Here is a 72,089-nt window from a genome sequence, read left to right on the forward strand (position 1 = left end):
TCCATAGTGTTGTAATGCGGACTAAACGCACACAAAGTCTCAAACTTGACGGCATAGTCAGCTACCGTCATATTTCCCTGTTTCAACTCCATGAATTCCACCACCTTCTTATTCTTCACATCCACAGGAAAATACTTAACCAAAAATTCTCTTTTAAACATTGCCCATGGTATAGCCATACCACCGGGTCCTAGCCTCAACTTGGCGTTCTTCCACCACACATTCGCTTCCTCGCGCAACACATATGTCCCAAGGGTTGTCTTCCCTTCCTCGGAACAATCCATTGCTTCAAAAATTATCTCAAGTTCCTCCAGCCACTTGTGAGCTCCATCCGGGTTGTAACCTCCGGTAAATGTTGGCGGTTTCTGCTTCATGAACCTTTCCAACCTCATCTCTACCTCTCTTCCAGGTTGATGATCTCTAACCACAATGTTGGTGAGTGCGGCCAAAGCTTCCGCAATCTGAGCATTCGTTCTCGCAGCAGCCATGATTCCTGAACGAATCACAACTAGACGTTAGAAAGTACTAACAGTGTTCCCTACACATGCTCATACAGGGAAAAGAAAAGTCCTAATTGGTTCACACGAACCGACCTGCTCTGATACCACTATTGTAACACCCTAACCCGTACTACCCTTAAAAACGTAATTTTAAAAACTTTTTAACAAGTGTAAAGGCAGAGTGCCACGCGGTAATTAAAACACATGCATACACACAGAGCATCATGAAATTTAACATGAAAAGCAACAGCGGATTCCAATCAAACCAAGCATGCATATATATACATATATATATACATAAGCCAAATTCATCCCTAAGGATGTCACTTATACAAGAACTAGCATAACAAAAGGTAACACCGGTATACGATGAAAGCCAAGCGAAAACCCCGACTCGATGTTACATTACCAGAGCATTTACTATTTACAAACTCTAGTCAAAAGCTAGTACTAAGAGGAGTAATCTATGCTAAGTCTCCTCACCAAAAGGTACTTCAACACCACGCTAGAACAGCAGTCTAAACGTCGGCACAATCCTCAGCCTGAATATCTGAACCCCCAAAGGTCCAGCAAATAACACAAAGCAGAGAGTTAGAAAAACATAATCGCATATCATACGAGCATAAGAAAAGCCTTACACTTTCGAGCTATCATACATATTCTAACTCACGCCAAAACATTGTACTAAACAATTATCAATTAATAAAGTTCAACACAATTCGACCAGATAATGTCACATACCACTTATCAAATATATGCGCATTTACCCTAAGGTATCTAATGCCAATTAATTCACTGTCATGCCATCCCTAGACATAACTAAATGCATGTGGTACCAAGATGTCACACCAACGGTGGACCAAGAACAGTTTTATATCATGCTGGATATGTCGGAACTTACCGAACCATCTTATCTCCCTTGGATAAGCCAAAACAGTTTTATATCCTGTTGGATAGCAGCTCTGGACTCATGGATTCATCTAATCCGATCCTCGGCTTCATTATGGACACATAATCCATTTTCGTTATTGGAACCCAAGTTTCCAATGTTCACATACAATCATGAATGCATGATTACTTTTAAACACATCAAATACATGACGCTATCTAGCTCGAAGCTATTCATTCACTGATGCGGAAACACAATTCCGACATCTAACACATTAGAATAACACAATATCCTATCACTCAATTCATAATTATTCACATGATAATTATCTGCATACTCATTTTTATACACACAAGGTTTCATTTACACTTATGTCATAAAACATACATCATTCTCTTAATATTGCAAATTAATGTTAAAACATAAACATAGTCACTTGAACTACAAGTCATTGCATACGCGTGCGAATCATATAACGATTAACAATAAGCATTAACAACATCAACATGTATCAACAAACATGTAAGGATACCCTTAAACCATGTTACAAGTGCCTAATTGCACTTAAAACAATTATCAAAAAGTTGCTGTCACAGTGCTGTTCGCTGAGCGAATCCGTAGCGAACCCGTAGCGAACACGTAGCGAACACGTAGCGAACACGTAGCGAACACGTTCGCTGTAGCGAACAGGTAGCGAACTACATCAGAGGGTTACAGGTACATGGCGAACACGTAGCGAACCCGTAGCGAACTTATTCGCTAAGCGAATCCGTAGCGAATCCGTAGCGAACTTATTCGCTAAGCGAATCCGTAGCGAATCCGTAGCGAACTACACCAGAAACCTCTGTTCTTGAGTTATCTAAGGCGGTTTAACCTCAAATCCACTCAAAAATTCATCTAAACATGTTATAAATTCATATAAACAGTCATTTCAAACATATATGGTACTAAGGAACATTAATCATCCCTTCCAAACATCCAAATACCTCTAACAATCAAAATCATGGCAATTTCTTGAGTTTTAAGCAACTTTCATAAACTTTCCAAAAATGATCCAAACACATACATATTTTTCATGAGATCAAACTAGTGATTAACACATACAAAGTGATGATGAAGAACATCATACTCACATACACAAGCTTAATCAAAATCTAAAAGAAATTGAGTGGGAGAGTTCGGGAACGGAGACATAGACAATCTCCCCTCTCCTTGCCACTCAAGAATCATGAATTCTAATCTCTTACCTTAAGTTTGGTGATGATCCAAGCCTTCTCTCTTTCTCGTGAATCCCTAAGCCAAAACCCTAGCTCACTTTGCTCTCTTGTTCTTGCTCACTCAATGAAAAAGAAGTTGTGATACTATTCAAGGTTGAAAATGCTACTTATACCAATCCCTAAAGTCATGGACCAAGCCCAAATGGCTTAGGCCCAAAGCCTCTCACGCCCATTAAGCCCATAACCAAGGTTCTCGCGTCTAATAACTTATGCTCGGCTAAATAATTATTCGCCGCTCACTAAAATAATAAAAGCCAATTAATAAATAAAATAACATTTAATAAAATATACTAATACGAAAAATGGGTCGTTACATATTTTATGAAATTTTTGGAGGCCTGAAACTATTTTTAGTTAATTAAATGAGATAAAACGGTAATTAAAAACTAATGTTTGCTTCTGAAACCATTTTACTGGTAGAATGGTTGCACATAGTTGTATTCTGAAACCATTTTACTGGTAGAATGGTTTCAATGAGTAATTTATTAATTGTGTTTGCTTCTGAAACCATTTATCTGGTACAATGGTTTCAGAGAGTTGTAATCTGAAACCATTTTGCTGGTAGAATGGTTTCAGTAAGTTGATTATTAGTTATTTGCTTCTGAAACCATTTTACTGGTAGAATGGTTGCACATAGTTGTATTCTGAAACCATTTTACTGGTAGAATGGTTTCAATGAGTAATTTATTAATTGTGTTTGCTTCTGAAACCATTTATTCGGTACAATGGTTTCAGAGAGTTGTAATCTGAAACCATTTTGCTGGTAGAATGGTTTCAGTAAGTTGATTATTAGTTATTTGCTTCTGAAACCATTTAGCTTGTAGAATGGTTTCACATAGTTGTATTCTGAAACCATTTTACTGGTAGAATGGTTTCAGTGAGTAATTTATTAATTGTGTTTACTTCTGAAACCATTTATCTGGTACAATGGTTTCAGAGAGTTGTAATCTGAAACCATTTTGCTGGTAGAATGGTTTCAGTAAGTTGATTATTAGTTATTTGCTTCTGAAACCATTTAGCTTGTAGAATGGTTTCAGAGATTTGTACTCTGAAACCATTTTTCTGGTAGAATGGTTTCAGTGAGTTGATGTAAGGTAGTGAAAAATGAGATTAAGGTAGTGAAAAATTGGGTTTTTTTTTCTGTGTCCAAATCAAACGAACCAAGTCTCTATTTGTAGAGAAAAAAAATTATGAATTTTGGTATAAAAAATAAAAAATAAAAAATTAATTTACGACGAAATAATCGAGTTTAAAGTATTAAATGGAAAAAAATTAACGCAGCCAATCATATGCTGACACGTGGCCTGCCTTTTCAAAAGGCTTTCTCTCTCCGCGTTTGGCCTTCACCCACGCGCGCCTGTCGGCGCGTGTGATGCACGCGCGTGATTTTTGTCCAATAATAGCGTGACACGTGTCCTGGGGGGTGGGAAAAGAAGGTGGGGGCGCGTGTACTGTTGGGTAAATTACAAAAATGCCCCTGTTGCTCTATTCTTTCAAAAATTAAAAACATGGGTATTTTTGTCCAACTGAAAAGGTGCACCTTGCTAACTTAGACCCAACTGGGTCTAAGTTAGCAGCCCCCTATATATATATATATATATATATATATATATGTATATATCATGAGTGTTTATCTCTTAGTGTTACGGCGTGAGTATATTGCTTAGTGTTATAAATCAAATACATTAATTATACAATAAACTTAAAAATGTGATTTTTGCTTATATAGTGTTACGGATGGATGGAGTATATTGCTAAATGTCCGTTCAAAAAAAGATATATTGCTAACATATTGAAAAAAATAAAAAAGAAAGAAATATTGCTAAGCAGGCCTTGCACAATTTGGTCGAGTTAAAGGTGATCAGGGCCGACCTTGCACAAGTGTAGAATGTGTGCTAAGCAGTGGGGTCTTCATTTTGTTGAGCCTCAAAAAAAGTTGCACTATAGTAGATTTTTTAAAAAATAAAAAATTTGTTTTATAAAAATAAAAATAGTAAGATTTTAAAATTTTTAATTATGCTCTACATATTTTTTTTTTGAATAGGTGTGTTCTACGTATATTACAAACAAAGAGTTAATGACTTAGTTTTGATATCAACTGAGGGAAGATGGTTCGCTGCGTTGGAGCGGTGACGAAGGTGATAAAAGGATCGGACGATGCGACTTTAGCTGAACCTATGGGATTACTCAAAGCTTTGAACTGGGTTAAAACTCTCCATCTCACGAGGGTTGTTATCGAAATGGACGCGGCGGTGATTGTGCAAGCGATACACATGAATTCGTTTCCCAGAACACGTTGGGGTCAATTGGCAAAGATGTGTGCTAGGGATTTTGAAAATGATAGTCAACTCTCTCTCAATTGGGTTTGTAGAAAGGGAAATAGTATGATGTTTTCTCTCCCCACCCCCCGTGATTCTTTTATACCCCCTAATATTCCGATTTTGCCCTTGCAAAAAACTTCGGTTCGCAGAAACCGAATTTTTTCTAGTACAAATTCAGAGTAAATTTCGGTTTTCAAGGCAAAAAAAACTTCGGTTTCTATAAACCGAAATTTTTTACAAGGGTAAAATTGAAAATTCAGGGGGTATAAAAGAATCACGGGGGGTGGGGAGAGAAAACATCAAATAGTATAGCTCATGAGTTGGCAAGATGGGCCTTCTCTGAACCCAATATGTATTGGACCGAAAATTTCCCTTTTTGTATCCTTCACCATATCCAAAAAAATATGGGATTTGAAACCTAATTTTGCCTAACAAAATTAGTTTTGTTTCAAAAAAAAAATTGAGAATGATCATTTAAAAAATATATAATATGAAGATTATTGTTTGTTTGCCTTTCATTTAAGTGCAATTAGCTTACATATAAATCATTAATTATTTTGATATTAAAAAAAAATGAAGATTTGTCAACAAATTTGCTTCAAAAACTGCTAGAATGAAGAAAAAAAAGTAGTTAGAGGATATTTTGTTGTTATTGATCAAAATAAGAATATTCTTTTTATGCCGGCAAACTTTTTCCTATTAAATATGCCTTGAAGAGGACTTAGAACATGAAACCATAAGCTCACCGCCCGGATCCCACGAGTGAATAGAAAGTTGGATCTACATTGTATCTCACCTGAATCGCCCCATCTATCCCCTGAACGTGATAAGCAAGAAATATTGTTCTATTGGATTTGATTCATATCCAAATATTGGGAAGTGTTCACATATGTAAACACAAGGTTAATACATAGGGTGAGCTGCCCTAGAGAGTTCTAGAGTACTCAAGAAAATGACTATTACAATACACTATTTTTGACCTAGAATGAATCCACCCTCTTTTCCTCCTAAGTGTCTCCGTTTATAGTCCAACATTCCTTAACCTAATGGCCCTTTTCTTGGGTTGAGGTGTCCAGGCCCAATAAGTATGACATTGAGATCCATAAGCAGCTCGTCCGTACACGACGCGTGGAGTTAGAGCACACGTGTCTCACGTCACTTCATTTGTGTTGGAGGTGGAATACACATAGCTCACGTCACTCGTCCGTGCAGATCACGTGAAGGTGGAATATGCGAAGGTGGAGCTCTTAATATATTTAGCTAGGCCTGTAGGAGTGGAACTCATTATGTGGTTGAGCTAGGCCTGTAGAAGTGAACCTCAAGACATGATTGAGCTAGGCTCGTAGGAGTGGAGCTCATGGTGACCTGACTGATCAAACTATAATATTATTTCATGATATGGTCTCCGGGTCTCCATATCACTCTAGGAAGTCATCTGTGGTGTCCAAATAATGAAATTCTTATGTATTTGCATGTGATTTTCTACTTAAACTGTAGTTAAATATTTGTGGAAGTTAACAAAATTATTGAAATCACACTTATATTCCCAAATTTTCTCGGGATTAAAGGCTTCGTCATCGATTAAGCATTTTAACATGATGATTGACATATGCACAATTTTGTGCAAAGCTCTGCATGTTTGCTCTCCAATTAAGTCGGCCATATGTCCAATTGATACAAAGAGGATCATTTGATCAATTGTCCGGGCATTGTCTGCTACATCAATGTTACTCTAAAAGGTTTGGCAGGTTTCCTTCTGCATTCTATAATTTTGATTAGCATGCACTTCAATGGATATTACTTCGTTGGGACAAATTTTGTTCCTTGAGTGCTTTTCTATTTTCTCTTTCTGTTCCAATATTTATACATTGTAAGGTAAGAATGTTTTGCACAACAAAAATATAAAATATTGTGGACCATATAAATGAGGTTTGAATTGTGTGAAGAAGGAGCATTTCGATAGAGGCTACAAAATAAGATAAAATTTTGGTATGAATATGATTCTGTGTCCAATTTCATGGTGTTTGCAGAATAAGTAGATCTTCATAAAGTTTGCTCACATTTTGTGTTTGCAGATCAATCTATGTATGTGATTCATCACTCATAAACGAAGCACCCGCGTTCGAGGAGTTTTCAGGCGATGCAACGATGATGGTTCTGCAACAACTCTGGTGGTGATGCATCAACGGCCTTGGGTTCAGTTTTTATGTGCGAAGGGGAAACACAAAATTGGGGAAAATGTGTGTGGACTAAGAAATTAGAATGGGAGTAAAAAAACATGCAATCAAATTTGCAAATTTTTTTTTTGACACATCAAATTTGCAAAATTTAAAGGGCTAAAAATGCAATTAAACCTAATTTTTATGTGTGAAGTACTTCAAATTTACAATTTATATAGTTTTTTTCTAAACTAAAAACATCATAATATAACACTTGAATGTGCTAAAGCCTTAGTTTGAGAATGTGAACAGTTTAAGTACAATGTTGTTTTCACCATGACAGTTAAAAACTCCATTCTGTAGCTTACCTCACTGAAATTTATTCTGCGATTCCACCAACTGCACCCGAGTTCTAAACAGGCCATAAGGATGTATGCACATCTTAGCATTGTCAAGTAGACTTTTAAGGATGCATTGTCAAATACATCTCTGCAATGCATTATTCTGCTTGCATATTGACATTACCATAGCTAGTTCAAAAAAGGCAAATACAAAATAACATAACAGGTATTTTTAAGCCTAAATGTTAACACAGACAAATTTTCTTTATTCAACAAATATCAATAAACATTGCAACATGTAACTCTACATGTAACATAGTACTCACTCATACATACCAATACAATTTATTTATGAAATATAAAATATAAAAATATGTTACTTTCAAGCATAGGAAATGAAAAAACAGAACTCAATAAACTAGGTGTATGCAGCAACATTATGCAGCTTCTTTGAGTTTCTTTGTGATGGTGGCAATATACATCCCTTGATGAAATGCTTGGTCCAACTCAAGCTTAGTTGGCTGTCTTGATCCATCACCAGCATATGTTCCTGAACCATATGGACTTCCACCTTTCACTTCTTCCATCTCAAACATTCCAGCACCAAATGTATAACCAATTGGAACAAATAACATTCCATGATGAACCAGTTGAGTTATTGCAGTGAGCCTGTCATAGATTAAATTCACAATATTTCATCATAAATAGTTCATTCATCTTAGAAATTAATTAAAAGATTTAGATTCGAATGCACTCAGGATCTAGACCGTCAAATCAAAATTGGACGGTTAAATTTTTAAAGTTGCAATGTGACTAGTTTTACTTTTGACTAGAAGGTACAAATTATCTAACCGTGTCAAATGTGTGATTAAGATTGTTCGAGTGAAGGTTTTTGATTGCATGAGTCGTAAGATTTATGGTCATCTGATTAAAATTAGACTGTCCAAAATTTGAAATCTGGAGCAGTTGATCTTAACTGAACGATCATCACTTATCGTATAGTAATTTCAGGAATGCAAGCAATTTTGACTGCATGCAATCTAGATTTCGAGAAAAGACACTTACGCCGTAGTTTCTTGTCCACCCCCTTGGGAACTGGTGCTATAGAAGATTCCAGCTGGCTTGCCTGCAAGCTGTTGAGTTTTCCATAGACCTCCAGTTGCATCTAGAAATGCTTTGAACTGAGCAGCCATCATTCCAAATCTTGTTGGGAATCCAAAGACAAAACCATCACCCTCAGATAGTTCATTGGGGGTTATGATTGGTATATCACTCTTGGGTGGTGCTCTCATCTTTCCAAGCACCTCTTCTGGCAATAATTCAGGTACCTGCTCATATACAGTATATGTTCAACAAAGCAAATTTTAAGAACTTATAACACCCTTTCTCATAATTAGCATAATTGAATTTGAATTTAATACAAGTAGAGTTCAATGGTTTATGTCACGCAATCGTGTGATAAGACGGTGCAAAAGAGTCCTCGTGAGCTTAGCTCAGTTGGTAGGGACATGACATTATATGTTCAGGAACCAGGGTTCGAATCTCGGACCACTTATTCACCTTTAAGGTTGAATTTCTACCCACCAGACAACTTAACAAAAAAAAGGTTCAAACCCTGATAACTTGTGTGTTTACCCACCGGAGCAGATTTGGACTCGAACCCATGACACCTAATTTTCCATTCAATTCCCAACTTATAAACTTAAATGACTTATTTGTTATGTAAAAACCTTAAAGATCTAACTATTACGGTCACAAAATTTAAATGACTCCCGATTGCATTTGAACTATTAAAAACTACTATACATGAAAGGACATTGTTGTATAAATATACATGCCTGCCATAGTTTTGCCTCTACACCTTCAACAGAATCTGCCCCCTTCTTTATTTCTTCCGCTAGTCTCTCTACATGTCCATACATTGAATAGTACCTGCCAAAATAATTTACAACATTTATATCGAAATTGTTATAGGAAGCATAAATTGATTTGTGTTTGTCTATGTAATAGTGACTTTTTAAAATCTTCTCTCTCATTTACAACCATCATTAAAATAAACTTCTTAAATAAATCATTAAAATATATTTGGGCACACATAAAAATGAAGGTGACAACAAATAGTGTTAAATATGCTTGAATCTCAACTCCAAAACTAGCTTAAAGGGTGAGGTTGTCCTCATATATTTATACATTGAGCATTGCTATTTGTCACGAATGAATTTCTCCCGAATTCTTCACGAAACGCTTTGAACAATTATTATATATTTTTCTTTATTTAATTTTTAAATTAAAATATTATAACCACTTGCTATCTATCACTCGTGTTGTCCACTATGCTCTGCTTTTCCATCACCGATTCACCGACTCTGTTTTCTTTTTCATTCTACAAATGGAAGTGAGGGTGATGATTCTGATGGAACTTGAGACCATACATATATAGTGATCTCAGGTTCCTAATGGTGAGAGAGTACCGAAAAAATAAGATAGTGAAGATGAAAAAAGCTTGAAGGAAAAAACGACAGAAATACTTGCACACAACTAAATCCTTAATGTCTCAATTTAGCTTCCAGAAATGTACAGAGGTATGAACTATGAAGAGAACCGGTTGTGATCGAGTACGCTTTTGTCAGCAAAGATAGTTGCCATGGAAGTTTTGGAAGAAGAAAACAGAAATAAATTGGAGAGTTATTTTGTTGAATAATTGGGGAGAGATAGAGTCATAAGCAAAACATCACAATTTTTATTAAAAAAAGAAAAGAAAAGAAAAGTAAAGTAAAACATGCAAGTGGGCGTGCCACGTCATTCGGGAGCCGCTCGTGATACAACTTTTCGGGATGTTAAGCATTTCCCTTATACATTTCACATCCCGAAAACTAAGTAATGTGAGACTTCAAACAATCTCCAACAACACATCAACACATTCAACAATTAGTAGTACAATGTAAGATAAAGAAATATTAAGAAAAGAAATTAATATTGACGAAGATTAAAAATTGCATACACAATATAAACTTTGACGGCCATTGATGATCTTCTAGTATGTCTTTCTTTCTATGCTTAATAATGAATAGTTGGGTTGATGAATGCATAATAGCGAAAGAGCAAGCCATATTTATAGTTGAATTTGTAAGATATAATAAGGTGGCTTTGACTTTCAAATTTGTTAGGAGTAATATATTTTAGTCAAAAAAAAGTTATTTCTGATCAATTTGTTTACTATTTTATGTTAGTTCAAGAGACCGATCGACACCGTCAATTGCCGCAAAGATCATAAATGATGATAAGGTGTGGCGTCACGCTTACCACTTGAACAAATTTCAAAAATGTTCTACAGTCGTTATTTAATTTTCCTTTATTGTACTTTTGTAGTTTTTTTTTCGAATCAAATCTATCTTCGCGCGCAACTGTAGAGATTAATTCATTTGAGGTAATTGAGATTCAATTAAGTGGTTGACATCTCTCAACAAATATTTTTCCATACACACCGATCAGAGATTGAACCCAAGATCAAATGGTTAAGGAGCCCAAATATCTACCACTTATGTCCACTGGCATCTCTAGGTAGAGGTGAGGGGGTTCAACTGAACCCCTGGACTTGAAAAAAAAATACACATATAACCGTATATATAATTTATAGTTTGAACCCTCTCATTTTTGTTTATTGCACCACTGACCCAACTAAACTCAAATCAATTTTAACTCACTCATTCGAGAAGGCAAAGTTGATTGAATTTGTAAAGTTTTATTCAAGTGAATTTGGTCCAACTAAATTGACGATGCTTGATAATTAACTTGAGACTTACATCTTTTACATGTGTAGAAATATTGAATTTATAGGGATTAAACTGTCTTTGAAAAAATTGGTTGAAACTTGAAACTAAAAGACATTTTTTATACATTGGTTTACCAATTTTTTTGTTACCAATAATTTTGCCCTTTGCTTTCTTTATATGCGTTTTTATTAAATATCATTAATTTTGATCGATTTCAATAACATATGAAACATGTAAAATTTGTATTCGTTAAAACATTATTTTTTTAAAATGGAAAATATATTAAATATATATATATAAAAAGAAAACATTATTGAGCAGTGTAACATTATATATTGTAATATTTTTTTAGTACTATGTAATTTTTTTAAAATAAATATTATAATTATAATTATTAATTATATTTTAAAAGTTTGAACCCTAAATTAAGCAGTTCAGTAGACCAGATACTGGCGGTGAAAAAAAAATTGAACCCCCTAGTCCGGGTTCCTGGCAACGCCACTGCTTGTGTCACACTATGTTGGTACGTTTGTAGTTTTTCTTACAATATTACTCTATCCGTCCCAGTATATAAGATTTTTTTGAAAAAAAATTATTGTCCAATAGAACTTTTTAACATTCAAGCTGAATTAATTAATTTTTCACAAGAATACCCTAATTAAATGAAAAAAAATAAAATTATTAGTTCTCTCTCTTAATAATTAAAAGGTAATTTTGAAAAGAGAAAATATATTATTGACAAAGTTAATATAAAAACTATTTTTTTTTTTAATTTTTAATTTTTGTGTATTTGTAAAAGAGATCTTATATATTGTGATGGAGGTGTAAGGGTAAAATGTGCTATCTGCTTTATTCACACTTGGCAATATGCCTTATATAAAGATTACACCAACTTTATTGTTTTTTGCTTTACCTGCATCCTTGGTACTAGTAAGATTATAATCAAATCAATGACTTAATTTAATTTTTTCAAGTTTAGCACAATTTGTAAAGTTGTATTTAGTTGGGCAATTAGAGCATCCACAATGGAGCTACTCATTTTTGAGTACTTAAGTGGGCCCCACATGTACACATCATTCATTTATAATTTTTTTAATAATAGTACATAATACTCCCTCCGGTCCTTTTTATAAGAAACACTTTGGAATTTTTATTTGGTCCTTTTTATAAGAAACACTTTGACACAATTCCATTTGTACCCTTATTAAATACAATCAAATAATTCATTATAATGCTAGTGCATTAATTAGAGAAGTTTATTTCCCATGCTAGTCAAAGGTTAGTTTTGGAATATAACATAAAATGTTAGAATCATTAATGAGAAAATTTACCTTCCTTGGTCTGTGTGATTTTGTCAAAGTGTTTCTTATAATAAGGACCGGAGGGAGTAAGTACCTAATCCCTCCAACCCAAAACCTCTTCAAAAGTTCTAAATTGGTCCCACTAGTAGCACATCTATCCAATAACTCAACATCATTTTAAATGGGTCCCACAAAAATTATTTAGGTACTATGTCTTATTGTAAAACTAGTACCTATTAGGTATAATTTTACTTTTGCTCCAATGGGAGTACCTATTAGGTACTAGTACTTAAAAATATAAGTACCACCCTTAGAGATGGTCTTAACTGATTCTGATGTGTGTCATATGCTACATTCATTATTTTCTGTGTTTTTGAGGGATACAAACAATGGAAATAAAGTAACAGAAATTGGTTACACCTAGTTTTAGAAGGATTCAATTGCTTAATTTGAGAGGAATTCTATGTTCGCTACAATTAAATTTGTCTATGTATTAGATTTACAAGCCTCAATTTAATTATAGCTTCTATATCATTGTCTTATTTTATATTCATTGTCTTACCTCTCAAACATACTGTAATATTTTGTAGCATGATTTCCTCTGAACATTTATATCATGGTACGTAGCTTTCTCTTTCTCTTTGTTTTTTTTTTTTGGAGGTTGATCTGAACATTTAAGCCTACAATATAATATTAATCTCATGCTGCTAATAGTTCAACTAAGAAAATTGTTGAGAACAAGAAGGTATGTAGATCTAGATTTTTTATTCTTGTTTTCAAGCTAGCTAGGTTGGGTGGGCAAATTGGGGGCTTAATTCTTCAAGGATGAATTTTTTTTTGACAAAATTCTTCAAGGATGAATTGACACCAGTATTTTAGTTACTTTGTGCATTATTAACTAAAAAAACTGAAATATTAATTGTTCGGATATTAGCAATTGTTGTCTATGTAGCACCGACACTTTAAATTAAGGCTTAATTAGTCTATTGGTCCCTTAAAGATATTTTAGGTTTCACAATGGTCCCTTAAAGAAAAAAAGGTCTGGATTGGTTCCTTAAAGATATTTTAGGTTTCACAATGGTCCTTAAAGAAAATAAGGTCTGGATTGATCCCTTAAAGAAAAAAAGGTCCGGATTAGTCCTTAAAGACATATATGTTTGTCATATTGATCCTTTCCGTTAAATTTTAACTCCAAATATAACAAAAAATTTCAATGGTTAAAATTTTAAAAATTAATAAGGTTTTTGGTGGACCACTTACACTTAATGACATCCACAATTCAGTCAACTAAAACTAACGTTTTCAAAAATGACAGAAATGACCAATTGAGAAATTGATGTGTCTTTAAGGGACCAATTCAGACCTTTTTTTCTTTAACGGATCATTGTGAAACCTAAAATATATTTAAGTGACCAAAAAACTAATTAAATCTTAAATTAAATATGTGTACCGTGTTTGACACTATCAAATGTGATCACATTCAATTATTTTGTTTTTTCAAATAATTACCGATTGACGTGTTAATGTGGTGTCCGGTGTTTGTGTCTTGTGCTTCGTAGATTACACCGTGGATATATGTTATTGTAAAATTACTTGTTGAGACTTGAGGTGATTAGATATATTGAAATGCATTCCATTGGTACGAGAACTTTTCACCCCCTCTTGATTAGTTGAATGTATCAGTGTGTTTTTTTTTTTTTGGCATAAGATATGCAAAAGATCTGAGAAAAATGCTACTTAGTCCCCAAAATAAAACTATCCCCTATACCAATTGACCCGTGTAAATGCATTATCAATCGGTTTACCAAAAATTATTCTATCAACCAAAAAAGTCCTGTAATTTGGTATGCAGGTATGTCTGAGTTTGAATTTGGGCATTTTCACTTTAGTAACTAGATTAAAAAAAATATATTATATTTGATTCAATGTATTTTCACTAAAATATGGACATGATTGTTCTTATTGTTAGAATAAGAGATACACAAATAGAAAAAGAGAAAGACGGCTAGAGTTTCAATAGAATACCAATAGCTTAACATTACAAAAGAGTTACTAGAGAATATATATAAAACTTAATGGACTCTAAACTAAAAGGCCCAATAACATAACATATTATTTTATTATCTAACACCTACTCTCAAACTCATTATGCATCAACAAGAAGCATTATGAGTTTGTCAAACAAAATGCGAAAATAAAATAAACTACCAAATAAAATAAACTTCTAACATAACCCCTCAAGCTAAAGCTTACTAAGCTTTAAGCTTGTTACAAATTAGCCTTGACAATAAATCAACCCAATTAAGATCATGATCAAATGATCAACTAAGAGCAGTCATTCGCAGTCAATACAGAAACCATCAAAGAAGGGAGAAACAAATCAAATTAATCCAACATCCAATCTAGTCGGTCCAAAGTCAACCAATCCAAATCGTACCAAATCAAACAAAACCGGACCAAACAGAAGAATCGGCCAATATAGAGAGATGCAATCAAACAGTGCAATCAATCAAAAGAAGTGCAATAGGGAGAAATGCAATGCAATCAGAAAAGAAGTGCAATAGGGGGAGAGGTGCAATACAATCAGAAGAAGTGCAATAGGGAGAAGTGCAATACAATCAGAAGAAATGCAATAGGGAGAAGTGCAATACAATCAGAAGTGCAATAGGGAGAAGTGCAATGCAATCAGAAAAAATGCAACAGGGGAGAAATGCAATACAATCAGAAGAAGTGCAATAGGGGAGAAGTGCAATACAATCAGAAGTGCAATAGAGAGAAGTGCAATGCAATCAAAAGAAGAAGCCACGGAGAAGTGCAATGCAATCAGAAGAAGTCAGAGAGAAGTGCAATCAATTAGAAGAATCAACAAAGAGAAGTGCAATGCAATCAAAAGAGAGACAACTAAACAAATAAAGAGAGAAATCAAAACAATTGAGTTTCTATCGGAATGAACCTGAACCGCATAAGAAGAAACACGTCCAAAAAGTACCAATAATCAAACGTCAACCTGCTAGTACCAATAAACAATTCCTCTCCTTTTTTTTTCATATATTACGCCACTTCTCAATTTCCTTTTTCTTGAATATGAAACTAAAGGCAAATCATTCAAACAAATACCATAAGTATGAAACGTAGCCAACAATGGATCAAATCGGATCAATAGCTTCATCACGCACCACATCAAAATCTTGCAAATCCAACATACAACAACAATAATATGCTCGAAAACTAATAACACATTCCCAAACTTTTGGGAATCCACAACGGAAGCGACTAGTGGTTCAAGGCGGATCGAAGCAAGCTCTGATACCATGTTAGAATCAGAGATACACAAATAGAAAAAGAGAAAGACGGCTAGGGTTTCAATAGAATACCAATAGCTTAACATTACAAAAGAGTTACTAGAGAATATATATATAAAACTTAATGGACTCTAAACTAAAAGGCCCAATAACATAACCTATTATTTTATTATCTAACAGTTATCACTGAAATTTAACGTCACCTGGAACGAAGTTTAGATTGTTTATATGGTTTTTTCTGACTCTCACTCTTGTGATTCTTTTTTTATTACGTTACTTACCTATAACCTGTTTGATAAAATGCTTCAGAGAACCTATATGTTATAACTTATAAGTGAGCTCTTGCAAAATCAAACTATGATGGTTATTTAAATGTAGCACCATTGTCTGTAACCAACCAACAAATACCAACTTGTTTGCTTAAATTTTTGTTTAATGCATTGAGTGTGAGCAATTTGCTGTGTGTATTAAGGAATTCCATTGGAGAACCACAAGAAAGCGTTATTGTTGGTTTCAGCTTCTAAACTTTGATTGGAATGTTTAATGTCTTAACAGGTGAACAAAAAAGCACTAAACTGACTTGGTAAAAATTGGTATGTTTTCTGACTCGAGACTATAGTTAATACTTAATAGTTCTAAATTGTAGTTCCAGTTACACTGCGAGCCTTGATATTGTGACAAAATTCAGCCGATGCAGCTGCAATTACAGTTACAATGTCGTTACAGAGACCTCTAAAATATTTATATTGCGGCCCCTAATTACATTTGTGAACAAAAATTTAAAACTATACACAAGACAAATAGTTTCCCTATGTAAATTTAAATTGCAATAGTGATTGGATTTGTTTTCCGCTTCTTAATACCATCTTTTGTTTAAGTGACCTTTTCATTTGCTACATATCATCGGGATTCTAATATGGTGATAGTCATATCGTTGGTCATGATCTTTTCACTTCGACCCGAGTTGGAAGATTCTGCAAATGAATCCTTCTTTACATAGTAACCGGGCTGTTTTGGCTTAGAAAATTCACTGTCACTCCCCAGCATTAGAATAACAGAAGGCATAACAGGCCTATCCTCTGTAGATTTCTGGACACACAAGAGACTGGTATGAATGCAACGCAATACCTCTGATTCAACACAAGAATCCTCTATGTTTTTGTCAACTAGTTCTAAAGCCCTTCCCTCTTTCCATAAACTCCATGCCTATAGTGAACCATGAAAATTGGAATTAGAAAATACTTACGACTAATAAGTACTTAATGTATCACACATCAAATACTTACATGAGTGACGAGGTTAGGAGAGTCATTTTCGACATAAAAACCTCTACTTCTCTTCCCACATATAATCTCCAGCATCAAAATTCCAAAGCTAAACACGTCAGATTTCACAGAAAAAAGTCCATCAACAGCATATTCTGGTGCCATGTAGCCACTGCAACATATCATTGAAACAAAAAAAATATGTTCAAAAAAATGTCACAAAAGAAAAATCACACTCATCTTGGTACTGATATACTTACTATGTTCCAACCACTCGCTTGGTATTTCCATGTGTTTGATCTAATCCGAAAATTCTAGCTATACCAAAATCTGATATTTTCGGGTTCAGCCTGTCATCAAGCAAAATATTGCTTGGTTTGAGGTCTCTATGAATTATCCTCAATCTAGAATCATGATGAAGATAAAGAAGACCTCGAGCAATTCCGCAAATAATGTTGAAGCGCTTAGGCCAATCTAGAAGTTTGCTTTTAGTATCATCTGATTCATAAAAAATAAATTGCTTTTGAATTTTAGATTTCAAATTCTGTGTTCATAACCTCCAAAATCATATTGGAATCATTAAATTAGTCCAGCAATATATAAGCATTCTTGTAATACTCGTACCAAAAATAAACCTATTCAAGCTACAGTTGTTCATGTATTCATAAACTAGCATTCTCTCTTCTTCCTCGATACAGCATCCAAGAAGTTTAACAAGATTCCGGTGTTGAAGTTTTGCTATAAGCTTTACTTCATTCTTAAACTCAGTAATTCCTTGTCCAGAGTCACTTGAAAGCCTCTTCACAGCAATTTCTTGTCCGCATACCAATCTTCCCTGCATAATAAAATACACAAGATAATTAAGACATGTTGTTTATCATATTGACACTATAGTAACTTCATTTTTCTACATAACAAAGATTTAGTCACCTTGTATACAGGTCCAAAACCACCTTCTCCAATCTTGTTCTTTATCGAGAAGTTATTAGTGGCAGTGACTAAGGTTGAATATGCAAGCAATGGGAGATCGAGATCATCCTGGTCCTCACTACCGTTGTCACCTTCCAGATCGATAACTTCTGAATCCTCTGATAAAATGGAACAATGACTTCAATATAATTTAACTTCTTATTCATTTTGTATACAGAATTGAATACATGATTAAATAAATTACACAACCTATTTCTTTGCAGCTGTACCAGCCAGGTGATTTTCTTTGCAATCATCTTAGTTCAACAAAGAAACAAACTATATCATATATTTAACGAAAACATCGATAAAAAAATTTCTTACCAGTTATTCTCCTCCTCCTCCTCCACAATATGTAGCGGTAATATCCAAGAAAAAGTATCCCAGAAACTACAATGGTGCTAGTAAGTATTCTTATCAAATCATTCTTGAGCTCATCATGTCCCTCTTCAAAGTGTAAAATAAAAATCAAATAAACCAATAAATAAAAGGTGGCTATATATATAAAAAATACATAAATGTATCTGCTCAAAGGCTGAAGTTGGAATTTAATAGTTTCATGAAAAAACAAACAAACCATGTTCACAATAATCATGAAAAATTCATCCTTACCTTTGCCAAATTCAGAAGCATCCATTCTAATATAAAGATCCTGTCCATCATCTTCAAACTTCCTAATATCAATTAAATCACCAAACCATATGACACAGCCACTGCCTTCTCCTGTTATATTTGCATAAGTATAAGCCATACAAGAACAATTATTCAAGCACTTGACTCTACATTCATGTAGACCTATGGTTTGATCTACCCAAGTATGTGTACAATCTGGCACTTTTAGACCTTTCACTTTAACAAATCCATCCTTGAGTTTGTTAGTGCAATTTAACGGTTTATTTCGGACACATCCTTGATTCCAATCAGTTGCATTCCAAGCAACTGGAGATTTGGGGCTAAAACCTGATAAACATTCACATATTTGTGAACCTGTGATTATGCAAGTACCATAAGCTCCACAGGTTCCATAATAGTCACACACGTCTTTAGGTATTGATTTAAGAACTTTCCAATTTTGTTGATCTTCCATCCACAAGTATCGAGTGTAGTTCAATGTGGTTTGATTCATTACCATTCTTGAAATGACAGAATCATTCTTCAAAGTATAAAAAGAATAAATTTCATCCTTCGTAGACACATGGCCGGAAGCAAAAATGTTGTTTGGCTTTTGACCTGGTATACCACTAAAATGCAATCCATTCCATGGTCCAAGTCTTATAAATTTCTTTGTTCCTAGCATCAAATATTGTTCAGGATAATTATAAAGCAAATAACCCAAATAAAAGTCTCCAGGTGATGGATCCTCAGGACTTTTCCAAGATGTCATTCTCGTTTCCGTATGAGTTCTAAGATTCCAACCCAACTTCATCCCCGGAAGTATTGTATCACAAGGGTAATCAAAACTCTGCCACAAATAGGCTTCTGGATTTGTTTCTTTCCTGTCTCTTATCACAAGATTCCCTGAATCCAGAAGCTGTGCAATTGGATTCGGGGAATCTTGTTGAGACGTTGTATACCAAACTACTTTGTCATGTTAATTGAGGACAAGGTTGCCAGTGTTGTTTAGTGTTAGGGTGCCAGAGGAGGAATCATTGATGGGTTTGGCACCATTTGCAACCCAAACAACTGTTTGAATTGGGATATTCTTGTACCAAATTCCTAAGTAACTTTTGTTGGAATTTTCAGGAGTGAAGAAACCAAGTACAAACTTTTCACGTTGGGAAACCAAGGTCATGCCAACAGTGAAGGACTGGGAGAGTTGAATAGTATCTGCTGCTATGGAATATTTGGGAGAAGGTATAACTAAACATGAAACAATGATCAACAAGGAAAGATTATGAATATTCATTGAAATTTATCTTTTGCAGGACTCTATTATTGTGATATATAAAGTATCCATTGATATAGCTATAAATTTTAAGACTGCTTAAAGCAGAAGCAACGAAGAAACACTGAAGGTTTTTGTCAATTTTTTGTGTTTGGTTTGAATATTAGAAAGATATGATCCTCAAGGATTGACCAGAGTCAAATTGTAACAAAAATACAAAATTTCATTTCATTTTTTTATTTGGTTTATGCATACTTGGGTTAAAAAACAAAGCACTTATATGATTACATTTGTGTAACATTACTACTATACTACTCCCTCCGGTCCTTATTATAAGGAACACTTTGGAAAAAAATTTGGTCATTTTTATAAGAAACTTTGACCAATTTTCAAATGTTCTAAATGTTCAATTTCACTTATGCCCTTATTTATTATAAAAGAGAATTTAAAAATAAGTAAGTTGGTTGAATAAAAAGTAATTAAATAAGGGTAAATATGGAATAAATTTAAATTTATAAGAGTATTAAATGAAAATAACTATGTTAAATGTGTTTCCTTGGTCTGTGTGATTTTTTCAAAGTGTTTCTTATAAAAAGGACCGGAGGGAGTATTAGAAGTCTTTGGATTGTAGTTATAGTTACTGTACACCTTTGAAATAGATTCATGCTACACCTAATTAAGAACAACAAGATATATATATTGATATTGGTATAGGGTGGATTTTCCCTTTCCATTATTGACATTTGACACTACGTGGGACAGCAATGACGGTCATATTATATTATATTGTTATGTTATATACGACACTTCCTAGTTAAGTTTGAATGTGGAAAATGGAGGGATCGGAAGAAGTCTACTTGATGTGAATACATTGACTTAGTAACATGACATGAAGACTTGCATATAATAATAATAAGTACATTTAAGAGGACCGACGAAAATAATTACCAACATACAGTACTATTTTAATTTTTTTTTAAACCGGGTATTCTCAAACTAATCTCTCTCGAGCCTTATGAAACGGAAAATTCTCCATAATTTTATTTCAATATATACTCTCCCAATTTATCCAAAGGACGATGAAATCAATTTTTTAACCATGTTACTTTCGATCGGAGAACTAATTATATTAGCTTTAAAAAAAGTTTTTTTTTTTAATTCATCTTTTTGTAATATCCACTTAAAAATTATTCACTTTCGATCGTAGAACTAATTATATTAACTTAAACATTCATGTTAGAGATTTTAATTCAGTAAAAATCACATTTTTAAAAAAAGATCTCTGAAAAATTATTTTTATGAAAAGCTTTTTAATATAGCTTTTATTTTAGATATTTTTTGAAATTTTATATTTCAAAAAAAAAATTATATGATCTCCACCACGTGTAGGTTTCGAGGTTTTCACTTTGTTGTCGATATTGTTTAGTATTTGTATCATCATTGATTCAGACTATTTTAATTATTCTTGTCATTCTCTGGATTGACACTGGACTGACCGGCTCGAAAGAGTCGTTACTCGTTGCTATTGCAGGGAGTTGTTGTTTCTTGGACTCGTTCTGTGTCAGCGGCCGATTTATTCACCAGTTATTATACCTCTGATTAATGCTATTAAAAAAACTATGTAAAGTAAATAAGGGATAAGTTTGGAAAAAAAAATTAATGTCATTGATAAAAAGGGACAATTTTTTATATAATTTATTTAGAGCTTATGCAAACAACTTATGCAATTTTTATATATTATTATAAGTTTGTCAAGGTAGTTTATGATAAAATAGCTTATAAAATTATAATTTTCACTAGTGTGAACTTAAAAAATAACATAAAACTTAATTTATATTGCATAAGCTATTTGCATAAACTCAAAAAAAGCTAGGCCAAACGGACACTAAATAGAAGTAAAAAAAGTTCAAGGTGAATGAACCGACCGTCAAGACGAAAACGGTCCACGTATCCGCGACTCGCTGCAGCAAGCAGCAAGCGATATGACTTTATCAAGCTAAGCAGTCCGAAATCAATGAATGATACGGATATTAAAATGAAACCTGTTGTGTTGAAAGCAACCTAGACCCAATCAAAAGTCAGATCGAGGAATGGTCATTTAATGGGGTTAAGTACCACGAGCACGAGAAACACCAAAACCAACAAATCCAATGGCACGACAAATAACTACTGCCGTCAACACGGAGTATCAACGCACCAAGCTCTTTCGAACGATATCAGGCCTATTTTAGTATGGATGAATCTTGCTTGTGGAAGCTTCCAACAAAATTGATTCCTCTCATGGTCAATATTAATATTTCATTGTGCTAAACGTCCGCGACTGTTTTTAGTTTACACACCCCCAAAAGGGACAATTTTTTTGGTCAAACTAGAGTCTTATGAAAAGGGATAGTGAAAGTAGTTTTTAGTGAAATTGAATATGTAATGATTTCGATTGATGTATTCCTTATGAATTTAAATGAATGAATATTATTGTTTTGGGTTAAATATATTTTTGGTCCATATAGTTTCCCATAATTTTGCTTTTAGTCATTGAAGATATTTTCCGGACTTTTTAGTCCCTTAAATTTTTTCAGTCAATGCTTTTAGTCCTTGGAGACTGCCGTCAATGCTTTTCGCATGGTGAAGAAGTTCTTCTGCCATGGAAGAAGATGAAGTTCTTCTCCGTTTGGTTTCAATTCTGCGTTGCGTTTTTTATTTAATCTGATTTTTTTTTTCAATTTAATTTTTTTTAAGCAATTTTTTCAATTTAATTATTAATATTAATTAACTAAATTTATTTTTATTTATTTTAACCACATCAATTATGTCAGACGTCATATGGCAGGCAGGAGTCCGGGTATCCTCCATTTATTGAACTCTCCATTTACCTAGTTACTTTCACTGATATGCAACACGTGGCAGTGAAAATTTTGAAAGGTCCAGATTAAAAGTTTAAAATTCATCTTCTTTATGCTAGTTCCATAGTCTTCATCCCATCATCTTCACCTGTCGCCGCCGGCGCCGCCTCTCCCTCTCTGTGACAACGACGCTCTTCCATATATACACAACGACGCTCAATCTCACTCTCTTATTGCAAGAACAAAGAGGATCAAGAACAATAGCAGCAACATTAGACTGATTCGTGATGACGGCGGCGGGACGGTGAGGTTCGCTCATGACATCAACGACGAAGTAAGGGAGAACGTGTGTGGATAAGAGTTTAGGGAATAAGGACGGTGAGGGGTGCCGTGGCGTCAGCGATAGAAAGAGGGGGAAGTGGCGGTGAGGAGATGAAGAAGAACGATGGTATCACATAGAAAATATATTAGTAATCTTCTTTCTCTAATGGAACAGATCGATAATATATTATTGTTTTTCACATTCATCTTAATTTGATTTGATTTCTGCAAGATTTTCCCAACTCTTTTGAGGAACTTATACGATACGGCGGCGGCAAGAAGGCAAAGATACGGTGAAGCAAGAGGCCAACAACGAGGGTTGTTGTTTGTTCACCGGTGTTTCTCTGTGGCTTCCATAAATTGAGGTTTTTAATCTAATCCATTAGATTCTTTAATTGCGTCATTTATCGGTGGAGAGAATTGGATAAATGGAGGATACCTGCACTCGGCAGGAAGGTGCTTATGTCACACGCCAAATCAATTAATGAATACACAGTGCCATGTCATCATCCATTAAGCCCATTTGACGGCATGGACTAAAAGTATTGATCGAAAAAATTTTAGGGACTAAAAAATGTAAAAAAAATCTTCAAGGACTAAAAGTAAAATTCGGAAAACTATAGAGACATAAAACATTTTTCTTTTTGGTACAAAAAGGGGGCTTTCCCCATAGAGACATAAAACATATTTAATCTTATTGTTTTTGAGTAAAAAAAAGTACGAGTAACGGGGTTCGAACTCCGGTTGATATAATAATTTGCAATGTCCCTACCAATAAATTTCTTTGAGAGGATTGTGATTGGTGCTAGTCTTTTTTTTACATTGTAACATCGCCTTGATTATTTGGTATGAAATCTTCCGGTGGCTTAGAGTGGTGGATGTTAGCCCCACCAAATTTGTTTATTTTGTTTGTTTGCTTGATGGGGCTACAAGAAAGTGGGAAAAGGTTTGGCATATTACCTAGTGGATTTTGTGGAAATCTAAATATGATAAAATTTTCAATGTCGCACGAGAGTCAAAAGAAATTGTGAAATAAATCAAAATGGAGACCTGGAAAAAATATTGGTTTTCTTGTCTACGCATAAAGGTTTACGACAATTTAGGAGAGGTGTTAAGTGTCTCAGTTAATTATATAGCGTTATATTTACATTTAACTATAAGTAACTACAATAAATAATGAATTTAGTCACAAAAAAAAAGAAGTAATGGCAAATGAATATCTAAATTACAAGTCATGTTTTTTTTTTTTTGATAAGCAAAAATTACAAGTCATGTAATTTCACATGAAATCAAATAGTTACTAACATTTCTTTATCTAACATCTAATATTGAAATAGTTACTTGATTTATTGAAGATGATGTTTCTCCGTCTGAAGAAAAAAGTTCTCTTTCTATTGGTGCAGTTTTTAATAAATAACCTGGCTCTTGTGGTTGAGGTATAACATTATTACTTTTTAACATCACAACCACAGATGTCATGTTTGGTCGATCATCTGGATGATGTTGTAGACATAAAAGACCTATTTGAATGCACCGTAAAGCTTCATTTACATTGCATGTTTCCATCAAATTCTCATCAATCAATGTGTGTATCATTCCCTCTTTCCACAATCTCCATGCCTACAAAAATTTAAAAGGAATTATCATCTATTTGTTAGATATTACGAAAATAAATGTTTAGGTGTGATACTCACATGTCCGATAAGATTGTGATCATGTTGATGGTAGGTACGCGTTCTATTTTTCATCCCACTTATAAGTTCCAGCAATAATACCCCAAAACTAAAAACATCAGATTTACTAGAGAATAGTCCGTCAATGGCATATTCAGGTGCCATATAACCGCTGAAAGGAAACAAATAAGAATAAATATGATGTTCAATGTCAATCGTAATAAAACTATGTCATCTATTTGGATACTTACTATGTGCCAATTATTCGATTTGTCTTTCCTTCAGTTTGGTCACCTCCAAACATTTTAGCCAAGCCAAAATCTGAAATTTTTGGATTCATATCTTTGTCTAATAGAATATTACTTGCCTTCAAATCTCTGTGTATTATTCTTAATCTTGAATCTTGATGTAGATAAAGAAGACCACGTGCAATTCCATATAGGATGTTAAATCGCAAAGACCAATCTAACGATTTACTTTGAATTGGATCTGTCAAAATTATCGAACAAATTTAGTAGTTCTTTGTTATATATCGTCAAATGAAATCAGACTTTTATTAGTCTAAAAATTAAGCTTTGAAAGAGTTACTTACCAAAAATAAATGAATCAAGGCTTGTGTTTGACATATATTCATAGAGTAGCATTTTCTCATCTTTTTCAATGCAACAACCAATAACTTTAACAAGATTTCGATGTTGAAGTTTAGCACATAATATAACTTCATTCTTAAATTCTTTCGTTCCTTGTCCGGAACCCCAAGAAAGCCTTTTAACTGCAACTTCTTGGCCATCTACCAACTTACCCTGCATTTTATGATGAAACTAATTTTAAAAATAATGAAATTGATGGCTTTTCTTTTGATATATTTCAAGGGTGATTTAAATATATATACCTTGTATACCGATCCAAAACCACCTTCACCGAGTTTGTTGTCAATCGAGAAATCATTTGTGGCATCTAGTATTGTAGCAAGATCAAAGAAAGGAAGCTCGAAATCGTCATGTTCACTTTCACTGTTGTCTTCCATCCACATTGAGTTTACCTTGTCCTCATTAACTTTATACTTTGTTCTATAAATGTAGAATGCTAATAATACCATCACAATGACAAATGAAGCACTGATTGAAACTGCAACAATTACTTTTTTCACATTCCCATGTTTATCATCTGCAATGAAGCACACACATGTTATTTCCAAACAAAAATAATAATGACACTCTAGTCTAGTTACTACTATAGTAAAAAAAAAAAAACAGTTAAGTTCTTACCGATATCTGAAACGTCTGCTCGAACATACAAGTCTTGTCCAACTTCTGAAACTCTCAAATCTTTAAGATCATGAAACCAAATGGAACATCCGTTGTTTCCATCATCTGCGCCTAAGATTGAGTAAGCCGTGCAGGAACAATTTTGCAAACACATATCCTTGCATTTATCGAGCGTCATATTTTCATTAAGCCAATAATTTGTAGTATCTGGCGACTTCATTTTAGCAACTCTACGGAAACCGTCTCTACTCTTGACTCCACAGGTCCAATTTCCAATCCGTACACATCCTTGTGACCAGTCCATTGCATTCCACCGATTGGGTGATTTTGGCGTAAACCCATCTAAGCACTCACAAATTGGTGATTCGCCAATGACACAGTTTGCGTTTGCACCACAAATATTATAAGCATCACAACTGTCTTGTGGCAAATTCTGGTAAAGATTCCATGTTTTAGTTTCCGGAATCCAAGTGAGGCGTTGACGAACCAAAAGCGTTTGGTTCAAAACAACTATGGAAATCACAGAACTATTCTTAAGGTTGTACATATAATAAACTTCATCTTCATTATATACAAATGTATAATTATAAAGTGGATTAGGCCTCAACCCAAAAACTCCTTTAGACATAACAGCACTATTCATAATACCAATCATAGGTCCTGCTCTATAAAACTCAACAGAACCTTTCCAAAATACAATTTCAGGATTTTTGTTAAGTTTAATTGAATTAGTAAATTCACCTGAAGAAGGATCTTCCCAATTTTTCCATGCAGTGAGACGTCTATTAATACCGGTTTTCTTGTTCCATCCCAACTTCATTCCTGGTAATAATGTATCACAAGGATAATCAAAACTCTGCCACAAGAAACCGTCTTCTTCTTCTTCAACACCTTCATTGTCTTTCTCGTCTCGAAGAACTAAATTTCCATTGTTCAAGAGCTGCACAATTGGACTTGAAGTTTTCTTTGTTGCATTTGTTGACCATAAAAGAGAATCACTATTATTGAGAAGAACAAGATTTCCTTGTTTGTTTATGATCAACTTGCTCGACTTATCTTTGATCGGATTATCACGATTCGCAACCCAAACAACTGTTTTAACTTGAATATTTTTGTACCAAATTCCAACATAACGGTTTGGTGAGTTACCTGGATTAAAGAAACCCAACTCAAAGGTTCCATCTTTAGAAATCAAGGTGCTTCCATCAGAAAGTGATTCTGATTGTGTAATAGTATCAGTAGCAGAGGATAATTTGAACAAGAATAATAATAGTAGCTTAGTAACAACAAGCATGGTATAAACAATTTTCATTTTGGCGTTTATTGTGATACAACTGCATAAATGAATATAGTATATAATATTATATACATGAAAATTGGACAGGACCCTTTCAATATCATCATAAATTCAAAATCAAAGGCCATTTCTCTTATGAGCTTGATATTATTGTTTTTGGAATATCTTTGGAGGTTGACTTTGTCAGTGAGTTGCCACACTTGACTAATTAAAATAAGGCAAATGCTAAATAGTGTCTCGGGTCACTCTTTAAGTCCGTAAAGTCAACGCATTGAAAATTGTAATGTTTAACTTTTTGAATAAAAAGTTTTTTTAAATGAAATGCTTAAAAAATGCCCCCGGGACACTCGTTAGCAAGACCCTTAAAATAATACTTGTTTTGTTAGAAATAAATTAAAGAACTAGAGAATAGAGATATTGAAAATAAGAACTTTGTATTCATCTCTTCACATGTGTATTTACACTATAACACGAGTCTTATTTATATGACACAAGTGAGCAAGTGAAAGATCAAAGACCACTTAATAAGTCATCCACTAATCGGAGTTTAGGAACATGAAAAAACAAGGATGGACATCCACTATAACTTACATGTTTAATTATATCTTAGTTTTTCTTACAAAGGATTTATATCTTATTTTGATAACTAATTAAACTATTTTAAAATTGATAGCTAATCATTTTTTATTTCGAATTTATTTTCAACATTAAAGTTGAATATTAATTAAACATATATTTTTTATATCATTTTATATTTATAAATTAATTTAATAGTTAATTGTATCAAATAGCACAAACTCAATTTATTATTTTATTTTATACGTTTATAAGTTATAATCTCTATAAAAAAACTTATAAATTATAAGTTAATTTATAAAAATTGATAATAAAAAAAAGGTTAACTTATAAATTATACACTATTTTCTTAAAAAATAGTTAAAAAGACAATATAAAGACAATATTCTAGATGAGAAAATAATTATAAAAGAAAATTGTAACAGTTTAACTATCCTCAAATTGAGAAAGTAATTGTAATATATATTTTGGTGAGGCTTTAAACTACAAACTTATAATAATTTTGAAATATTTACCTAACAACTGATTATATAAATAGATTTATATAGTGCATATATATATATAGTTAACTTTCAACCAACTTTTATTGATAAAAATAAATCATATAATTTTTTGTAATAGTTTATTAGAAAGAAAGAAAAAAGTAGACTTTTTTACACTGGAGAAAAGATAAAATGTGTCATAAGCGCACATGTTAATAATTCAAAAAAAATGTTTTATCATAATTTATGTATCTAGTTCACTGTTTAAACTTGATCACAAATTAATTATACAAAATTTAAGAAAATGTTTCTACTTTTGAATTCTTAACATGTTAGCAACACCCTTTACACTAGTAGGAGACGTAACTTGAATCTATATCATGTCAGTTCAAATTGGGATATGTATATATGGTTAATTCTAACATGCACGATGATGTCAAATTTTAAAGAAAATAAAAATGTGGTATGTCATTAATATCCATCAAGATTAATGTTTTCTGAGTTTTTATTAAATACAGTTAATTTTGATATGACTCAATAATATATAATATAATTTTCAATTTCTTTCAAAGTATTTTTCAATGCAGTTCAAATTGGACGTGCGACATGGCCCACATGTTCCATAAAAATAAATTTTTTGCATGACTGGTTCATCACTGTATTATTCACTATTGACACTGCGCCTACTACACAGACAGACCGGATACTTTCTATTTTAGAAAAAAACTTGAGGAAATTCATACCCTAGTGTAACAATCAAATTACCCTAGTGTAACATTATTCAATAACGCTTTAACGAATATAAATTTTATTAAATCCACCGTTTGATTGAAAATTTATATCGTATAGATCATCCATGTTAAATTTTACAAAAATCTAAAATTGTTTGATATGTTATTGATACCAATCAAGATTAACCGTATTCAATAAAAATGCACAAACCATTAATCTTGATCTATCGCAATAACAAATCAAACGATTTTAGATTTTTATAAAAGTTAACATATATGATCTATACGATATAAACTTTCAATCAAACGATAAATTTTATATTCGTTAAAGCGTTATTAAACAGTGTAACATTACTCAAATGTTACACCGGTGTAATTTGATCCCTTCCATAGGAGAGAGAATTAGGATTAATATCTACTAACGTACAATGTTTAGTGTGAATGAATGACTAATAGAATATTTAACAATTTTCAATGAATCTAAAATAACAATTTTTACTTATAAATAAGACCGGAGGGAGTACATACAATATTTTTTTTTTTTAAAACATGTCATATGGAAGTTGATCATACTAAAAAGTAAAAATTGAAATAAAACAATAAATTAATATAAAAGATATTAAAAATATATTAAATACATTTTTTTCTGTTCAAGAAAAAAAAATTAAATACATTTTTAATATAAAATCGCTATTTTACCTTTTTAACAAGTGGCCAAAAATTATGAGTGAAATGCCAAACACTCGTTTTGGCATTTAATTTTTCTAAAAGGTATCGACACGGAAAGTCCTCTACTCTATCCCCTTGATATGTATCTATAACCACTATCTTTACTTCAATCGTCAAGGGAAGGTGAGTGAATGAATGAAGGAGGTCCCCATATTCCATGAATGAATGTCTTTTTTTTTTCCTCTTATTTTTTAAGTAATTAAATGAATGACTTTATATATAATCTTATCTCCACACATTTTTATTGTTTTGGAAATACTCTTGAAAATAATATTCTCATTATTGTTGTTTCCAAAAGATATACTCCCTCTCGTATTGTATTTTAAAAAAGAAAAATATAACTGTCTTTAAAATAAGTGAGTAAAGTGTATTTCATGATGAGAAAAATGTATTTCCTTTTTCGTTATACCCTTCCTTTTGTTTTTAATTAAATTAATTAATTTAATCAATTTAATTAATTATTGAACACACTTCATTTTCTTTTGCTTCTCATGTTATACTTCAGCAAAACAGGATTTGATGTTGTCAAAAAAGGTACAATTTTCACATAGTTTTATATGAGAACCATCTCTTATCTAAATCATGTGATTGAGATTATTTTAATATATAAAATTGTGTTAAATCAGAACCGTCTGATCTGAAATGGATCATGTATGATATTTTGAGTCACACATGTAATATACTAATATTTAACGTGTTAGGATCATTATATTAATTAGTCAAACTTAAGTGATCTATATTTAGCAAAAAAAGTTTGTTACTAAGCATATAATTGTCATGAAAATTATTGTGTAGAAACCATTAGTATTATTTCTATTTTTACAATGGACAAAATTAGAAATAATATGAGTCAAGTCTCTTCATTTCTATCATTGGTAGTTGGGTCAAACGCGAGTTTAAAGTCTTAGCACGATTTCTCTGAAAACGGATGGCCTATCGGTTAGGGACCGGCTTTAGCAAATCAACTAATCGATGAAGCATCGTGGCTGTTGAAACCATAGTAAGATAACATCTCACCGTTAGGCAAAGAGACACGAAGAGGAGTGGCAGGAAGTTCAAAGTCGTCGGTCTAGGAGACAGGACGACAGGATCGACGATCAAACTATCCAGACATAGCAACTCAGATGGCAAGGAATATGGATCAAATTGCACCACATATATCTTATTACTTTTCGGATCATTTTGAAGCATGAAAAATGTTCAAAGTCTTTCAACACTACGGGAACATTCAAGAAGTGGTGATTCCGGACAAGCGAAACAAACTAGGACGTAGATTCAGATTTGCACTTTTTGCTCACGTGTACGACGAGGACAGATTCGGTGTTGAACTGGACAACATTATCATCATCATCGGAAGGGGCAAAATATTTGTGATCCTTCCTAGGTTTCGGAGAGGAAGGAGAGGACACAGATCTACAGAAGTGAAGAACCATAAGGACCATGAAGAGGATAACATGAAACAAGGGTTAAACAACAAACATCAAGCGAAAACAGATATGGATCAAAGGACATTCGCAAAGGCAGTGCAGAACAATAACAATGACAAGAAAGAAGATGACTGTAGGAAAGTACTCACTACAAGAAAAATGGGTTTTAGCTTTGGACTGGGCAATGGGCTTAAGGACATAGCCAGCAAGCCCAATGAATATCAGAAGGAGAATAGGCCCAAATCAAGTAAATCCTAAATACCCATTAGGCGACACGAAGCCTCGGGCGTGATTAATGATAGCGGGGCAACGCCCAGAAGTTGAATCCCGTATTGTTATAAATATCTTCTTCTTCCCTGTGTTAGCAACTGACTTGGGAAGGAAGAAACCAACCTCCCACAACCGCCATAGCTTGGAGACCAAGGTTTTCATCCCTATTTTCACGCTATACCACCGAAGAAGATGCTAAGGGCCGGATTTTTAGGAGCCCTTACTTGGAGAAGAAGACTAGAGGCTCTATAAATAGCTCCATACTTTCATTTGTAAAGGCATCTTTTTTCTGACATATAAAATTCCCAGGGTTGTTAGGATTGAACCAAGTGTAACCACATCATTTAATCAATAATACAACCCCCCCTTTGAGTTTTTACCAGAACAAGCTTCAAATTTTTTAGCGTCCGCCACGACACGGACACTACTAGCGTCTCATTTGAGTCTACTTGACAGACGCTGCTGTATTTTTATTTTTTTAATTTAATATTTAAAGTTAGTGTCTGCTTTTGGAAACGCTATGGAGACTCTATGAAAAAATAAATAACTAATTTTTTTTATTTTTTTTTATTAGTTCATTGAGTCTGCTAAGGCGGACTCTAATGATAATTAAATTAAATAAAAAAAACTTTTTGACAAGCGCCAAAAAATTTCACAAATTTTCAGTTTCCCACTTTATTTCAATTTCCCACTTTTATTTCACAAATAATATCACTTACTTATTTTTTCTTTCTCAATCCCTAATTAAATATATGAAGTAAAAACAAAAAAATATATCAAAGAACACATGATGGAAACTGAGAAGTGAGAACTCAGCATCGAACTTGGTTTCCGTCAAACTCCTCCACCGTTCCTAATCCTCCGCCGTCAAAGAACCTCAAACTCTCCTTCAATCTCTCTTTTCCGTCGAAGAAGCTCGTTTCCGTTCGTAATCCTCCTCCGTCGAAGAAGCTCGCAACTCTCGTTTCCGTTCACGATTCCAAGTAAGTAATTCATCTCTTCACAAATCTCTTCACCGTTCTTTATAGTTTGTTCCTTAATCTCTTGTTCTTTTAATTTTGAGTTTGTACATGGTTGGATTCACTAGCCAAAAGGGATTCTTTAAGACCTAAAATTGATTTTTGAGATGTTTTAGGGATTCACTAGCCAAAAGGGATTTTTAAGACCTAAAATTGTGAAGTAGCACCCAATTTGCGTGACTGTAACAATGTTTTTCAATTAGTGAATATATTCCTATTAGTGATATATGAAGGAGTGGTTTCTAAAATGTAGTCTTTCAATTTCTACATGATGGGGTATTTTAGAAGGGGAAGAACATTGAGTTATTATTTGATATGTTGTATTTTTTATGTTCTATTTCATAACTGCATCCAATAACAGAATGTTAACAATATTATGTTGCATTGGGTTTGATTGAAAGAGAGTTTACTCATTCTCTATCTTGGATTTAGCCTAGCTGCATTTACTTTAACTCGATTATGGCCTAATCTATGTTTTATGTTATATTTACTCTTTACGTTAGATCCTTATTTTAATCACTTCTTAATATCCTGTTTCTGATATTAATTGTTTTTGCAAGCTGTAATGTGGGTATCTACACTAGTGGAAAATACACATTTTAAATCAGGGATTTTAAATCAGGTACAGAAAAGCCGATTTAAACACAAAACGCGGTGGCAATTTTGTAAATAAGGGACCAATTCTCAATTGATGTAGTCAATTTAAATCGGCCTAAACGATTTAAACTTTAGTTATTAATTTATAATATTTTTTTTAATAAAAGAAAAAACTGTATTGAAATTTGAAACCCTAGCGTGCCTCTTTTCCTTCACACTCCCTCCTCACGATGCTCTACAGCGCCTCCCTCTTCATCTCCGCCACCATAAGCCTCCATCTTCTCCTCCTTGATTAGGCATCGAGACTCTATTTTCCCCTATAGCCTCTTACCATTCATGACCTTTTTCCCTTTTTGCAACAGCCCCGGCGTTCGTTTTTCACATCACAAGTGAGAACCAGTCACCACACACAATCTCTATATCGTCCCTCACCGTTATCTTCTTACAGCCTTCTCTTCCGTTGTGGCATCTCACTTCTCAGGTTCGCTATTTTATCCTCGAACCCTACGAAATTGTGTTATGCTATTTTCTTTTGTTTTTTTCCTAAGATCTAAAGTCGATTTTCATCCTTGAAACCTATAATTGCTTCTGTTGTGTTCGGATCTATGGTTTATTTCCCCTTTCTTTCTTGTTAATTTGACAGTTGAAGTTCATTCAGAGAACCTCTAATTCATGTTAAACTGATGCTAATTTGAAAATATGTCTAATGCTTAGTGCAGATTTATTGTTGATTGCTCTCTAATCAAATGATTCAATCTTAAGATTGTATGTGTGAAGAAAAAATGAAACTTGAGAGGTGATTTTATCCAATTTTTGTTGATTCGGTTGGATTCTTATTTGACAATTCTTATTGTTTTGTTTATGTTGTTTTGTAGCTACTGAACAAATAAAGGGGACAACAAATGAATGAGGTTTTAACCATTAACAATAGTTATATCCTTTAAGTTGTATGATAAGGTAATTTTCTGCTGAATTGGAACTGGATTTTTCGATAATTTACAGTGTTTTAAGGTTTGCTTAGACCTATTTTGGGTTTAGCTGATGTTGTAGTTCAAGTTTGTTGAACTGGTGCAGGTTTGTGTTTTGTTTTGGTTTGTGGGTTGCTGTTCTGTAGTAGAATTTTCTGGTTTTGGGGTACGGCAGCTGCAGATGAGTCGGATTACTAGTCTCGTATCAGGTGTTTCTCTCATTCCTCCCGATTCATTACTTCGGAGTGGTAGTATTTTAGCTCAAAGTACTGGTTTTTAACTTTTATTATAATTCTTTTGCTCACATATTTTGATTGAACTAGCATCAGAAAACTACTATTTTTTATTTGAGATATGGAATATTGGTTAAGAATGAATCTTTTATGTACTAATGTTAAATGGTAATCAGTGCATAATTCTTGTTATTTTATACCTTAGGTTGGTTTCAATTCTTTGCTTTTGATCCATACCTTCAACCTCTTCTATGACATCTTTGTCATTGACACACAATCAGACACTACTCAGTTATAATGCTATTGTTTATTTACGATTTCTGAAGAACTTGAAAGTACATGAGTATATAGGACAATTGTTTTAGTCCACTTTTTCTAAGGATTCTGCAAAACCTTTCATCTGTCAATGTCCATTAACTGCTATAAAATTGGCTGGCTAGTACTTCCAATTCCTCTATACCTCCATAGGCTATAGGGTAAGTAAGTTATGTTCTTTTTCTTGTGTTGGTTTTAATGTTAGAGGTTTTAGTTAAGCATATGTGATAACTTGAATCACTTTAAATTAACGTTAAGAAGCTACATCTAGAGGGAAGATTAAATCAAATAGTAGATAAAGATCTAATTTGAAAGTGACTTAGTTGAATTGGAAGAAATGGTACACGTTGCATTCTTGTGTACACATTTTAGGTGACTTTGTTGATTATGTGGAATTGCATATCCCTGACTCTTAAGCATCAATTGTAAATATTATAGTATGTGACCAAACCTTCTAAATTAGTAATTGTCCTTTTTACCTCTTTTTTTTCCCTACAATGTTGAACTGTGTGTTTGATTTTGATGAAGGGTGGTGGAAAGGTACAGTGGTCCTATGAAAACTTCCTAATTTTTCTTATCGTTTATCTTTTGTTTGGTTTGTGGTGTATTATAGGCATGCTTATGCATCAACTTTTCTTCTTTTGTTTAAATGAGAATAGGTTGCAGGTGACAGCATAAACTTACTGAGGATTCAATTGATGTACTTCATGGGATATTTGGTTGGTAGAGGAGTGGAGTTAAAGCCATTACTTTATTATTTATTATTTTCCTCTGCAGGAGTAACTGGACTGATTACCTTTGGTATTTAATTTAGATTTGAATCCCTTGAATAGAGTTGATGCATGTAGAAGTTTATTGGGTAGATGAAAAAGGGAAAAGGAGTGTTGCGTGAACGTCAAACGTTGAAACTCGCTCTGAAAGATGAAAAAGGGCAAATGTTGTAAGATTGATTGTAAGTATTCTGATCTATGAAACTAAAATTGACTTGTGGTTCTGCTTTATCGATTTGAATAAAATTATGAAATTGAAACAGATCTATGTGAACAGAACTGCAATGTGAAATTAATGGATTAGTTTTTAATGTGTTCATAATTAAAACCTTTACTAGAAAAAACCAGCATAATTTGTATTGGTTAATACACCAATCTACTAAGGATGCTAATAGATTTAACCAACAAAATCAGTTTGGTTAATACACAATCTACTAAGCAGAATTCACCAAAATCTGTTTGTTAGTTCTAGATTAATTTTGTGCATGCCATTCACATGGTATTAGAATAAAAATCACATGCTTTCACTTGTTATTAGAATTATGTGCTTTTAATTTGTATTACTTGCAGTTTGGTAATAGAATAGAAATCATTTGGTTTCACTTGTTCTTTAAATTATGTGTTTTCACTTGGTATAGTCTGTACTTTGACACGTGCAATGTATGGGCTAGTTAATTCTGTTCTTTAATGATGATACAATATTCTAATATTATTTAATATTTATTTAGGTATTTGGAGATTCAACACCATTTCACGAGGACGAAGTTTCGAATGTTCAAGAAAGTTTAGCAAATTCGATTCTTGAATTTATATGAAGTAGCCTAAGATTGTTTAGATTTAATTTGGTTAGGCGTGTTTAGGTAGTAGTCTAAGATTGTGTAGCTTTGCTTAGGCTTGTTTGTGCTTTTGTTTGGAGCATAAGATTGTTTAGTTTTAGTAGGAGATATTTAGATCCGATGGTACTTTCGGAATAGTATTTCATGAATATTTTGTAACTTAATTTAAGTACAATTTGGTGGTATGATATTTGGTTTTATGATATTTTTTATTGAAGGTAGTGATGAAGTTTCGATTTATTTATAATTTGGTGGTGTGTATATATATATATATCTATCTGTGTGTGCGGGCGCGCAATATTGTAGGAGAATCTGGGATTAAAAAAGAAAGAAATAGTATATGCTTTTAAATCGGTTGAACTGACTTAAAATAAGTTACTGAGTCGGTTAAACCGATTTAAATTTGATATTTTAAATCGGGTACACCCGATTTAAAAAGGTAACAGATTTTTTGAATTTTTTTAAATTGGTCTAACCGATTTAAATAAAACTAAATAAATCGTGCTACCCGATTTAAAAACTTTTTTTAAATCGGATTGACAACTGATTTAAAACAAAAAAACTTACTAAATCGATCGATTTTAAATCGGTTGTTGAACCGATTTAAAAAGCCTCCAGGAACCGATTTAAAAAGTGTTTTTTCCACTAGTGCTATAACTAAGTTTGATAGTATTAACTTCAAACGTTGCGTGTTTATTTGACAGTAAGTTTCAGTTTATTTGACAGTTTCAATAGTTTCAGAACAATCTCATTGTTTGTGAATAGCTTTCTCTGAACTGTGACCTCCACCTTTATTGTCTTTAAAGTTTGGAGGAGTCTATTTATCTATATATTTTAAGAAAAGTTCAGCCGCAGTCTGTAGGTGAAACTTAGATTTTTCATCTTTGGGCATAGACGAGTCCATTTCCTTTCCTTTTCAAAATTGCAGCATATCACTGTAAAATTGCAGCAACCACTCAAAATATTGCTTCCTGAATGACAGGGAAGAAAATAAATTGAAACACAGATCACACTTTAAGAACATCATTATGAACTTACAAAAACTCCCTATGTAATTAAGAACATATGCATTATGTGGAAGTTGTTTTGCATTGCAGACACTCCTTAATCCCTTTTGTCCACCATAAATAATCAACCCTGCTTAATTAGTTAATCACTTAATTTTATTAGTCAGTAATTACTTGAAATTAGTTACTAACTTAGTGAGTAATGTGTGTTAAGTGATTCTGTTTTTTTGGCCTTGATGATGATTTTGTATGATTTTGTTTTTATAGTCTTTGAAATTAATAGTATAAGAAGAATCTTGCAGCATTAGGTGCACCATTGTTTATTGTCTTCACCACCAAGTTTGATTCATATGGTTTTAAATTGCGATCACCAACTGTAATTGCGGCCACCATATAAATGATTATGAGGTGTCTATAATGGTTTCACAGCCAAAATTTTGTCTGTGTTGGCCTCATTTTGCTGCTATATAGAGCTTTTGTTGTAAAAATCCATTATCATATTATGCCTTATGACACTAACAATTAAACCAAATTTATATAGATAAAATCTGTTGTTCTTAGCTTAGCTTTATATAATATTCTTCTTTACAATTGAAATGCATTAATGGAGTTTTGCACATTGAAAGTTTATTGCACTGCAACTCCTTTTGTCTGTTAAAATTATTGGACTTGTGTCTAGTAACATTTTTTTGACATAAGTGTAAAACAAAATCATATTGTTATTGATGTTGGTCTCATATTGATTTACAGGCTGAATATCATGAAAATTTGGCCAAAGTGACACAAACTTATGGTGGTGCTACTCATGACACTCAAGAGGTTGATGGATCGCAAAGAATTAAAATATGGAAAGATGTTTCCAAGGGTAAGTCTCGGGGAAGATGTTATGGTACTGGACACTTGGCTAAAAACCTTAAGTATAAAAACTTGATTTATGAGGCAGAGAGACCTCACAATAGGGCAGAGAACCAGATCATTGAAGCTGCTAGAGCTGAGGCTGCTGCAGCACGTGCAGATGCTGAGGCTGCTAGAGCTGAGGTTGCTGCAGCACGTGCAGATGCTGATGCTGCTAGAGCCGAGGCTGCTGCGTCAACTGCGAGAACCAGATCATTGGAAATAAAGTTTGAAGAATTCCAAAGTCGCATGATGGCTTTGGAGACGGCCTCCTGTAGTGGTCATTCTCGTCAGAGTTCTCATCCTCATTATGATAATGAATTGGATGATCAATCGGTTGATGAAGAGGAAGATGCTTGATTTTGTTGGTTGTAGACTTTGTGGGTTATTTTGATGGTAATTTTAAGAGCTATTTTGATAGGTTATATATTTTGTGGGATATTTTGGTGGGTCATATATTTTGTGGGTTGTTATTTTGATGGATGTAGACCTTTTTGTTGACAATCTATATATATGGTTATATATGAGAAATAGACGGTCATGTTAAGAATTGATGAATTTAAATAGATGTAGAACTTTTTGTTGAGATTCTATATATATATATATATATATATGAGAAATAGATGTTTATGTTAAGAATTGATGAATATATATATATATATATATATATATATATATATATATATATATATATATAAAAACAAAAACGTCAGCTTTTAGCAGACGCTATGTAATTCAAAAATTAATATATAGCATCCATCAAGGGCAGACTCTACAGTTAGAGTCTGCCAAAGTGGACTCTACCAGTGACGTTTTATAATGCAAATATATATTTGTAGCGTCTATCACAAGCCGATGCTAGTAGCGTCTGCCTTATGTACATGTTGTAGTGTCCACTTGGCGTCTAACGTGACAGATGCTAAATAGCGTCTATTGGACGCAACTGTCTAGCTTCAGGCATTTAAGTGTCTATCACGACACAGACGCTAAGTAGACGCTAAGAACTACGTAGCGTCTGTTTTTGGCCATTTAGCATCTCATTTAGGCCGACGCTAAAAAGCATATTTGTTGTAGTGACTCACCACACCAACACCGGCAACAAAGCAAGCGCATTACAACGTGCAATCAACAGAGATTCAGAAACTGAGGAGAATGTTTGTGGGGGAGGTGGAGCATCCAGATACTACATACAATGTGCAAAACGCATTTCACATAGAGGGTTATTTTGGTACCAAGGTCACACCCTTAGGAGCGAACTTGGCGCTCCTTGATGAATAGACAGAAGGGGAGATTGAAGCAATAAGGAAGGAAGCCAGTGATTGGTTAGAACTAGGGGTGTCAAAATGGATGGATTGGATGGATTTGGATTGGATTGTTAATGGATGGATCAAAGTAATCCATTAATCCATTAAAATGATGTTTTCTCTTCCCACCCCCCGTGAATCTTATATTTCTTTTTGTTTTTCATTATATATATATATATATATATATATATATATATATATATATATATATATATATATATATATATATATATTAATGTCTTCCATTTATTTTATTCATCGTAATCATTTCAAGTTCAACTATTTACAGTCACACACTTTATTTTTTTTGCAAATTTGATCATGTCTCACAATTTAATTGAAACAAATCTTGATATTTATTGTTTAAGAGGTGCATTGTTGTCAATACTTTGTTTCTTTTATTTTTTTTTACTCTTATATTTTTTTTCTTATTCACTTCATTTAGTAATTGTTTTCTTTATAGTATAATAGACCATTAAATCCAATTTTCATAACTGATCAAGACAAAATACACCAATGATGTATTTTTTATTACATATTTTTTTTGTTTTTTGTTCGCCACCGGTATCATATACATTTTAATATTAAAATTTCTCTATCATATTTTCTATTATTACATATTACATCTAATCAGACATGTGCGTGCACGAGTCTAAAGTTCTAGTTAATTTTAAAATAATGTACCAGGTTTATACGTAGTTAGTAATATTACTATAATCTTTTGTGAGTCCATTTTATACGGACCCTATTCCTTACAGGTGAATGCTACAGTGAGTGAGCTGAATAGGTCCCTCACTGGTGAGGAGTAAAATTTTTATTTTTGAACCATTGAGATCTATCTTGATATTCATTGTATTGTATGCACATGATCCTGTCATATACTATCTTCCTCATCAACAACATCACCACCCGAAACCCACTTCACTGCCACCAACATCATCCGCTAGAAAAACCCAATACAAAGCTCCGTTCTCTTTAGAAACTTCAACCGCAACCCACCATTAACAACCGCCTCACTCAATTCTAAATTAATTGTCGTCATCACCGATCCTTCACTTTCCTTCTCTTGTTGATTAATGAGAATTATTGCAAATTTGTAATGGGATGCTTTGATTTTACCAATACAGAGCTGAATAGGAATTCTTGCCAATGGGATGCTTTAGTTTTACCTAGGGGTGGACAACGGGCCGGTTTGGGTCGGTATGGGCCCAAAACCTCAAACCGGCCCAATCCACGGGTGATATCTACTGGCCCAAATCAATCTGGTTTTGGGGTTCGGGTAAAGCGGGTTCGGGTTAAGCGGATAACGGGTCAGACGGGTAGTTTGTTACGGGTTGGGCTGTATCTAGGCCAAACGATTTTTTTTTTTTGGTACATTAATGGGCCACTTTTCTTTTGAAATTAGGCTGCTTTGTCTCATTCATGCTACAAATTAGGCCCTTATTTTACTTTTGGATCATTTTTCTGTTTCATTTTAATGATAATTAAATTCTACAAATTAAATACAAATTGGGTCCTTTTTAGTTTTTATTGTATCATTTTAATTTCAGTCCAATTAAATTAACACACAATATATAAAATACATTTATAAACATAAACAATAGTATATACTCAACAAAACACTAATAAAAAATATTACAACACTTATAATTCATAAACACTTTATTTTTTGACTGAATAATTCATAAACACTTGAAGAACTAGATTGGGATTTATATTCATTTCAATACCAACATCACTTTTCAATTTTCATTTTCACTCTACTCTTGATGTAACTCCTGCACAACAATAAAAGGATGATGGTTCTTCCTTCAAGCCTCCAAATCTTAGAGTTTCCTGGGATAAATATCTATTTTTATAGTTAAAACAAGGACTAAGGATCCTCAAACCAGAAGCACGGAGATGTTATTTCTGCAAAAGGGAAATAATTATTAAGATACAACAAATAAAATGATAAAATAAATTGTAAGAGTTAAATATAAATATCACTACCTATCTCAATAGTCAATATACAAGTTCACAGATTTATGGATCCAACATTTTACACAAAAAATTTTATATTACCTTTCAATGAACCATAAATCATAAATCAAATAAAAATAAGATACTATGTAGATCTTTTTTTTTAATACTGCAAACCCACTAAAGGGAGAGGCAAGGAAGACAAAAGCTCTTCCTGAACCAAACCCACTAAAACCAATAACAGAACAGCAAAAGCCAAGGAAATTGCAACTAAAATTGCTACATCAAAGGCTAAGTCTACAGACCAGAAAAAAAACAAGATTCCATCAAACAAATCTCAGGTTCCACATTCCATGTAGATCTGAAGAGGAATGTGTAGATCTGAAGATTATTATTTACCATGTAGATTTAAAGATTAAAAACGACAGATCAAAATGCTAGTCAAATACAGAGAAGACTTGAAAACTTTAACAAAAAACGAAATAAACAGATCAAAACTCTAACCTTTGTCTACGCCTTCAACCTCGCAAAGAAGTGTAGCCTCTTTGTTTCTCAGCCATGAGGAGTTTTATATCTTTCTTCTTATGTAAAGAAATCGAAAACGAAAAACCCAATAAAGAAATCGAAAACGAAGAAAATGGAGGAGATAGATGGTGGATACTTTGAGTTCGACGGCGGTGGAGGGAAATCGAACGAACGAGTGGAGAAAACGAAGGAACGAGTGACGGCGGCTGAGTGTTTCACTCTGCTAGGGTTTGGAAAAATAACAAAGTGTGAGTGGGAGAGGAAACAAAAGGAATAGATCAAACGATGAAACGGCGTCATTATAGTTATTAATTATTATTAGTAATAAAAAATATATATATATTAAATGATGGGTCGGTTCGGTTATCCGTGGTTGACAAAACCAAAACCGGACCCGCCCATCTCTAGTCATATGAAACCGATGTTTAGACCCGCGAAACCCGTTTTTTGCTTGAACCCGACCCGGTTCGGTTTTTTTTGTTGGGCTAACACGGATTGGGCCAGTTTTTCGGGTCCTGTCCACCCCTAGTTTTACCAACTAGATGGTTAACAATGAGAATTTCGTATATGACAGGATCATGTGCATATAATTGTACATATTTTGTTTTAATCTGAACCGTTCATTAGATCTCAATGGTTGAAAAATAAAAATTTTACTCCCTCAGCTCACTCACCGTAGCATTCACCTCCCATACATTACATAACGAGTAAACAGTCACTTTGGTCCCTGAAAGTGACACTCGCTGTCAAACAAGTCCCTGAATTAACGAAAATTGAAAAAACCTCCCTGAATGTTAATTCTGTTAGTCAATTTGATCCAAAACGTTGTATATCTGTTAAGTGTGATGACATGGCATTATGAATATGATATTTTAATAATTTGTTGTTTTTTTAATGTCCACTTTGCTTTTATTTTAATTAAATTTCTAAAATAATAATTAAATAAAACACAATATATTAAAGCAAAATCAAACCCAAAATTTATCATTAAACATTTATCCCTAATTGTTCTTCTTTCTTTGTTTCCTTTACAAACTCTATCTCTTGCTTTTAAATCCCATCAACAAACATAAATGTTCATCTTCTTCCTCAACTCTTCCTCTCAACCATTTATCAAGTACCAATGCATCATACCCATCTTCACATCTTCTTCCATTTTCTTAAAAAACATTTTGGAAAATAAAGGAGAAACACAATCTTCATGCATCCAAAATTAGCACACGAAAATCAGCACAAACCTTACTAGATCTAGAGATCAACTTGCTTGAAAATCACGGATTCTGACTGTGCTTTGTCAAACGAACATGTTGCAAACTGAGTCAAGTGGATTGGCTTTGAACATGGTTTCTGTTTTCATCATGTTGTTGTTAAGATTTTTTAGAGATTTTTTGTTAGTAGATGTATGTTTTTAATTAAAGGCGTGAAGGTTTTTAGATCTGGATGAATGATTTCGCTTTCAGATTTGATGTTTTTTTTTTCTTTTACAAAGAGGTTTGAAGGTGAAAGAGTAGGATGAATATTCATTTTTCAGGTTTGAAGGTAGTATGTAGATGAGTTGCTATGTAGGAATGCTATGAATTTATTTTAACTAATTCTGTTTTATTATTTATTTGTTAAATTAATGTTAATTAGAATAAATGACAAGTGGACATAAATAATTTAAGAAATTATTAAAATATAACAGTCAATATGCCACCTCAGCATGTTCTATGACACATTTTCAAAATTTAACAGATGTTTAACGTTTTGGACTAAATTGACTGACGGAATCAACATTCAAGGAGTATTTTTTAATTTTCATTGATTCAAGGACTTATTTGATAGCGAGTGACACTTTCAGGGATCAAAGTGGCTGTTTACTCCAAGTGAAATCTTGGTATCCACGTTTGAATTTGTCAATCGTCACCAGTGACATCAAAGAAAACAACAACAAAATGGAGTCCGCATCTTCAAGAAAATAACAAAATAAAATAATGAAAATGTTAAACAGGGTTTCGAAACTAATTAAAGTTGTTAATATGAAAATTTTATCTTTGAATTTCTGTATTCAATATTTTAAAAAATGTAAAAATTTATCTTTCCATCATTATTTTTCTCATTTATTTTCATTTTTAGTATATTTAAGGCTTAACTACACATTTGGTCCCTTACGTTTATTTTAGGTTTCAATTTGGTCCCTTACGTTTAAAAAGTATCAATTTGGTCCCTTACGTTTATTTTAGGTTTCAAGTTAGTCCTTTCCGTCAATTTTGTCACATGTGGCAGTCAATTTGCATATGTGGACTGACACGTGGCACTTAGACACAGTGACACGTATACTGTTCAAACGTTGAAAGTGACAAAACTAACAGAAAGGACTAACTTGAAACCTAAAATAAACGTAAGGGACCAAATTAAAACCTAAAATAAACGTAAGGGACCAAATATGTAGTTAAGCCAAAAATATTTAACTAATGTCCGGAACACATAAAATAAAACCTTTTACTACTACTTTTCAACGTTCTTTCTCTCTGTCTATGTGGATTTTCTTTTTATAGAAGTGGAAGCAATCTCATGACTAATAGTAATACATATTAAAATCCATAAATTCCTCAAAATTCCACCCATTTTCAACAAAGCAAGCATCAAACAAACAAATTCCACCATGTCCATACCACAAACCCACCTCATCGCCTACCCTTTCCCAACATCCGGTCACATAATACCCCTCATCGACCTTACAAAAAACCTCATCACTCGCAACATAAACGTCACTGTTTTATTAACTCCATCAAACCAACACCTACTTCCTCCAAACTATTCCCCTCTTCTCCAAACTCTTGTTCTTCCATCACCTCAATTCCCAAACCCAAACCAAAATCGACTTATTGCCACAATCACTTTCATGCACCAACATCACTACCCGATTATCCTTCAGTGGGCCCGGGTTCACCATTTACCACCTTCAGCCATCATCTCTGACTTTTTCCTTGGTTGGACTCATCTCCTCGCACGTGATCTCGACGTGCCACGCTTAGTGTTTTCCCCTTCTGGTGCCTTCGCCCTTTCTATATCCTTTTCCTTATGGCGTGACTTGCCTCAAAATGACAACCCGGATGATCCTAATTCCGTCGTTTCGTTCCCGAATCTGCCAAATTCTCCGTTTTACCCCTGGTGGCAAATTTCTCATTTGTTTAGAGATAAGAAAGTGGAACAAGATTGGGAGATGATGAGAACCATGTTTCTCTTTAATCTTGATGCTTGGGGTGTTGTTTTCAACTCTTTCATTGATTTGGAACCAGCTTACTTTGACCACATAAAGAAAGAACTTGGACATGAAAGAGTTTGGGCCGTCGGTCCAGTTTTGCCACTTGATTCCGGTACTGAACCGGAAGAAAGAGGTGAGGCCAGCACCGTTTCATGCCTGGAACTCACCACGTGGCTGGATAAGCGTGAGGACCGGTCAGTTGTTTATGTTTGCTTTGGGAGTCGTACATTTCTCACGACAGCTGAGATGGATGTGCTGACAAGTGCATTGGAGTTAAGTGGAGTCCATTTCATATTATCTGTGAGGGTTCCGGATGAGCGACGTGTGGAGGAGGATTGTGGAAAGATATCGAGTGGTTTCATCGAACGAGTGAGGGAAAGAGGGTTCGTCATTCAGGGATGGGCATCGCAGTTGGTGATACTGGGTCACCGTGCAGTAGGTGCATTCTTGACTCATTGTGGGTGGAACTCTGTGTTAGAAGGGTTGGTTTCTGGTGTGGTGATGCTCACGTGGCCTATGGGTGCCGATCAATATACGAATGCAAAGTTGTTAGTGGACCAGTTAGGTGTGGCGGTTCAAGCTGCCGAAGGGGATGAGAAGATTCCAGAAATAAATGATCTTGTGAAGGTAATAAAAGGGTCTCTGGGAAGGACAAAAGAGAGGGTGCGAGCTGAAGAGCTGAGGGATGCTGCATTGGGTGCCATTAAGGAAAATGGAAGTTCTCAAAAACAGTTGGATGCACTAGTGAAAGAGCTTAATGAACTTAAGAATGACTAATTCACGATTTGCATGTTTTAAAAGAAAATGTTTCGGTTTCAAGTGATCGGTGATTCAATGAGAAGTCTAAGACGCATGTTTCAAGTTTCAACCCTTCAATGTGGTGTTGGTTTGGTTCTACTTTTCTTCAACTATGTTAAGATTTTACATGAAACGGGGAATCATAGCTTTTATGGTAAGCCAGCCCCCCAAATAAGTACATCTGTTATTGTTTTTTGAGAGATGACGTTTCCTTTTATTCCTTCATTACTCTTCTGTTGTTGCACATTATAGGCACTGATTAGAAATCCCTTGTATTCCTTTAATGCTCTTTAATGTGCATATTGCTCGTTAGATCCTATGTTCACTGTTTTTCCAAGTTGCCTTAAAGTTGTTGATAATGTGTCCTTTGTCATCATACATGTATAGATAGAAGGCTTAGTTTTTTTAAGTATTGATCTAGAATGGACAACTTATAGAAGTGTTCCATATTAAAATTTTCCTTGTTTTGAGGCGAATGTATTATTGGGCATATTCTCATATGAGTGATCAATTTGGAACTCTGCTTGCTGGAGGAAGTATGCCAATTGGAAGTTTGATATACATGAATGACAATTATGAAATTGAAGAATTATAGATGAAATGAGATTGAATTGGGTTGAAGAATTAATTTCCTGCAAAAGACTATGAAATTGTTTAGCAGGATAGGTGAATGGTCTCGGTTTATTAGTTCTAGCTTGATTCAAGAGCTTGTCTCGGTGTTCATTAAATTATATTGACTGAGGTAGGTCGATTGGGCAGCAGAATGATGTAAAAAATATATTAATACTGTTGGTCTCTTGGTGTCTCTGCGATTATAGCCAACCAAATCTGAAACATTATTAATTAGTGCAGTGCCATTGCAAGAGTTCGAATAAGTTAATAGGTAGCTGGCACGTGACTGGTAAGATACTAAGTGGTTTCGTCGTCTAACAAGTTAGCAAGAGAGGGTTCGTGATTGAGGAGGGATGGGTGCCGTAGGTAGTGAGTGATTCATAGTCACCGTGCAATGGTATCGTTCTTGACTCACTGTGGATGAAACTCAGTGTTAGAAGGGCTGGTTTCTGGTGTGGTGATATTGACATGGCCGATAGGGGAAAACCAATATACGAACAAAGTTTTTAATGGACAAGTTAGCCTTGACGCAGTGGAAGGCAATGTTCCTGAAATAAACAATCTTGCGAAGATAATAAATGGGATCTTCATTTGTAATAATACCTCAATGTATGAGAATAGCTACGAAAATCAGAGTTTTTAGGCTATAAATAGGACCTTATATCATTTAAAAGCCAAGTTGTCCCCATTGTAAACACTCTCGAACATGGTTGCTAAAATCACGAGTTAACACGTAAAATCATCCGATTTTATGTTTCTAGGTATGAAAATCAAGTTAGATTGGCGGTAAACTTGTTTTCTAGTCAACTCGTGATACAATCAATTTTGAACAAGTTAACCCCTAGTGAAATCGGTAAAATCGAGTTAATTTATTTAGATTTTACCCGATTTTAAAGAAATTAACTCTTTTTTTTAGTTCGTTTTAATTTTTATTAACTTTATAAATAACTATAAACTTTTATTTTGTGGATAGTTTGTTATATGTTTTTTATAATTTGGTGTGATGATTTAAGTTGTTTGATTACAAGTTTATAAGCATGACATTTTATTATGACTATTTGATATATTTTTGTTTATTAATTAACTTTAAGATTTTGAATCATTGATGCATTTGCAGTATTATGTAAGAATATATATCATGTATATAATAATTTTAATAATATTTTATTGTGAAATAAAATCGTACAAGTTTACGAGTTGATTCCACTTGATCACCACGAGTTGAGGCAAAACTTCAATTTTGACAACCTTACTCTTAAATTCATTAAAGTTTTTTCTAGTTTTTAGTCTTATGTACCATTGAAGTTATCTCATTCTGATTCGATCAGAATAGATACTCTTAAAATAGTTAGCGGCATTTTCTTAGCAATAATGATACAATAATTAAGAAGTTGGATTCAATTTAGTTTATGTTTTATTCGTAAGAACACAAGAAGATATATTTTTTATTTTTTATTTTTATTGAGATGATTATTTGGCTAAATTTTATTTATTTAATACAAAATTACTTAGTTTCCATGTTGCCTTGAAAACTTGAGACTTTAAGACAAAAAGAAAATAGACTTGTCCAATACCAATGGCTCAAAAGAAAAACAATCATACAATAATCCGAGTAATATCATAACCAATCCATATTTTAGCTTGTGTTTGACCTACCGCAGTACTTTATAATAGTATGATTGCCAACTTGAGTAGATTCAAATGACATGGTTAATTATTATGGAGCCATTTGATTTGGGTATAACAAATTTAACAATGGCTCGTTGGTTTTGGTTATACATATATGGAGTATATTATAACCATCTAAATATTCAATCATTTGCATTACCAGGTATTATTTTGCAATAATCCAATAAAGACATTTTAAGTGCTTTACTAAAAGAAAATATATTTTAAGTATGGGATACGGCCACTTGTTATCCGAAAATAAAAGTAAATTTACCAAAATATAAGTGTTCATGCAAGTTAAATGGTATAGGAGTATGTCAATATCAATGAGCTTTGACGGTTTTGACTATATATTATTTGCGAGACAGTGTGCAATGTCATCCATCAATCCTGACTATAAATCAACACACTTTCTTATTCAATTTTATCATATCCCAAACTCCAAACACGTAACAAAACAAAAAACCAATTAAGACAATGGCAATTAAGTTGTTTCTCCTAATGACGTTGCTCTCCCATGTTGCATCTTCTTTCTCAGAATGGTGTCACCCACAAGACAAAATGGCCCTTCTCCAAATAAAGAAAGAACTCAACAATCCAATCATTCTTTCCTCATGGAAATCAAACACTGATTGCTGCAAAACGAGCTGGAATGGTGTAACTTGTTTTCCCTCAAATAACCGAGTCAGTGAATTAACTATTACAGACGACAACAATCTTATCACCTCTAAATTTCCACTTTCCGTTGGTAACTTATCATACTTAGAATCTCTATCTTTCTATCATTTACCAAACCTCACCGGTCCAATACCTATTAAGTCCATATCCGAGCTTTTCAAGCTTAAAACCCTTATAATTACCCGAACCGGGATGTCAGGCACAATACCCAACTTCCCGGCCCAAATGGAACAGCTCACTTACTTGGATCTCTCATCCAACCACTTTTCAGGTAAACTTCCCTATTATCTATACAAATTGCCAAAACTCGGAGTAATAAGCTTTCACGACAACTTTTTGACGGGTCCAATTCCTCCATCATATGGTTACTTCAATAATAAAAACACCCCCACTTTATTTTTCTCTCATAACCAATTATCGGGGAGACTCCCAATTTCATTGTCAAGGCTAATTAACCCTACCGTTATTGAATTTTCTTATAATAAATTTGAAGGTGATGCCTCCATGCTTTTTGGCTCAAACAAAACCACAAGGGAAATATACCTTTCACAAAACATGTTTAAATTTGATCTTGGAAAAGTTGAATTACCTAAGACCTTGACAGCTTTAGAGGTGAGCCACAATCAAATCTATGGGAAGCTTCCCTTGGGAATAGAAAATTTATACCCGTTGAATGTAAGCTATAATAATTTGTGTGGTAAGATTCCAAAGGGTGGATATATTCATCTATCTGATGTGACTTCGTTCTTCCACAACAAATGCTTATGTGGATCTCCTCTTCCAAGTTGCAAGTGATCATTGTATTGTATTGTATTGTATTATATCCGATAATGGGGTAATTAATCTTTAGTGCATTAATTTGCCTTACATTTTACAATATTAATTACTTCCAATAGTTTTGTAATGTATTCGTTTTACAAGTCATGTGTGGTTTTTAATTACCATGCAGTGGTACTACTTTAAGAATAAGAGTCTAGGCATTTTTATTATTAGTTACATGTTTGGTACTATTTTTTAAAGTGTAAAAGATTAATCACAAATCTTCAACAGTAAATAGTCTATAACATTTTATAATTGTTTTGAATTTAATTTATATAGATTGTCAAATTGTCTAAACCCCGTAGTAGTAGTAGTGAATGAAAGTCAAACATGAATTAGATTGAGAAGATGAAGAAGAACAGCGCCGCAACCGACATAATTTATAAGCTAAGTGGAATCGCCATAATAATAAAGAAGTCACTATAAGATTTAAACAAGTTCTAAATCTAATATAAGGACTTAATCAAAGAGCGACTTTTTCGATTTTCGATTTTTCTCTTTATATGCCAATCGATCATCGTTCCCTTTTATAGAAGGTTAAGTGAATGTTTTCTATTAGCTTTATTCCCTTTAATTGTTAGATCAAGTGACATATTGGTGACTCACTTTAATGACATTGGTTTTTCTTCAAGTAGTATCATAACATATAACTCATCATTTACAAATTATAGAAAAGTGAGAGTTTACAAGATATATAAGAAAGATGCCCCGCATCTCTAAAATGGGACAATAAAGCCAATTTTCTAGGCTCATCGTAGGCTTAAACCACTTAATTAAAATAGAACTTTTTTTGAGCAAAGAACTAAAATTAAAGAAAAGTGAGAGTTTACAAGATAGTATATAAGAAAGATGCCCAGCATTTCTAAATTGGACAATAACGCCAATTTTCTAGGCTCATCATAGGCTTAAACCACTTAATTAAAATAGAACTAAAATTATTGTAATTTAAATTAAACATGAATAAAATTAAAAATTGTCTAAAGTTTTGACTTAAAATTTTTCTTGTTTCCCTTCTAAGTAGCTCCTTTAAGATCTTCTAACGAGCACTAACAGTGGTAGATACTGCACCGATGAGATATTCGTGTTGACAGCAAAAATTAAACCCACTGTAAAATGCAAGTCAACTTCTACCAACTGTGATGAAAAAAAATCACACCAATAGCATACTTGATGTGTGGAACAAATAAATCAAGCAACCAATATCAACGGAAAAGACAATTATAATCGCAAACTAAAGATAAAACAACGAGATTAAGGAACATCCATAGAGATCTGAAAACTAATATCGTGAAGTCCGATGCCTTTAGCTTCAGTGTTTGTTGTCATGGAGATGGTCAATGGGAGGAATAAAACAGAATGTTTTGACCATGTAAGCCTCGACAATTTTAACCTGCGAGTTGGATCTTTATGAATCTCATGTTGCCAGTATATAACTTTTGATATCAATAATCTATAAAAAAAAACATTCACATTTGGGGCAAAGAGGCATCAGATTGGGATCACATGATCAAAAGACATATCTTACAGGGCACTACTGTAATAAAATTTGTAAATTGTAATAATGTATCACATACACATGACTTTGGTCCTTATTATACATGATCAAGTAAGTAATAGATCAGCTTAAAAACTGAGAAGATGGTATTTACAGGTCCCTTCAAATTTCATAACATTTTACAATATGGTAGCTATATCAATTCCTTACCCGATCAAGTAAACAAATTCATTGATTTGATTTTTGGCATTCTATCTTGCCACAAATGTAGTTACTGACATCTGATTCGAGGAAATTGCTTCAGGTAAACCTCTTCCGGTGTAAAATCCAGGCATCTTCGGCTGAGGCAATAGTTTCTCACCATTCAGCATAAGAATGACAGAAGACATGTCTGGCCTATCCGCTGGTTTTTGTTGCACACACAACAAACCCACATGTATGCATCTAAAGACTTCAGAAGAATTACATGTTTCAAGTAAGTGTCTATCTAGCAATTCCAATGGTCTGTTTTCAGTCCAGAGTCTCCATGCCTAAAAAATGGAAAAGAAAAGTCGTTGTCACTTTGAATCTTATCTAATATGACTGAGACAATTCAACTGGTGTGTAAAATAGATTGTCATCGAGCTTACGTGTCCAAGAAGGTTAAGGGAGTGTTCCGGATCTGAAAATCCCTTATTCTTTTTACCGCTAATTATCTCTAGTACCAATACACCAAAACTAAAGACATCTGATTTTATGGAGTAATGGCCATGCACGGCATACTCTGGAGGCATGTAGCCACTGCAAGTATTGTATGCGAAGGAATAAGTCCACAAATGAAAAGAAAAATAAACAAATGAAAAGCTCACAACCTATCCACTAAGCACAAATAGAGAGAACTTACTAGGTTCCAACCATTCTCTTAGTTTTGGCTTCAATTTGATCAACCCCAAATATTCGAGCTAGACCAAAATCTGAGATTTTTGGATTCATATGGGCATCGAGTAGGATATTGCTAGTTTTCAAATCTCTGTGAATAATTCTCAGTCTAGAATCATGATGAAGGTAGAGAAGACCTCTAGCAATGCCAGCAATAATGTAGGAACGTTGAGACCATCCCAAAACCTTGCTTCTTGTTTCATCTGATTAATTTCACTTACATGTTTAGATTGCCACTTAATCAAAAACTTTACGGTTAATTATATAAAGATGTTTAAGAGTTTTAAGTTAAACATCAAAGAGACAAACCAAAAATGAAGTAGTCCAAGCTCCTGTTGGGCATGTATTCATAGATCAATGTTTTTTCCTCTCCTTCAATACAGCAACCAAGAAGCTTCACAAGATTACGATGCTGAAGTTTTGCAATCATGAAAACTTCATTTTTAAACTCATCCAATCCTTGATCAGACATCTTCGAGTTTCGTTTGATGGCAACCTCTTTTCCATCTGTGAGGGTACCCTGAAAACCAAAATTTGGAATGTGGTTTTATAAGAACCTCTTATTAATGAAATTTTGTCATTTTGAGAAATAAAATAATCGTCATTATATATGTTTATGTTACCTTGTATACTGGTCCAAATCCACCTTCCCCAAGTTTGTTTCCACTAGAAAAATTATCAGTGGCTTTAACAATAATTGACAAATCAACTATTGGCAGATCCATGTCTTCCTTTATCACTTTAAAATATTCTTGCTGCCATTGAAATGGTACAATATTGTATACTCTTGCTGCAACTGAAAAGTGCAAAAGATGACAATATCAAGAAATTAATTACTATGACAAACATGTCACATTTTCTTTCATTATTTTCAATGCAGAGATGGTACATCCAAGAATTATTTACATGTCACTAATACAAATCCTTGCCTACTATAATATATGATTTATGTTATCCAGTAAAGAATTTACCTCGCTTTCTCAGTATTACTAAGCAGACACATATAACTAATCCAAAAGAAATCGCGCCCACTATGATTCCAATCTTCTTCTTGTTTTGGTGGCCATTAACTGCAGCAGGTTCTGAAAGACGCATAGCAATCATCAAATACTTGTACAATTATTCAACTGAAACTTACACAAGTATATGACTAGTTAATTAGCATGTTCGACTCAGTTCTAGATATGGCATTAAAAAGGGAAAAACTTGTTAGAAAATAAAAGTTAATTAGCATTAACAAGCATAGTTGCATGACTAATAAAATGTTCTCTTGAATATTCTCATTGCCTTACCATATTCCTACCACCTGTTAGAATAATGAAAAACAGTCGTCCCAATATCAGAAACGAAAGGACAAAAAAGAAACATAAAATAGATAAATACTTTACCGAATTCATCTAGTACCGAAGAAGGGACTCTGATATAAAACTCTTGTCCCCATTGTGAGAATTTCCTCATGTCAACCAGATCACCAAACCAAAGCACACAGCCACTTCCTCCATTTCGGATATCCAAATTTGAATAAGCTGTACACGAACAATTTTTTAGACATGACTTCTGGCATTCCACAAGGTTCATGGTTTTGTTATACCATGACAAAGATGTGTCTGGTAATTTCATTTCTTTGTATGCTAAGAAGCCACCTAAATTATCGTCTCCACAAACAGAGTTAAACCTTTGAACACAACCGCTAGACCAATACGACATATTCCATTGTTCAGGAAACTTAGGAACAAAACCTTTCAAGCATTCACATTTGGGAATGTTGCCGTCCATATTGCATATAGAATTAGCACCACACATAGCGTAATTATCACATGAATCCTCTCCCCCAGTGTAGATAGCTATTCTACTGCTTTCTTTACTTGTCCACGCTAAAACCTGCAAATTACCTGAAGTGGTCACCAAATAAAAGGAGACAACAGAGCGATCAATTCCTTCATATTGATGATAAATTTCTTTTTCATTGAAGACAAATTTAAATCTTTGTTTCTGCTTCAATTGTTGAATTGGATATCCCGTAAAACCAAGTCCATTCCATGAGCCAATTCTAAATTTATTTACAGATCCCTTCCTAATAACTAGCTGAGGAAATCCTCTTTTGTCAATTTTCACAGAATACTCTCCCATTGCCGGATCATCTGCAGTTTTCCAAGATGTCACAAACCGATTAAGACCGGTTACTAAGTTCCATCCAAGCTTCATTCCTGGCAATAACGTATCACACGGATAATCAAAACTCTGCCACAAAACATTATCCTTCCCAATTCTCAACACAAAATTTCCCGTGTCCAATAACTGTGCAGTTATCGAATTATTCACCACCTTGTTCGACATATTAGATGACCAAACACTTCCGTTTGCACCGTTAAGAACCACAATAACTCCATTTTCATCGAGTTTCAAGATTCCAGAATTATTCTGCACAGGTTTTTCTCTGTTGGCAACCCAAACGACTGTCAAAGGTAATAAATTCCTATACCACATACCTAAATATCTTCCTCTTGAATTTCCAGGAGGATTAAAAAAACCGAGTTCAAAAGTTCCATTCGGCGAAACTAAAGTCTGACCATCTCGGATAGTCTGATTCACAGCTAAACTCTCTAACGAAAAGCTTATTCTTATATACAAGAATAAAATAAACAAAAGCACTAACATTATAATGCTATCAAAAATAAAATAAAAATTGTTTGTTTTGTAGGAGCAACTGCAGTACCTTTTATGTAGGATTGTGAGGTTATGGTATAGAAAATGGTTTGCTTATAGTCTTCAAAGACTTTGTTACTCTGACAAAAATTTGTAAATTATTGAATTAGAGATGAAATCAAGAAGAAATTGAAGACCAAAACAGCAATGTATGAAAGTTACTAATATTAAGAAAAGTCCACAACCGGCATAATCAGAAATATAATAAGCTATAAAAATAAGCTATAAGCTAGCTGATAGCTGATAAGCTAGCTGATAGCTGAAAAGCTAGCTTATAGCTGATAGCTGAAAAGCTAGCTTATTGAAATTAAAGTGTTTGGTAAAATTAGCTTTTAAAGTGGTTATTAAATATAAAATTACATAATTGATAGTGGGTAGTTTATTTTTTAGAGTGGGTAGTTATTAAATTAAAGGGTAAAAATGGAATAAAGTGTAAAAAGCTATAAGCTATAAGCTCAAATGCTACTTGAAATAGCATCTGAAAAAAAGCTATAAGCTAGTACAAAAAGCTTGTTACCAAACACCTCTAATTTTTTGAAACAAGCTTATAAGCTCATATAATAAGCTATAAGCTAGCTTATTTGTGTTACCAAACAGAGCCTTTGTGTTTCCTGCGTCGGGACGCAGTAATTCCCTATTTCGTAATCGGAAGATTCTCTTGCGGCATTCATACCGGTTTAGAACGCCTATTCACTGTTCATTGGACAGACACTACCAAGTAGCAAGTACCAACTACAATTTTTTTCTCTCCTTTGTTTTTTTATTGTGAGAGAGTCTAAAAATAACACCTTAAATTAAGATCAAAGCCAATCTTCACTACCTAGAGTACAAGATTAAAACCTATAAAAGAGCCACTACACATAACAGAGAAGCACTAGGCACCACAAGAAAGCCCTTTACAAACCAATTTTCTTGAGATAGTTGAATGAAGTCAAATTGTAAACACTCGAATTTATGCTAAGCCCAGTATTTCTCAACTTCATCTAGGATCGTCAATGTCTTGGCGGAGTGTCAAAATCAACCACTCATGATATTTCACGATTCAACAATATATTTTTTTCGCTCTAATACATTTTGATTCCCCTATTTTGAAAAAACAGAACTTTTGATCCTCTATTTTAAAAGTCAACTTTTTAATCTTCTGTTTTGAAAAACCTGAAGTTTTAATCCTTATTTTGGATTTTTCTAAATTTTAGTCCCCCAACTCAATTTGGTAAGACTTTTGCTCAAGCTTATTAATGACGTGACAATTTTCATGTCGACAAAACATTTCCATATCATTAATAATTTTTTTTAAACAATAAAATAAATTTCTTTACATTATATAATAATAACTAAATTTATTGATAAAAAAAAAACTAAATTAAAACTCTTTACATTATTACAAACTAAAATTCAGTAAATTACACAAAAAAGTCAGAACACAAAAAAGTCAGAACGCTGGTTCCCAATTATGACACCCAAAGAAACCAGAAACACAAATTATCACGCTTGTGTTAACATCTTCGTCTTTGTTCGCTCCCTCTCAATCGTTCATTGACTTTGTTCTCAATCGTTAACTTTTTTTGAATAATTTACTGATTTTTTTTTTATTATATATAAGTATAGAGGTTAAGTTGGCTAAAATTTGACCAAATTGAATTTGAGGACTAAAATTCAAAAAATCTAAAATATGGATCAAAACTTTGGGTTTTTCAAAATAGGAGATCAGAAAGTTGGCTTTTAAAATAGGAGGATCAAAAGTTCAGATTTTTCAATATATGGGATCAAAAAGTTGGCTTTTAAAATAGGGGATCAAAAGTTCTGATTTTTCAAAATAGGGGATCAAAAGTGCATTAAGGCCTATTTTTTTTTTTTTTTATTTTTTAACAATTATGTTGATGTTCTTATATATTCATGTCGAGTCGGGATCCGTTGACACAGGTGTCAAAGTTTACTTGATCCTATCCATTTATTTTATTTGATCTAATGGTTGAAATTTGTTTGATATTTTTTTTTTACAAAAAATTAAAAACAAATCTTCTAATAATTTAAACAATGATTTTCTCCCAAATTATCTCTCTTGCTAACACCAAGCTACACAATCCCTCATAAGCAATATCAATTAAGAACAAGACCCGACCTCCTGGTTATCTTTTTTTTATCATTTTTTTTTGTTGTCAAATTATGAGATCAAATTTTTATCTTTCCAAATTTCTGCAAAAGCATATTCGATTATAATGTTGCAACCATATATATAATTTAGAATGAAAATAGCAAACACAAAAAAATATTGATGGCCTTTCGTTTTCTCTCGACAATTCTGCATGTTGTGTTGTATATTTCCAAAAAAAAAAATGGTTATGAAAATATGGAAAAAGAAAATTGGTTCCTTGAATAAAATAGATCACTGGTTCTTGATGTTAATCAATATTGTTTATGATGAATTGTGTAGCTTTTAGTGAGAGAGGTGATCTGGGAGAAAATCATTGGTTTAAATCAGGGGCGGAGCCAGGATTTAAACATAGGGGGACCGAGTCTAAAAGGAAGAATTTTTTTTTTGTCAAGCTAAAAGGTATAATTTAGTATATAGAAAAAGTAAATTTTCAAATGCACTACTTCTTCATTATCTCTCTTTTCCTCTTAAAAAATGAGGGAATTATTTTTTCTCTAACCAATTTTCAACCTAACAAAAACACAAAAAAAATTTCCGTGAGCTTAGCTCAATTGGTAGGGACATCGTATATATTATGCAGGAGTTATGTTTCAAACCTCGGACACTCCATTTATTTACCTTAAAAGTAAATTTTCTAGTCACTAGACTACTAGCGAAAAACACAATTTTTCAAATAAATTTAGATAAGACAAATGCAAGCACTTAAGAAACAAGTCTCAACCTAACAATTAACAAATACTAACACAATCTTATGAAAAAATAAAGTTAATCAGGTGTTAATTCTTAAAATAAAAGATGTAGCTCAAAGTGGGATAGAAAAATAAAGTAACAACTTACCAAGACAACAATACAATAAAGAGTATATATATTAAATTTAAATCTACTACTTGAAAAGAAATTGGAGATGAATGGAATTGGAGAAGAAGACAAAATAAGTGGTCCAAAGCTTCTTTAAGGTTTTGCAATTTGGAGATTGGGAGGAGAATAATTAAGTTTTACTTCTCAACTTATTTTATTTTATTCTATTATTATTTCTTGTGTATTTTACAATGTTAATAAAAGACTTTTTTACCATAAGAAGTAAGGTCCAATAGCTAGATATGTATAATACATTAGTACTAGTAAAAAAATAATGAAAAGGCTAGGGGGGACTACAGCCACCCCCTTGTCCCCATGTACCTCCGCCTCTGGTTTTAAATATTAGAAGATTTGTTTTTAACTTTTGTAAAAAAAAAAAAATATCAAACAAATTTCAACCATTATATCAATAAAATAAATGGATAGGATTTGGTGTCAAAGTTAACTTTGACACCTGGTGTTAACGGATCCTGACTCATTCATGTCATAGTCATAGATTTTTGTCATACTAATATAATTTCTTTTGAACACTCTTAGAGCATCCACAATGGAGAAATCCAATTTTGAGTACCTAAGTGGGTTTCGCGTGTACACATCATTCATTTATAATTTTTTAATAATAGTACCTAATAAGCACTCAATCTCTCAAACACAGCACCTCTTAAAAAATTTTAAACAGGTCCCACAAATAACTCTACATCTCATCAATAACTCTACATCTTTATAAATGGGTCCCGCAAATTCTATTAAGTACCATGAGAGAGAGTACTTATTTGAGAAGTAGTATCTATTTGGTACTAAAATGTGTTGTGCTTTAATGATAATACCTAATAAGTACAATGATTACTTAATAGGTACTACACCATTGGAGATGGTGTTAATATTTATTCTCTAACCACATAATGTAATACTACTTATTTTTAAAGGGTCTTGTGGGCACATGTTAAGATATCCCAATATAGAAACTCAACATTTAATGATACAAGAAATTAAATGCTTCAAAAGTTAAAATGCACAAATTAGCATTTAATAATTTCTATTTTTGCTTCCTTAACATGTGCCTATTCTCCATTTTTAAATTAAGACACACACATTAATTTCAACCAAATAAAGAGACTGCTCTTTGCACTCCACGTGAGAGTAAAAGTCTTGTCTGATATCTCAAAGCTTGAAACCATTAATGGTAGGAAGGTGAGAGAAGATTAAACATTTAGACATTGGTAGAAAGTTTCCATGTTATATAGAACGGCGATATAGAATAGAATAATCAAATGATCAAGAACATTAAATCTCAAACAGATTTATGCATATTTGTATCACAAATTAGAGCAATATTAACGGTTTCTTATCTTCACACATTAGATTTAAGTTCATATTTGTATAACACATTAGAGTAATATAAACAAATATTTATGCATATTTGTACAACACATTAGAGCAATATATAAACCTTTTTTTTTATTCTTCACAGTCTATCTATCTTGCCTCAAAAATTGTAAGTGACATATGATTTGAGGATGAGGACGCGGTTTCATTTGAACCCTTGCCGGTATAAAATCCAGGAGCCTTCGGTTGAGGCAATAATTTCTCACCATTCAACATAAGAATGACAGAGGACATGCATGGCCTATCTTCGGGTTTTTGTTGTACGCATAATAACCCCACATGTATGCATCGGATGACTTCAGAAGAAATGCACATATCGAGTAAATGTGTATCCAGTAGTTCCAACGGCATGTTTTCAATCCAGAGTCTCCAAGCCTTAAGTCATGAAATTTGAAGTAGTTAAAAACTTTGAATATCTCTGATGATATGACAAAATTCAAACATGTAAAATTATAACAATTATACTTACATATCCAAGAAGGTTGAGAGAGTGTGTTGGGTCATAAAACCCCTTGATCTTATTCCCACTGATTATCTCCAATACTATTACGCCAAAACTAAACACATCTGATTTCATAGAGTAACGACCATGTACAGCATACTCTGGAGGCATGTAACCACTGAAAGTGTCGTTTAGAGAGTAATAAGAATAACAACAATAAAAAAGAATTAAACAAAAGCTACTCACCAAGTACAAAAAGAAGGTAACTTACTATGTCCCAACCATTTTTCTTGTTTTGGCTTCAATTTGATCTCCGCCGAATATCCGAGCCAAGCCAAAATCTGCTATTTTTGGATTCATATGGGCATCTAACAGGATATTGCTGGTTTTCAAATCTCTATGAATAATTCTGAGTCTAGAGTCTTGGTGAAGATAAAGAAGTCCTTTAGCAATGCCAACAATAATGTTGGAACGGTGAGTCCAGGCCAAGAGCTTGCTTCGGGTTTCATCTAGTTAATTCCATTAAATTGTTTAGCATACCAATTGCTTTATTTATCAAAAAGATTTTGCATCAATTATATAAAGATGTTTTAATGTAAGTTAAATATCAAAGTTACTAACCAAAAATAAAGTAGTCTAAGCTCTTGTTGGGCATGTATTCATATATCAACAGCATTTCCTCTTTATGATTAGAGCAACCAAGAAGCTTCACAAGATTACGGTGTTGAAGTTTTGCAATCAACACAATTTCATTTTTAAACTCTTCCAATCCTTGATCTGACACTTTTGAGTGCCGTTTTATGGCTACCTCCTTCCCTTCTACGAGCGTACCCTAAAAACATAATTTCAAATAATTAAATTTTGTTGAATAAGTAACAATCTTCATTGAATGTGTCTGTATTATATTACCTTATACACTGGTCCAAATCCACCTTCCCCGAGTTTATTTACGCATGAAAAGTTATTAGTGGCTTTAACAAGAACTGAAAAATCAAATATTGGAAGATCCATGTCTTCCTTTGTCAATTTACAATATAGTTTCCGCTTTCGAAATGCTGCAAGACTGTATCCTTTCTGTGCTGCTGAAATGTGAAATGTGACAACATCAAGAAATTAATTTCAGGGACAAACAACTGATAGGGCTCAGATCACAAAAGTAGAGAAAATGGATATGAAAAGGGAAATAGCAATTGTATTAATGAAACAAGGAAACAATTACAATGTGTAGCAATGGTGAAATAAGGAAATAAAAAGGTAACAAACTGATAGTAGTAGCTATCAGTCCCAAAAGCTAAAAAGCTTCCCAAATCACCAAGATGGTGATCCCATAATTCTAACCGAAAAACTAGGCTAAGTTATTCTTTTCTCTTGCTACTCTTTATATAGTTACTATTACTTGCCACCTCATCATTCTTTCTTTTCTCACACTTACATTGGGCTTAGGATCATAATCAAGGCCCACTACACAATTCAAGTCTCTATCAATACCGACCCCTTCAAATCAACCTTGTCCTCAAGGTTGAAAATTTGCATCCATCCAACTTGCCTCTATCAAATACAAAGTTGAGCAATCCATGAAAGATGAAGATCATTCACCAATAGACTTCAATAATAGCTCCCATAGCATTTGGTAGGGTCATTAATTTGCTGAAGGACCAAACTGGAATGCGCTTGAAGTTGGACACCAATTGCACTAATATGTTGGGGAACTGGTACCTAATATCATTCTTGACTTTTCCATTGTAGTCCTGATGCTGATGATAGATTTGAGCTCGACTCCATAATCCAAAAAATAACCACTGGTTACAGATTTTCAATGACAATGCAATAACATCTAATTTGTGGTTTCCCACATCAAACAAAATTTCCCATAGCTTCCCTCTATCATAAACAAAACTGAAAGATGACCTTGTGTTTTTCACCAATTTCAAGTCACAACAATATGTCTTCCAATACACCAACAGTGATGTTGTTTGCCTCCCTGTAAATATTATTGCTTCTTCATTACTCTTTATTTCATTAACCCTTTCATGTAGATTGAAGGTAAACTTCACTTCCAGTCCCACTATGTTGACTTTAGTCATGCATGCCATTGCAATATCAAGAAATGATACCACTACCAAGTCTCTCTCTATAATCGTTCCCCCAAACTGATAATTGGTAATGAAACCAGAAAAATCACTATACTTCTCAAAGCATCTAACTCCCACATCCATAACATTTTTAACTCTCACATATAAGATTCGGATACACATATATTTTCCAACAATACTGACTAATGGAAGATTTCTTTTGAAAAGATGACAATTCTCAACATAACAGTCAATATGGTTTAGAGCTTCAAGAGTCAACATTACCTTTACACCCATATCAGTTGACACCAAGGTGCATTTCAGACAAGTAGAACCTTCTTGCATCAATGAGTAAATTAGTGAAACTGCAGCCACCTCATGAGTTAAGCACATACCGTTCATTCCTTCGGTAACGATGAAACACACTGAATTGATGTACATGTTAGATGGTTCACATGAGAAGAAATTAGTTCCCGCCACAAGTATCTTGACCAAACCTCCCACAACATAAGCTTTTGTTTTAGCTGCGTGCAGGTCGTCGTCCGCCGATGGTAAAATCCCAGCCCATTTGTGCTCCAACAAGAATTTTGCAGACTTCACATATTCTGAAACGTCATCTGAGTGCACCTCCTGCCATAATTGTCTTTGGGAGAGCTCCCATATATTCATATCAGCCCAAGCTCTAAAATCATCTCCTAACAACCCAATATTAGTTTGGGCCTGGCCCACTCGATTTAAAATGACACTCCAATTTTGCAATACCCCATTTTCTCTTTTACATCCTTCTCTAAGTAAAGTCAAATCTACAATTGAGTCAAACGCTGGACCCACTATGTAGAATACCCATACTACCCTTCTATCTTTCTTCTCTATCAAATTGGTACGAGACACTCGTGATTTCTTTGACGTCATCGCAACAACCTTCACACTTGAATCGACCACCAGTGACTCCAACGGTGGTGACGATCCATTCTCATCCACATAATTATTATGATCTGGTGGTTTAGGCGGTGGAGCTCGCCGTGTTAGTTCCGTCGCGAGTTGATTGGAGTCCCAAGGGTTTGATTTCGGTGAGAGTGGATCAAGTGGCTTCGACTTACTTGGTGGTAACTCCAATGGGTCTGGTGGTTTTGGCTTAGGTGGAGCCGCTGCAAGTCGACCGGGATCTGGTGGATCAGGAACCGGCGGTGCCTCGATCACACTCGTCTTCTCCTTCCTTCTTTGCACCACACTCACTGTTTCGTCAAACATTGCTTCTCCCCCGTTCTTCACCTCTAACACTATTACATCCTCATCGTGATTTTCTTCTATCACATCAACCACAGTCGTGTGACTTTTCGTGACTGAGGGTGTCACCATAGGTCTCGCCGGCAATTTTTTAACCGACAACTCCGATGAATTTTGCGGTGATCCAGAATCGATCACGTTCTTCGCATTTGATGGTGTTAAAGTAGTTGTTACCGGGAATTTCTGATTCGGTTGCTTCGACGAATTCTTCAACGATCCAGAATCTATCTCTTTCACCTTTTGAATCCCTTCTCTCATCCTTCCGATCTCTTCCTTCAACCCGAGAGTCTGTTGATACATTTGTTTTGATAGCAATAGCATCTTTGCATTCCCTTCTATCAACTTCTCTACCAACAACTGGATGCTATCTCCCATCGTGTTTGTCGCACCTATGGTGAATCGGGTATGGGTGGTATGAATCCGGCAGGTCGGACCAATTGATAGGGCTCAGATCACAAAAGTAGAGAAAATGGATATGAAAAGGGAAATAGCAATTGTATTAATGAAACAAGGAAACAATTACAATGTGTAGCAATGGTGAAATAAGGAAATAAAAAGGTAACAAACTGATAGTACTAGCTATCAGTCCCAAAAGCTAAAAAGCTTCCCAAATCACCAAGATGGTGATCCCATAATTCTAACCGAAAAACTAGGCTAAGTTATTCTTTTCTCTTGCTACTCTTTATATAGTTACTATTACTTGCCACCTCATCATTCTTTCTTTTCTCACACTTACATTGGGCTTAGGATCATAATCAAGGCCCACTACACAATTCAAGTCTCTATCAACAAGTGTACGAAACAGTTATAAATGTAGGCAAGTTCAGGCTCTAGAATATGTACCAGAATTTTCAAAATTTTCAATTCATATTCCGCAAAAGTTATCATGCACACTAGCTACTATAATATGGATGCTTGCATACTATCTTATATTGTTACTGTATGAATCTAATACCAAATTTAATTACCTCTCCTTATAAATAACATTATGCAGGCACATGTGAAAAATCCAACAGTAATCAGGCCAAGTATGATCCGCATCAGCTGCTTTTTCTTGCTTCGAAGTGCATCGACACTAAGGTAGTCTGAAAGATGGAAAGCATGATTAATCATCAAATATAAGTACAAAAGTACATGACCAGTTTGTAGAGACTAGTTACAGTGTTTAAATTAGCACTTTTTCTGTGAGTAACAAAGGAGATAAGTTAGAAAATAAAAGCAGTGAAACTGTTAAAATTAACAAGAATCACTTATAACTTAGTTTGAAATTCTCAGGAGTTCTCACTGTCATACGACTCATACCCTCCAAACCCGCTTCTTCGAATAATAATATAGAGTTAATGAAGACAGAAAAACTAGACTGAAAAATAAAATTTGTACCAGCTAGTTCTGAAGAAGGGACTCTTATATAGAGGTCTTGTCCCCATTTGGTGAATACTCTCATGTCAACCAGATCACCAAACCAAAGAAGACAACCACTTCCTCCATTTCGGATGTCCAGATTTGCGTAAGCTGCACACGAACAATTTTTCATACATGTCTTCTGACATTCCACAAGATTCATAGTCTTATTATACCACGATGAAGATGTGTCTGGCAATTTCATTTCTCTATACTTGAAGAATCCACTTGTGTTTTTGTTTCCACAAACCGATATAATTTTTGCAATACAACCGCTAGACCAATACGATATATTCCATTGTTCAGGAAATTTAGGAACATAACCTTTCAAACATTCACATTTAGGAACATTACCATCCATATTACATATAGAATTAGCACCACACATAGCATAATTATCACACGAATCTTCTGCACCGGTGTAGATAATTATCCTAGAACTTGATTGACTTGTCCAACATAAAGCCTGCAAATTTCCTAGGAGGGATAATTTATATGTGCAAATAATAGAGCTATCAACAACTTCAAAACTATGATACACTTCTTTGTCAGTTATGACAAATTCAAACCTTTGCTTTTCTTTCAATGGCTGTGTTGGATATCCAGTAAAAGCACGTCCGTTCCACGATCCTATTCTCAATCTTATGACAGATCCCTTCAAAATAACTGCTTGAGGATATCCTCTCGGGTCAATAGCACTGGAATATTCTCCCTTTGCTGGATCATCGATACTTTTCCACGATGTTTGCTTCTTGTTTAGACCAGTTATGAAGTTCCATCCAACCTTCATTCCCGGCAATAATGTATCAGTTGGATAATCAAAACTCTGCCACACAATATCCCCCTTCCCAGTTTTCAACACAAGATTCCCCGTTTCCAAGAACTTTGCAGTTATTGAATTATTAACTACGACTCTATTTGATGATATGTTGGAGGACCAAACCATGGTGTTTTCTCCATTGAGAACGACAAGATCACCGTTTTCATTGAGTTTTAAGACTCCTGAGTTATTATGTACTGGTGTTTCCCTATTAGCCACCCATAGAACAGTTAAAGGGGTTAACTTCTTATACCACATACCCAAGTAACGACCTTTTGAATTTCCAGGACTAAAGAAACCCATTTCAAAAGTTCCATTAGCTGAAACTAATGTCTCGCCATCTTTGATGAATTGATTCAATGATAAACTGTCAAGTGAAGTGCTTGTTCTCAAGTAGGAACATAAAAAGAACAAACAAAAAATCACTGTGATGCTATCAATCATTTTTTATACTTTTTTCTTACTAAGAAAACGTTTCTATACTCTATATAGACAATTAAGAGGATGTGAGTTTTGGTACAGATATATGTTCCTGATTATAGAAGCGAGCGAGAGAATGGACCTGGATTAGCATTGGAACAATTATTGAGTTGAGGTAGTAGTAGTAGTAGTACAAAATAGAAAATACAGTAATAACGTTACATCATTTATTGCTGTGACCAAATTTCCTTATCCAATGACCATAATTAATACTTCATTTGTTCCTAGTTTGTAATTATAAATTCATCTTAAAGGTCAAAAGCATGTACAAAAAAACAAAGAGTAGAAGGAAAGAAACTTGCCCAATTTAAGAAGTCAGCGCCGGTATATATAAATCACAGCCAGTCAGCCACATTACAAAGGGAATGCCAACTTGTTTGCAAATTTATTGACGGAATAGACAAGTTGGTAGTACATTGTATGAGTCCAAATTCTATCTTGTTTACGTTAATTGACAAATATAATTGTGAAACTGTAGATCAAAATGATCCGTAGCTAATTTTTAGTGACGTGACAAGTTAACTGAATATTTTAGTCTCAACATTCGGTGGCGGAACTAAGACACTACTAGCTCATGGGGTGCAAACTTAAATAGATTATTAAAAATAAAATAAAATTGACTAATAGTCTAATAGGTAGATTCATACGCTATAAATGTGGAGAGGTGAAATCAAAACAAATAATAATGTCGTACTAAGACCATGAAATTACAAAATACCATAAAACCACACTTATTTTGCTAAATGTGGACCACATTCATCTCATATTGTGGCATCACTTTTTATAGTTTTGTTTGGATCATTAATTTGTTGTTTCTTACGGATTTTTTTTTAACTCTCCAACAAACGGTATTAAGTCTCAACTCTCAACTATAGAATATGAGAATTTACACTTGGAGGAAGTTTGTTTCGTTTAAAGTGTAACTGGTTAAGTGAGATGTGACGTCTTTCTCTCTTATTATTATGGAGCAGGAGTGACTCCTCTATTATAAAGTTTTAAGATTTTAGGTGGAGATGTGAAGTTTCCCGCTCTTATAATCCTAGAGTATTAACCCACTAATTCTTCTGCCCTCCTCCAAACTCTTGCATATATAATGTGATGTCCCTACTATGTTACTAACAAGACCATTGTCAAATAAACTTCTATACAACTTCAAAGATTGATTTGCCAATTGGCTAAAAAGATTGACCTATTTTAACATAAATATTATTAAGCATTTCTTAGGGGTGTTTGTTTCAAGGATAGGAATAATATTCCTGTGAATATATGGGTTGGAATAAATATACCCATGTTTGTTACAAGGTTGACATAAAATTATTCCTAGGTATTACGTTTTCTTGGAATAAAATAACTTTCAATAACTTCTCTTATTCCCATGATTTTATTCTCAAAGAAATAGGTGGGAAAGAAAAGTTCCCATGAAAATGGGAATACATTTTAAATAAATTCCAATAACTTCTCGTTTACCCACTTTTATCAATAATTTCTAGGAATATAGTTAATATGAATCAAACATATTTTTTTTAAAGTACCTGGGAATAAAATTCCCATTATTATTTCATGGGAATATGATTCTTGAGAGTAAAATTAACAACCTTGAAACAAACGCCCTGTACAAGTATTTTTTTAATATTATTTGTTAAATTTTTATATATATATTTTTTTAAATAGAGATATGGAATATTATAAATTATTATTGTCATAAAGTTAAATTGGATTTTTTAAAAAATAAATAAATTATATAATTAGAAAAATATGGGCTTTAAAGTGCAAATTTTCTCGGTAAACATCTGATAAATATTTTGGTTTTAACCCTTGTAAAAACCATTATTTTTAGTTTTTAGTACTTGCGAATATACTAAATTATATTGTTTTTAGTTTTTAATTCTTGCAAATAATTTTAGTTTTTTAGTTCTCTAAGTGTTTGGTTGTTTATGATGTTTGTCCTGATCAAATTCATGATAATTATTTTTTTTATTTATATTAATTCTTTGGTTATTAGGAGAGGCCGCAGAGTAAGTAAAACTTGATCAAGAATTGTTTCCACAAAAAATCAAACTCGGGTTCTCCCGAACGATTCATTCTAGGGAGCTTATTAACCACTTAAACTCAATGTCTTAGTTAAATTCACGATTATTTTGATGCTAATGTCGTCCGAGTTTCAACCGTGCGTTTAGTTTTTTGTAGTTTTTTTGGGCTTCAACCCACTTATATTTCAAAAACAAAATAAAATTCATTTTTGAAAAAAATAAACTTAACAACTAATCTTAATACAAAAAAAAAATATCCTTAATACAAAAAAAAAAGAAAAAATCGACTCATAAAAACAACTAATCTTAAAATAAGCCGCCCAGCCAAAATATATTGAAAATATAAAATTCTGTTGTCAAAGCACAACCTTGGTAATTAATGTGAGCCACCTCTATCTTTCAAGTTGCCTGAGTTGTCGCTTTTCTACAAACAATATGTTGCCCATATGTTTCTTGAGAAAATTTAATAATGGATTTTGCTATCAAAGAGCTAAAAAAGAAAGATAAAAGAAAAAATTTATCTTTAAAAAAAATCAAAATTTCTAGCCACTCGGGTTACTTGAAAAAAATAATAATAAATAATAATAATAGAAAGAAAAAAAAAAGTACTGTAATTGATAAACTTTTAGGACAATTTTGGAAAGAAAATGCATACATGATTGATAGGGATGGTTCTAATCGGTTGCACAAAGAGTTGACATTTCACCAACCTATTCATATCTGCAAGCATCGAAGAGGAGATCTCTGATATACTCCATTAGGTCATTAATACAAGAGACATTTTGCAATTTAGATTTATTGCAAAGGGTTATGTTAACTTGTGTCCTAAGGGCACATGTTAAGCTACCTAAAAATAGAAATAGAGCATTTAATGATAGAAAACATTTAATGTTTAGAGAATTGAATACACTACAAGTTCATTAAATTTTTTCCACATTTATCTTCTTAACATGTGCCCTTAAGGGCACAAGTTAACATTCTCCTATTGCAAATCTAACATTGACTAGATACACTAGATTCTCACTGAATCTAGAAAGTAAAAAATTTCTTATATTAAAGATCGAAGGGAGTAATAATTAAAAGAGAACAAAATGATAAGAGAAATGATTGTAAGTCACAAATCCAAATAAATTTAATTAGGCACACTCACAAACAAAAAATTTAATATATACTCCCTCCGTCCCGAATTATAAAAGAAAATAAAAAAATCACACTTATTAAGAAAAAGTAAAATATAAGAATTTAAAATATGTTTTTGTGAGTTTTTTTTGGAATAAGTTGCATAGGAAGATGTAAAAACAATTTTTATTGGTTGTTGTTTATTGAGAAAAGGATAGAGAGGGAAAATTAAATGCAATTTGCATTTAATTTTATGAGAATAAGGGAAAAACATTCTGGAAAATGACTTTCTGCCTTATAATTTGGGACAACAAAATGAGTTTTTTTTTCCCTTATAGTAATTTTGGACGGAGGGAGTAAGTATTAAAGTGATATTAAACCGTGAGATTATATTATTTTATTTTTTAAAATTTTTTATTTGTATATGTGTGCCGAAATATATTTTATTTGAGGTTGAGACTACGAAAGGCTTACTCAAATAGTCAAATGGTAAGAATAAGGCAAGTACTACGAGACTTTGAGGTTAAGAAGGATGACTGTCTCAAAATATGATCCTAGGGGATGCTAACATGTGTTTATGTAAGATATCATAAAGTCTACTCTCTCCGTCCCAAAATGAGTGAGTTATTTCGACTATATATACTATTCACATATCTTACTTTGACCATATTTTTCTACTAATAAATAAAAATAAATATTAGCATATAAGATGTTGTTGGATTCATCTCGATGAGTATTTTCAAAATTTCATATTTTTATAATTTTTACCGTTATACAATTAAAAATATTAATCGTCAAAGTTATGCATTGGCATGCGTGACGCAGTCAACTGACTCACTCATTATGGGATGGAGGGAGTATTTTTTTTTTATAGGCAAACATTAATTTTTAGTATATATATGTAGTTGTCGAGTTTTGAGCTCTAGATCTCCTTCTCAAACTCCTCCGGGTATCCCAACTCAACCTCTTGACCTTCGTCTTGAGGACAATGATGTTTGGTATCCAGGAATTAAAGAAAAAATGGTAAATACACCGGACATAGTGGTTGAAGATTCAATGCAAATAATGATACATACATAATGCTGAGCCAATTTCGTACCTAAATCCAACCTGGCTGGCCAGATCTAATCAAACTAATTTTGATGTCATATGTCTATTATATTGATGCCTGGCCAGATCTAATTAAACTGTGTACACTGTGAAATGGTGTGCATTGCAATTTGCAAGTGATCAAACTTAACTATTATATTGAAAAGCAAAATTTAGAAAGCCATTCAATCTCACCATGTAGTCTGGTGCATTGCAGGGAAATTAGATCCACGATTTATCCATCTCTAAATACAAATATGTTCAATCAATTAGCGACTGAACAACGTCGCTAAAGTCCCTCTATATGTAAAAATGAGAGAAAGTGGAAGTTAATTGCACCTAATATACTACATAACATAATACTAGATCAAATTTTCTTTTGTTGTTATCCTATATATGAGAACAGATTCCATAGAGAGATGAAAATTGTTAAAACTAGAAAAGAAAGAAAGGAAAAGAACATAGCAAACAAGCCTAGTTGTGTCATATTCTAAGTTTTACACTCTCTTCAAATCTCTAGATTTCACATAACAAATGAACAACGATTATAAGTAGGTGAAAAAAAAAAAAACAAAAGGCCAATAATCGTTTCCTAGGTACTTTAGAATTCAGATACAGATGCAGAAAACAGGCATAATTAATTCAATAACCTGAACTAAAGATGGAAATTGGCTTATATGTAAATACAAGCCATTGTTGTGACCAATACTACATTCCCAAACAAGTAAAAGGAGAAAAGACGCAAAATTTGAAATCCAATTATGATACCAATATAGAAATGAAAACAACAAATTTACTACTCTTTCAATGCAAAGTAATCAAGCTCCGACTGAAATGCCCAAATAACCTGATAAACTGACTAGTATATAATCTTATGATATACCCTAAAAGTGATGTTGCAACCACTAATATGTTACTAATTCAAGAAAATAGATTGATGTCAATCATTGTTGAGAGTGATTGAGTATAAATGAGTACATTCGCTTTGTATATAGTCAACTGTTAGATCAATAGAATTAGCGGTACCAACTAGTAAACTTTTTTTTTTTGTGCGACTAAATTAACTTGGTTAACTTGTATTGTAAGTTATTTGATTATGATAAACTTACCTAATCAATTCATTCAAGATCAATTTTTGAGTTTTGACACATCAAAACCAAACGCAATAAATCGTGCCATATTTAATGAAACCATACCCTTGGTTATTAACCTCAGTAATTAAACCACTAAATTAAGAAAATGCCTTAAGGAAAAGCACCACAGTTCAACATGCAACACACTACATGCATATACCCAAATTCATATAATAACCAAATGGAACATGAGTTATTCAAGTAATAATCAATTTTACCTCATAGTCTTCAAACCAGCATTCCAAATATGTTGAATGTCTTGTATGGTCTAGACAAGTTCTGATCTTCTCAACAAATGGATTAATGCAATCAAATACCAATTGTTAGCAGAAATTCAAACAAAATTTCACCTCATTCTAATTTTCTAGTGCAACATCCGGGACTGTGATAAATATGTGTGTGTGTGTGTGTGTGAGAGAGAGAGAGAGAGAGAGAGAGAGAGAGAGAGAGAGAGAGAGAGAGAGAGAGAGAGAGAGAGAGAGAGAGAGAGATTTTACCTTTGGTCTTAACCATACGACCAAATTTGTAAGTAAACTTGATAAAAGTATTCACAAGTTCTGTACATGTTCAAGTATCAAATCAAAAGTGATTATTGGAATATATCTCAATATAAACATTCATTGGTTTGAAACTTCATATTCTATCTTGCCTCAAGAATTGTAATTGACATCTGATTTGAAGATGGCGATATTGGTTCAGGTAAGCTCGTACCAGTATAAAATCCCGGAGCTTTCGGTTGAGACAATAATTTCTCACCATTCAGCATAAGAATTACAGATGACATGTCTGGTCTATCTCCTGGTTTTTCTTGTACGCACAACAATCCAACATGCATATATCTTAATATTTC

The 72,089-nt window shown here is 33.4% G+C and overlaps 7 protein-coding genes and 3 long non-coding RNA genes across 20 annotated transcripts in view; 4 read left to right on the forward strand and 6 right to left on the reverse strand.

Moving 5' to 3' along the window:
• Positions 1–7,719: 7,719 nt before the first annotated feature.
• On the reverse strand, positions 7,720–10,574 carry LOC123898073 (NAD(P)H dehydrogenase (quinone) FQR1-like). Its single transcript, XM_045948923.1, has 4 exons — positions 10,489–10,574; positions 9,326–9,419; positions 8,553–8,815; positions 7,720–8,156 (listed from the first exon to the last, which is right to left on the reverse strand). The coding sequence occupies exons 1-4, from the start codon at positions 10,509–10,511 to the stop codon at positions 7,925–7,927; spliced, it is 612 nt and encodes a 203-aa protein (XP_045804879.1). The 5' UTR covers positions 10,512–10,574; the 3' UTR covers positions 7,720–7,924.
• A 3,638-nt stretch (positions 10,575–14,212) lies between these two features.
• LOC123897972 lies at positions 14,213–20,248 on the forward strand. The gene is made up of 4 exons (XR_006805163.1): positions 14,213–14,413; positions 16,419–16,456; positions 19,841–19,951; positions 20,023–20,248. It is a non-coding gene; the product is annotated as an uncharacterized LOC123897972 (long non-coding RNA).
• On the reverse strand, positions 16,510–20,119 carry LOC123897965 (receptor-like serine/threonine-protein kinase SD1-8). The gene is made up of 7 exons (XM_045948804.1): positions 18,710–20,119; positions 18,422–18,544; positions 18,059–18,216; positions 17,753–17,963; positions 17,389–17,626; positions 17,150–17,300; positions 16,510–17,069 (listed from the first exon to the last, which is right to left on the reverse strand). Exons 1-7 carry the CDS (start codon positions 19,521–19,523, stop codon positions 16,764–16,766), a joined length of 2,001 nt encoding a protein of 666 aa, XP_045804760.1. The 5' UTR covers positions 19,524–20,119; the 3' UTR covers positions 16,510–16,763.
• Positions 20,249–24,190: 3,942 nt separating the features above from the next.
• On the reverse strand, positions 24,191–27,430 carry LOC123897962 (G-type lectin S-receptor-like serine/threonine-protein kinase At4g27290). Its single transcript, XM_045948799.1, has 6 exons — positions 26,085–27,430; positions 25,709–25,983; positions 25,409–25,619; positions 25,068–25,305; positions 24,838–24,988; positions 24,191–24,763 (listed from the first exon to the last, which is right to left on the reverse strand). Exons 1-6 carry the CDS (start codon positions 27,394–27,396, stop codon positions 24,455–24,457), a joined length of 2,496 nt encoding a protein of 831 aa, XP_045804755.1. The 5' UTR covers positions 27,397–27,430; the 3' UTR covers positions 24,191–24,454.
• A 4,892-nt stretch (positions 27,431–32,322) lies between these two features.
• On the forward strand, positions 32,323–36,574 carry LOC123897969. 11 transcript variants are annotated; one of them, XR_006805154.1, is made up of 5 exons: positions 32,324–32,579; positions 33,932–34,008; positions 34,088–34,169; positions 34,287–35,680; positions 36,227–36,574. It is a non-coding gene; the product is annotated as an uncharacterized LOC123897969 (long non-coding RNA). The 11 variants fall into 11 exon arrangements; XR_006805153.1 differs by having other exon boundaries at positions 33,932–33,977; XR_006805156.1 differs by lacking the exon at positions 32,324–32,579 and adding an exon at positions 33,386–33,693.
• A 4,538-nt stretch (positions 36,575–41,112) lies between these two features.
• Positions 41,113–42,550, reverse strand: LOC123897970. Its single transcript, XR_006805160.1, has 2 exons — positions 42,006–42,550; positions 41,113–41,450 (listed from the first exon to the last, which is right to left on the reverse strand). It is a non-coding gene; the product is annotated as an uncharacterized LOC123897970 (long non-coding RNA).
• Positions 42,551–44,616: 2,066 nt separating this feature from the next.
• Positions 44,617–46,352, forward strand: LOC123897966 (flavonol 3-O-glucosyltransferase UGT89B1-like). The gene has a single exon (XM_045948806.1). The coding sequence runs from the start codon at positions 44,671–44,673 to the stop codon at positions 46,048–46,050; it is 1,380 nt and encodes a 459-aa protein (XP_045804762.1). The 5' UTR covers positions 44,617–44,670; the 3' UTR covers positions 46,051–46,352.
• A 2,403-nt stretch (positions 46,353–48,755) lies between these two features.
• Positions 48,756–50,083, forward strand: LOC123897967 (polygalacturonase inhibitor-like). Its single transcript, XM_045948807.1, has one exon. The coding sequence runs from the start codon at positions 48,829–48,831 to the stop codon at positions 49,822–49,824; it is 996 nt and encodes a 331-aa protein (XP_045804763.1). The 5' UTR covers positions 48,756–48,828; the 3' UTR covers positions 49,825–50,083.
• Positions 50,084–51,267: 1,184 nt separating this feature from the next.
• Positions 51,268–66,009, reverse strand: LOC123896103. Its single transcript, XM_045946540.1, has 14 exons — positions 64,548–66,009; positions 64,136–64,252; positions 60,718–60,890; positions 60,430–60,640; positions 60,080–60,317; positions 59,836–59,986; positions 59,459–59,741; positions 53,650–55,020; positions 53,233–53,343; positions 52,885–53,057; positions 52,571–52,781; positions 52,227–52,464; positions 51,973–52,123; positions 51,268–51,873 (listed from the first exon to the last, which is right to left on the reverse strand). Exons 1-14 carry the CDS (start codon positions 65,830–65,832, stop codon positions 51,595–51,597), a joined length of 4,992 nt encoding a protein of 1,663 aa, XP_045802496.1. The 5' UTR covers positions 65,833–66,009; the 3' UTR covers positions 51,268–51,594.
• A 5,839-nt stretch (positions 66,010–71,848) lies between these two features.
• LOC123897968 (G-type lectin S-receptor-like serine/threonine-protein kinase SD1-1) overlaps positions 71,849–72,089 on the reverse strand; it is a 1,554-nt gene continuing 1,313 nt past the window's right edge. The window contains exon 4 of the mRNA XM_045948808.1: positions 71,849–72,089. This exon is cut by the window's right edge and continues 75 nt beyond it. Coding sequence (XP_045804764.1) covers positions 71,880–72,089 — 210 coding nt within the window. The 3' untranslated portion in view covers positions 71,849–71,879.

The sequence above is a fragment of the Trifolium pratense genome, linkage group LG7, assembly GCF_020283565.1.
Source record: "Trifolium pratense cultivar HEN17-A07 linkage group LG7, ARS_RC_1.1, whole genome shotgun sequence".
NCBI lineage: Eukaryota > Viridiplantae > Streptophyta > Magnoliopsida > Fabales > Fabaceae > Trifolium > Trifolium pratense.

Coding starts and splice junctions, on each gene's coding strand:
- LOC123897966 (XM_045948806.1), top strand. CDS start 44,671: ATGTCCATACCACAAACCCACCTCATCGCCTACCCTTTCCCAACATCC.
- LOC123896103 (XM_045946540.1), bottom strand. CDS start 65,832: ATGATTGATAGCATCACAGTGATTTTTTGTTTGTTCTTTTTATGTTCC. Junction 64,253..64,547: donor CCCTTCTTCAGAACTAGCTG/GTACAAATTTTA, acceptor TCCATCTTTCAG/ACTACCTTAGTGTCGATGCA. Junction 60,641..60,717: donor GATTTGGACCAGTGTATAAG/GTAATATAATAC, acceptor TTATGTTTTTAG/GGTACGCTCGTAGAAGGGAA.
- LOC123897965 (XM_045948804.1), bottom strand. CDS start 19,523: ATGAAGTTGGGTTGGAATCTTAGAACTCATACGGAAACGAGAATGACA. Junction 18,545..18,709: donor TGCTTCTGAATTTGGCAAAG/GTAAGGATGAAT, acceptor TACACTTTGAAG/AGGGACATGATGAGCTCAAG. Junction 18,217..18,421: donor GAGGAGGAGGAGAATAACTG/GTAAGAAATTTT, acceptor CCATTTTATCAG/AGGATTCAGAAGTTATCGAT.
- LOC123897962 (XM_045948799.1), bottom strand. CDS start 27,396: ATGAAAATTGTTTATACCATGCTTGTTGTTACTAAGCTACTATTATTA. Junction 25,984..26,084: donor AGCAGACGTTTCAGATATCG/GTAAGAACTTAA, acceptor GCTTCATTGCAG/ATGATAAACATGGGAATGTG. Junction 24,989..25,067: donor AATCGAATAATTGGCACATA/GTAAGTATCCAA, acceptor GTTTCCTTTCAG/CGGTTATATGGCACCTGAAT.
- LOC123897967 (XM_045948807.1), top strand. CDS start 48,829: ATGGCAATTAAGTTGTTTCTCCTAATGACGTTGCTCTCCCATGTTGCA.
- LOC123898073 (XM_045948923.1), bottom strand. CDS start 10,511: ATGGCCGTCAAAGTTTATATTGT. Junction 8,816..9,325: donor TAGAGGCAAAACTATGGCAG/GCATGTATATTT, acceptor GTATATGAGCAG/GTACCTGAATTATTGCCAGA. Junction 8,157..8,552: donor GGTGGACAAGAAACTACGGC/GTAAGTGTCTTT, acceptor AATCTATGACAG/GCTCACTGCAATAACTCAAC.